Genomic DNA, 72089 nt, shown 5'->3' on the forward strand with positions numbered 1-72089 from the left:
AATTTCTTAGATTATTTTGAAGGTATTGAATTTTCATTATAAAATGAATAAATGACTGTACTTTTATGTAATATTTAATTTAAATAGAAGACCACAGTTCTGATTTAATCCATCAGTACATCCATCTGATTGGAACCATTCATTCCAGTTGGAAACTAAATTAAAACAGAAACTAAATTTTCAAAATTAATTTTTCTTGGTCATAAAAGGATGAGATCATAGGAAAGAATGAAAGTTATGATGAGGTAAAAGAGCATCAGTTCAGTTCAGTTCAGTTGCTCAGTCGTGTCTGACTCTTTGCGACCCCGTGAATCACAGCACGCCAGGTCTCCCTGTCCATAATCAACTCCCGGAGCTCACCCAGACGCACATCCATAGAGTCAGTGATGCCATCCAGCCATCTCATCCTCTGTCGTCCCCTTTTCCTCCTGCCCTCAATCCCACCCAGCATCAGAGTCTTTTCCAATGAATAAACTCTTCACATGAGGTGGCCAAAGTACTGGAGTTTCAACTTTTAGCATCATTCCTTCCAAAGAAATACCAGGGCTGATCTCCTTCAGAATGGACTGGTTGGATCTCCTTTCAGTCTAAGGGACTCTCAAGAGTCTTCTCCAACACCACACTTCAAAAGCATCAATTCTTCGGCACTCAGCCTTCTTCAAAGTCCAACTCTCACATCCATACATGACCACAGGAAAAACCATAGCCTTGACTGGATGGACCTTTGTTGTCAAAGTAATGTCTCTGCTTTTGAATATGCTATCTAGGTTGGTCATAACTTTCCTTCCAAGGAGTAAGCGTCTTTTAATTTCATGGCTGCAGTCACCATCTGCAGTGATTTTGGAGCCCCCAAAAATAAAGTCTGACACTGTTTCCACTATTTCCCCATCTACTTCCCATGAAGTGATGGGACCAGATGCCATGATCTTCGTTTTCTGAATGTGGAGCTTTAAGCCAACTTTTTCACTCTCCACTTTTACTTTCATCAAGAGGCTTTTTAGTTCCTCTTCACTTTCTGCCATAAGGGTGGGGTCATCTGCATATTTGAGGTTATTGATATTTCTCCCAGCAATCTTGATTCCAGCTTGTGCTTTTTCCAGTCCAGTGTGTCTCGTGGTGTACTCTGCATATAAGTTAAATAAGCACGGTGACAATATACAGCCTTGATGTATTTCTTTTCCCATTTGGAACCAGTCTGTTGTTCCATGTCCAGTTCTAACTGTCGCTTCCTGAACGGCATATAAATTTCTCAAGAGGCAGATCAGGTGGTCTGGTATTCCCATCTCTTTCAGAATTTTCCACAGTTGATTGTGATCCACAAAGTCAAAGGCTTTGGCATAGTCAATAAAGCAGAAGTAGATGTTTTTCTGGAACTCTCTTGCTTTTTCCATGATCCATTGGATGTTGGCAATTTGATCTCTGGTTCCTCTGCCTTTTCTAAAACCAGCTTGAACATCAGGAAGTTCACAGTTCACATATTGCTGAAGCATAGAATAAATAAAAAGGAAAAATAAGGGGAGAAAGAAAGTAAGGGTCAAAGTTAATAAATTGTGTGCATATTCTCTGCCTTACATACTGTATTTAGTGCTCTTAAATAAGCAATTTCAATTAATCTTAACCATCTGAGGTAGAGAGATATTATTAATCCTGTTTTATAAATGACAGTACTCAGTCTAACTGTATTAAAGTGAAAGTGTTAGCCGTTCAGTCATGTCCGACTCTGCAACTCCATGGTCTGTAGCCTACTATGCTCTTCTGTCCATGGAATTCCCCAGGCAAGAATACTGGAGTGGGTTGCCATTCCCTTCTCCAGGGGATCTTCCCAATGCAGGGATCAAACTGGGGTCTTCTGCACTGCAAGCAGAGTCTTTACTGTCTGAGCCACCAGAGAAGCCCCTTTGCATCAACAATATCATAAAGGTATTACTTTTGATGAATGAGTCAAAGCAGACAATTATGAAAATAATAAAAGTAGCATAAGCATGCATCAGACTTTTTGTTTTAACTGAAAACATACTGGGATACATTCATTATTGGAGAAAGGCTTCTTTTTTGAGCATGAGTTTACTTATTTCAATTTCCTCAAGTTCTGTCTTACAAAGACAACTAAAATGCAATGTCATGATTTTATTTGCCATGCCAGAGTAAGAAGTTGTGAACCATTCAAAATTCATAATGCAGGATTTTCATCATTTGACTCAAATCTCTTCATTTTTCTTGATAATATCTAATTCAAAATCAGTTTTTAGAAATACATTTTTTAGATACCTTTCAAAACATGAATTACTTTCAGAAAAAATGTTTGTCTTAGAAATAATAAACAAGTTTAAATTCATTTATGTAGCAATGGCACCCCACTCCAGTACTCTTGCCTGGAAAATCCCATGGACGGAGGAGCCTGGTAGGCTCAAGTCTACCAGGGGTTGCTGAGTCGGACGCGACTGAGTGACTTCACTTTCACTTTTCACTTTCATGCCTTGGAGAAGGAAATGGCAACCCACTCAAGTGTTCTTGCCTGGCGAATCCCAGGGACGGGGAAGCCTGGTGGGCTGCTGTCTATGGGGTCGCACAGAGTTAGACATGACTGAATCGACTTAGTAGTAGTAGTAGCTTTTATTATAATAATAACGATAGTTATTTATTATTTACTTACCTAATGATTATTATTAAGTCCTTAATACATATTATCTCTTTGATTGACACAGTGCTAGAGGGTACATTTTTATCACACACACTTGAAAGATATAAAGATAGAAGCCATAATATCCTCTCCAGATTGTTACCAACTGGAATAGAATGGTTAGGAAATTGCTCAAAGACACAAAGTTAGAAAACTGGGAACTCATATCAGTTTGAGTCCAAAAGCTGTTTACTAAAAGCAAGCAAGGTAAACAGGGTGATTTCCAATAAAATGGAGCATCCTGCATGTGATGAACATGAAATCTACTTTTCAGATTCCCTAATGTGGGGATCCTAAGTGATTGCTGATACCATGTTGTGCCCTCTAAAATCTATTTCCTTATTTAAACTTTATTTTAAAGTAAGGCCTGCTCCCAGCCAATGACTGAACAGGATACTAAAATGACTAAGTTAGGCCTATTGCTAAGAGATAGAAAATTCTTCTAATGGAACACTTTGACTCTACAGATTTCTTTTCCAGCTTGGTCCAAACATTCTTAGAAGTTAGGTAGTCTACTACTTTCCTTCCTGCCTGTCTTCCCTATCTCTTTCATAGGGGTCAAACAGCATTGCAGAGTCATAATTTTCACAGGCTCCTCAAGTTCCCTCCTTACTTTTCTCAGTATAGCCACCAATAAATCTCTTGGACAAATAATTCCTTTCTCTAATACATTAGGTGAGTGTCACATCTGAGAAGTAGGAGAAGGCTGCTGTTAGGATATCCCAATGTACCTGCTCATGTACCTTTGGCATGACCTTCCTTAGGAAGGACATCTCTAAGACACTCATACAAGATAGTCCATGTAAAGACCAGAGAGCAATAAATGTTTGTTTCCACTGATTCTCAGTAAACCTTGAATTACATAGATCCAATTAGTCTACTCTACTTATTGTCTTGTTTTTCTGAATCCTGGGCTTAAAAGCTGAATAACATCTGCTGGGCCTATTTTATAGGATGGATATGAGAATTAGATAAAATTGTAGATGAGATGTTTTTTGAAAGTGTTTAGAAATAATCATATAAGTATTAGTTCTACCAAATCCCTGTATTACACAGAGATACATTCAGCACCTTAGTTCTTCATTAAAAAGTAAATAAACATTCTTACCAGTAGCAAAAAATGTCCCTGGATATGGATGCTTTCTTAAGTGCAAAATAAGTGCAGAGAAGAATGGTAATAAAGGCCCCATAAATATAGTTCTGAATTATGTAAATTGTTCTTCAAAGCATGACCTACACCTAGTCTTAGAAATATATATTGAGAGAATATGGGGAAAGGAGAGCATGGTGTGGAAGAGCAGGGATTTTGAAGTTATATATTTTAATTAAAAGGTCTGATTTACCTATATAACTATGTGAATTATTTACACCTCATAAAAATTTGAAATAACAAAATTTACTTTTTAGATTTGTTATGATGCCTGAATAACATAACACCTAATTTGCTAAAAATGTCTACCTTTCTATAAGTATTTAATATTATTTCCAATCCCTTGCTCAGGTTAGGGAATAAAGGTGTGTGTATATGTGTTAGTTGCTCAGTCCTGTCCAACTCTTTGTGAGCTCATGACTATAACTTGCCAGGCTCCCGAAAGTGAAAAGTGAAAGTGAAGTCACTCGGTTGTGTCCAACTCTTTGGGACCCCATGGGCTGTAGCCCCTCAGGCTCCTCGGTCCATGAGATTTTCCAGGTTTGAATACTGGAGTGGGTTGCTATTTCCTTCGCCAGGGGATCTTCCCGATCCAGGGATCAAACCCGGGTCTCCCACATTGTAGGTAGACTCTTTACCATCTGAGCTACCAGGGAAGCTCTGTCCATGTAATTCCCCAGACAAGAATACTGGATTGGGATGCCATGCCCTACTCCAGGAGATCTTCCCAATCCAGGGATCGAACCCAGGTGTGCTGCATTGCAGGTGGATCCTTTACCATACGAGCCACCAAGGAAGCCCTGGATCTCAATTTTATACTGAATTATAAGGATGATGATGAGGGCTTCCCTGATAGCCCAGTTGGTAGAGAATCCACCTGCAATGCAGGAGACCAGTTCAATTCCTGGGTCAGGAAGATCAGCTGGGGAAGGGATAGACTACCCACTCCAGTATTTTGGGGCTTCCCTTGTGGCTCAGCTGGTAAAGAATTTGGCTGCAATGTGGGAGATGTGTGTTCTGTCCCTGGGTTGGGAAGATTCTCTGGTGAAGGGAAGGGCTACCTAATCCAGTACTCTAGCCTGGAGAATTCCATGGGCTATGTAGTCCATGGGGTCACAGAGAGTCAGACAGGACTGAGCAACTTTCACTTTCATAAGGATGATAATAACTAGGATTTAATATGCATCTTTCACACACTATATGAGATGCTTTATAAATGGCATTTCATTCAGTTGAAAAATATGATTCTGTGTGACTAGTATTATTCGGTTAATTTTACAATGAAAAATCTGAGTGTCATAAAAGTAAAGTCCAGGGTCAGTCAGCAAATAAATGGGAAACAGAAATAAACTGAAACCTAGTGTGTCTGACTTTAAAAGCTCACACTCATAACTTTAACAATGTATTTTCTACACAAGCTTGAGGTGGGATTCAGGAAAATCTTGGGTGATGTCTTATTGTGTCATTACAAGAATAACTAGAAAAAGAGTATAAGAATGGAACATGCTCTAACTACAAGATAGCTCATAAAGATAAGCTCATAAGATAGCTCCTGCCCTCCAGGATGGAGCAAGAGAACTTGTCCTCTCTTGGGAAGCAGAATCACCTAAATTCTTTCCTTTCTGTTCATCAATCACAGTCATCATCTAGTCAGCCTCGTGAGAAAATGAAGTATAATGTTAGTCCATGCCTATACCCAAGGCCTTCAATCTCATTTTTCTCTCCTGTTCATAGTGAAAATAATAAATGAATCAAACTTTCATTCCACCTTTAAAGTGAAAGGAAATACACTGGAGGCAACATGTTATACAATGTCATTCATGCTCAGGTATATTTAATTACCTAACAAGTGCAAATGGTTGGCTTAAGAATGGTGTCTAGTTGGAAAGAAGAGTTAAAAGGCTTGGAGAAAACCAGGAAGTTCATCCTAAAGTACAAGAGGAATTCTAACTCAGAAGGAAAAAGGTCAATGAAATCCAATTTGCAGAATTCAAAGTCAAGCTTGTCTTGGTATAGTTTTAGTCTTATTTACCTAAAACTGTGTCCACACTTGCAGATCAGAGAAATGATAAAGCAATTTTCACGGAAACATGATATTTTCACCAACAAAGCTAGAGTCATTAATAATTACTGAAAACAGTACAGGCATATTTCGAGGCTGTACTTCTGCTGGTATTGTTTTTGCTTAAACTGAATTGCTAAAAAAATTATTAACTTTGCTTTTATTATCATTTGTTTTTAGATGGAGTGATAAATGCAGAAACATATACATGTTTTCATACTAATTTTTGATATGGGGTGTTTTCTGGCTTTCTATTTCTTATCATGTTTTTAACAATCTTTATATAAGAATTACTCTTTTATAATACAGAAAAGAAAATTAAAACTCAGAAAGGTAAAGGAATTTTTCAAGAACTGGGAACTGGACTAAGGCCATTGCTCTTTTTTTTTTTTCTTTTGTCAATAAAACCCATAAATTCTCCAACAAACTATACTAGATTTAGGATTTCTTTTATTTTTTCCCATATAAAAATTTATGAAACTGTATATTGTTTAGTAGAAAGTCTAGAGTAGTGTTTTACATACTATAAGTTAAAATCCCTCAGCAGGTCAGGGAATCAAGACCAATTTTTTAGATTAACAATGTAAATTATGTAATAACAATAAGCTTTTTGATCATCTAGTACCATATAACAAACTACTTAAAAACTTAGTGATTAGGAAAGATGATCATTAATGTTTTACTGAAATTCAGACACAAAAGCTTTGGGTAAGAACTGTTCCTGCTTCAGGTAATCTGAGGTCTTAGCTGGGATGCTTCAAAAGGCTAGTGATTAGAATAACTAGGCACTAAGCAGGTCTCTCTCCTCATCTCTGTCTGCCTCCCCCTAATCCTCATCAACTTTCCACATGGGCTTTTCACACAGTTTGGTGACTTGGGATAGTTGGCCATGGGTTTCCTCATAGCTTGGTGACTTGGGATAGTTGCCCTTCTTATGTGTCAGGTTAAAGTTCTGAGGACAAATGTTCCAAGATCCATGAAGTAAAAAGTGTCAGTCTCTTCTTACTCAAAGCATGGGCCAGAAAAACACAATATCACTTCTGCCATATTCCATCCATTGAAACAATTACAGCGTCAACTAAAATTCAAGAACAGGAATATGGAACTCACCTCTACATAAATTCAAATCTAGGAGAAATGTCTAAAAATATGTGGACATTCTTAGTCTGGCAAAAAAAAATTTTTTTTCATAAAAATTTTGTGTCTGTTGCATATATGTGAATATATACTTGGTTAACTTGTATGTTTCTTTTGACAAGTAAAATTCAAAAATTTTTGAAAGCCACTGAACTTACCATTTTTATGCTAATTTTGTTCAGTATTCCTCCCAATTTTACTTTACTCCAAAAACATACAACTTAAGTTGCTGTATCTAATTTGTATTCATTTTCTAAAATAAGCAAAGTATTATATAGACTAAACTGTATACATAGCATCATATAGACATATTTAAATTTTCTAGATAAGTAATAATATAGTCATTGTCATAATGAGAGCATTTATTTCATATTTTTAAATTCCCTTCAAATATTATGTAATGTCATAAATTAATATTGCAGATTTTTCTCTTACAAATGTGGAAGGTAAAAGATAAATGGCTAGTGATAGATATGAAATAATAAAAAATTGATGCCATTTCTGATGCAATTATCCAAATAATTTACTTGCAGATTTCTTTTATATAGATATTGATTACACCCATTTTGCAGAGAAATCTGAGTTTCAAGAAGTGAAATATTTAACCCAAATCACACAACTGATTGGTAGAATTGAAATTCAGCACAGCTATTTATTATGCCAATGACATTTAAATAAATTTACAATTTACAATTTTCAAATGTAAATATTTGGATAAATACTATGTTATGCTATTTCCTAAAGGTTTTCTGAATTTCATACCAGAAAATTATTTCTCCACACTACCAATTATAAAATTATATAAAGCATATAAAACACTAGAGATGTTGTTTAGTCGATAAGTCACATGGGGTCTTTTGTGATCCCTTGTTCTGTAGCTCACCCGTCTCCTCTGTCCATGGGATTTCCCAGGCAAGAATACTGGAGTGGGTTGACATTTCTTTTTCCAAGGGATCTTCCTGACCAAGTGATCTAACCTGTGTCTCCTGCATTTGCAGGCAGAGTTTTAACCACTGAGCCAGCAGGGAAACTACAATAGAGACATTACTTAAAATTTAATTATTTTAAAGATGTGATTTTATCACCTTTCATCAGATTAAAAAAATTGCAATTTTATTTTAAATACTTGCAGAAAGAGAAATGTTGTAAATCTTGGTTTAGTTCAGTTCAGTTCAGTAGCTCAGTTGTGTCTGACTATTTGCAACCTCATGGACCATAGCACACCAGGCCTCCCTGTCCATCACTAGCTCCCAGAGTTTACCCAAACTCATGTCCATTGAGTTAATGATGCTATTGAACCATCGCATCCCATGTCATCCCCTTCTCCTCCTGTCCTCTATCTTTCCCAGAATCAGGGTCTTTTCAAATGAGTCAGCTCTTCATATCAGGTGGCCGAAGTATTGGAGTTTCAGCTTCAACATCAGTCCTTACAATGAACATTCAGGACTGATCTTTAGGATGGACTTGTTGGATCTCCTTGCAGTCCAAAGGACTCTCAAGAGTCTTCTCCAACACCACAGTTCAAAAGCATCAATTCTTCAGTGATCAGCTTTCTTTATAGTCCAACTCTCACATCCATATATGACCACAGGAAAAACCATAGCCTTGACTAGACGGACCTTTGTTGGCAAACTAATGTCTTTGCTTTTTAATATGCTATCTAGGTTGGTCATAACTTTCCTTCCAAGGAGTAAGTGTCTTTTAATTTCATGGCTTCAGTCACCATCTGCAATGATTTTGGAGCCCCCAAAAATAAAGTCAGCCACTGTTTCCCCATCTATTTGTCATGAAGTGATGGGACCAGATGCCATGATCTTCATCTTCTGAACATTGAGCTTTAAGCCAACTTTTTCATTCTCCTCTTTCACTTTCATCAAGAGGCTCTTTAGTTCTTCTTCACTTTCTGCCATAAGGGTGGTACATCTACATATCTAAGATAGTTGATATTTCTCCCAGCAATCTTGATTTCAGCTTGTCCTTCTTCCAGCCCAGTGTTTGTTATGATGTACTTTGCATATAAGTTAAATAAGCAGGGTGACAATATACAGCCTTGACGTACTCCTTTTCCTGTTTGGAACCAGTCTGTTGTTCCATGTCCAGTTCTAACTGTTGCTTTCTGAACTACATCCAGGTTTCTCAAGAGGCAGGTCAGGTGGTCTGGTATTCCCATCTCCTTCAGAATTTTCTACAGTTTATTGTGATCCACACAGTCAAAGACTTTGGCATAGTCAATAAAGCAGAAATAGATGTTTTTCTGGAACTCTCTTGCTTTTTCAATGAGCCAATGGATGTTGGCAATTTGATCTCTGGTTCCTCTGCTTTTTCTAAAACCAACTTGAGCATCTCGAAGTTCACGGTTCACATATCGCTGAGGCTTGGCTTGGAGAATTCCATTTTAATATCAGATGATTATATTCGAAATGTGTTTTTTTTATCTAAGTTCATTTGTTTTATTTCCATAGTTTATATTTGAACTTTAAATTTAGAAGAGAGAAAATATTCATCAATCAATTCTCTGTAGTACTCTTTCATACATAATTTTAAATTATTATCAGTGGGAAATAACTGAAAAAACATGTTATAGACTACTTACAAGGTTTTTGTATTTAGAATGAAAGTCAAAAATGAATAAAAATATGTACACAACAAACAAATGCAAAATGACTTATGTCCTTTTAAAGCATACACTTTGGTGATGAAGAACAGATATGGCTTAAGTATAGTAAACGTGCATCAGGATTACGAAGTGGATTTACATGATTAGGACAGCTGTGTGAGGAAGTCATTGTAAATTGATACTTAGACTAAGTTTTAAAGAATATTTAGAAATTTTCTGAATAATTAAGTAGAATTCCTAGAAGATGAAACATTATATAAGTAGAAAGGTAAGAATGACTACATGAATTGTTTAAGATGTACAAATAATTTGAGATAAGAACACCTATAACATGAATGTAGGTAGCCTTAGCTATAATCCCAATACAAATAGACTCTATACTGATTTAAGTAGAGCTAGGATGAACTATCGGAGAAGGCAATGGCAACCCACTCCAGTACTCTTGCCTGGAAAATCCCATGGACGGAGGGGCCTGGTAGGCTGCAGTCCATGGGGTCACTAGGAGTCGGACACGACTGAGCGACCTCACTTTCACTTTTCATTTTCATGCATTGGAGAAGGAAATGGCAACCCACTCCAGTGTTCTTGCCCGGAGAATCCCAGGGACGGAGAGCCTGGTGGGCTGCCGTCTATGGGGTCACACAGAGTCGGATACGACTGAAGCGACTTAGCAGCAGCAGCAGGATGAACTATATTAAGTTAACTAGAGATGTGGAGAAGGAAATGGCAACCCACTCCAGTACTCTTGCCTGGAAAATCCCATGGATGGAGGAGGCTGCCTGGTAGGCTGCAGTCCATGGGGTCGCTAAGAGTCAGACACAACTGAGCGACTTCACTCTCACTTTCCACTTTCTCCAGTATTCTTGCCTGGAGAATCCCATGGACAGAGAAGCCTGGTAGGCTGCAGTCCATGGGGTCGCACAGAGTCGGACACGACTGAAGCGACTTAGCAACACTTAGCAGCAGAGATAAATGACTAATGTCAGTGTACTGTTGAACAAATGTCAGTGTCTGAAATCAGTATCTTATGACAGGAAGTAAACAACTTAATGTTTCCTAATTAGTTAATTAAATAAAATAAGTTTGAGTACCTTTTCCTGTGTTTACGTCAGGAAACTGTAGTATCTCCAAATGTAAGTAAGTGTGAAAGTCTCACATTGTCACAATGAAGGCCCTCTGTTACTTTTGTTTTCCCACCTAATCTTCATCTGACTTATCAGTGTTTTTTGGACCTCCAGCATGACATTAAATTAGACAATGTGATATTCAAAAGCAGAAAATTCTGAGATAAGTGTCCATAATATCAGAAACAGATAAGGAGTATCTCTTCTTTATTCTACAGCTAAGGCAATAATGAACCTCATTGGAGTTAAATGCAGGAATAATGGAGGCAGGCTGCTTGGGTTCAGATTCTTTCTTTGTTTCTTATTAGCTATGTTACCTTGGGATAATTACTTAATCTCTGTTAAATGGAAATGATAACTCACATAGTGGTTGTAAGTATAGATTAGTTAATGTTTGTAGAGCACTTAGAAATGTGCTTGGTCAACAAAGTTCAGCTATTTGTTATCAATAGAACATGGTTTGTATTGAGATATGCAGATGAGAAACAAAAGAGTCTGGTGGACTACAGTCCATGGGGTTGCAAAGAGTAGGATGTGACTGCTACTGAGAGTGCACAGGTACACACACACACATGATAATAGCACCCAAATCTTTTGTTTCCCATCTGCATATCTCTTGTGAGGGTTTTGCTCCATGGGAAATAGCCAACTTCTGAACTAAGCCTGATGCTGAAGAAAACTTTAACAGTTTGACAGAGGAGTTACCACCTAATGGGCATCCCAGGTGGCACAGTGGTAAAGAATCTGCCTGCCAGAGCAGGAGACACAAGAGACATGGGTTCGATCCCTGGGGTAGAAAGATGCCCTGGAGAAGGAAATGGCAACCCATCCCAGTATTCTTTCCTAGAAAACTCCATGGACAGAGGAGATTGGTGGGCTACAGTACAAGGGATCACAAAAGACCCCATGGATTTCCCATAGAGTAGAAACTTCATAAGCAGTTTGTGGTAAATAGGCAAATATTCTTTGGTATACTAGGTATAATTTACCAGGGCTCCAGGTGGCATGGTCACTGAGAGGAGGGAACAGGTCTTAGAACTTGCAAGCTTATGAATATAGGGAAAAGTGGGGATTTTAAAACACAACACTTATTAAGATAGCTTCAGTATAGTGTCATTTACCTCTAATAAGTACCTCGGGTGGAGAGTTGGTAGTAAATTCTATGTGGTCTTATATGAAACAAGTTAACTGAGTTAGATTTAGTAGTGAGGAAAACTCATGAAGGATAAAATAAAAAGAGATGGAAATCATGACATCTCTTTCACATCAGGTAAATTCATAATCCATTGTTCATCATCCCTTTTGTACAGTAACAATGACAGGCTTTTTCATCAGAGTTTTTCACCTACTTTTGGCCAGTGCACTAAGCCTGCTAAGGTTGCACTGTTTCTTTCCACACATAGAGTTGCCCTGCATGGCATTTGTTGCTGCTGCTGCTGCTAAGTCGCTTCAGTCGTGTCTGACTCTGTGCGACCCCATAGACGGCAGCCCACCAGGCTCCCCCGTCCCTGGAATTCTCCAAGCAAGAGTACTGGAGTGGGTTGCTGTTGCCTTCTCTGTGGCACTTGTTAGCTCATCCCTATAACTGAAATACAGTTTAAAAAAAGAGACGAGTATATAAGAAGTACTCTTTACAGCAGTGAAATGTGGTCTTGACCATCACATGTTACCCTGTCTCCAAAAAGCTGCCCTTTGCTTTCTAAGCTTACGGTAAGGGACTATCCAATGCTTTCTGAATCACAGAGAGAATTTCTAGTTTCTGCATAAGTCTGCAAGGCAATAAACATTTTTGAAATAGTAGCTCATTTTTAAAAAAGCAAATAAATAGTTTAAAAGCCCAATGAAGAGTAGAGTGAGCCATATCCTTTTTTATCATATTTACACTCAGAATTTTAATGGCACTTGACTCTGAAATCATTCCAGTAAAGCGGAAAATTAATATTTTAATATATCTACCACTCCAACAAATAGAAATAAGTAGAAAAAGTAGTAGGGAAGAAAATGTTCTAGTATTAACTATACTTATGAATATTTATCATCCCTACTCATCAGATTACTGCTTTTTGTGTGTTTATATATATACACACATATATATATATGCACACTCACATAAATCACTGCAGAACAAATACTAGCAATTGTTTCACATTTATGGAAAAGAGAATGACAACTTGTTTCTAATATTATTCTGATTAGATTTTGTCATAATTTTTACTGAATGAATCCAAAATAGTGAAGCATAGCTAATAAAAAATATTATCCAATAGGTTTTTCACAGAATCACAACATTCTTATCAGCTCTTCTTCATCTAGATGGGGAATGGCAGAAAAATAAGAGGAAATAAAAGCATAATGTGGCTTTGCTGGCTGTGATAATATGTGGAAATCCATTTTGCTTCAGAGTTGTGCGCTGTAAAAATTTGACCCATGTGGCTCTGTTTTGTTCAATATACATATTCATTTATTTCCGGAAGGAGCATACTGACCAAGTGATTCATTAAAACAAACAAAAAAATGAAAAAACAAAAATAAATTATTATGTTAGTGAATCTTTATTTATATAAAAGGAATTAGAATTTTTATATTTGTGGGCACAATTAATAATGTGTGCCCAGTCACTTCAGTCGTGTTGGACTTTCTGGGACCCTATGGACTGTAGCCTATCAGGATCCTCTGGCCATGGGATTCTCCAAGGCAAGAATACTGGAGTGGGTTGCCATGCCTTCCTTCAGGGGATCTTCCCAACCCAGGGATTGAACCTGCAGTGTCTCCTGTGGCCTCTGCATAGCACGCAGATTCTTGGAGCCACCTGTAAACTCCTAATTAATAATGACATCAGTAAAAGAGCTACCCAACATGGGATAAACATTCATCCACAGTATCAGTCTCCAGTCTTATTGAAGTTGACCTTAATGCTTCTGGAATATTATAAATGAAGACCACAATGGCCCAAGTTTTAACAGGTACCACTTAGTTACCTCTTCTTCCTTGGCAACACCTTTTCCTAAAGAGTGTTGCCTTAATTAAAATACAAAAGAGATCAAGCTTTACGTCCAGGAGGACAACAGAAAAATTAAGGAATTAAACGTAATAGATTGGATTGAGTTAAAGAAATGTGATTTTATTCTCTACTAGCTAAGCTCTCCTGTAGTAATACAGGTAACATGTCAAATAATTTGTATATTGTAAATAGTGCTATTTCTAAAACAAAGTAAAATTTAAATAAACATTAGCCTACTATGTTAGTTATATTATCAGAAGTGTTTTTGTCTAATTTCATAGACTATTTCACTTCAGAGCTAAATATCTTTCAAAAATCTATTTAAAATGACTTTTACTGCTCCTACAAATAAACACTTACACATATACATATACATATATATTCATATTTATGGGCATACATGCATATATGTAGTAAAAGCAAAAATAGCTGTAAAACCTTCTTTGAAAATAAAAATTATTAAAAAAATCTACATTTGAGGATAATGCCAGCACTTTTTGTTAAAAAGGAGAAATGCCTTATCCATATTAATGTAGAAAAATTGGGCCAAGCAGCTACTTTAGATACCAAACTAATTTGTCAACATACTCAAATATGAGGATAACTTTTTACCAAAATTTTTCTTTATAAAGAGCTACCTTTTTATATTCTTAAAATAGTCTCTTCTTAAAGGCCACTCTTTTTATTTTTTTAGTGTATTCTGAACTGTATTAGTGTATTCTGAACAGCACTGCTTTGTTTGGGAAAGGCATAACAGCTAGAAATGACCTCAATTAATGTTAAATTTGAATCTCATAGAAATAATACAATAAAAAAGAGAAATAAACACAGAGATTTAATAGCTATTTATAGAGATATTGATTCTCAGTTGTAAGTGTGAGATGTCTTTAAAAAGAAGGCCTTTTAGAGGTCAGTAGAAATGGATGTGAGAGTTGGACTGAAAAAAGCTGAGCATCAAAGAACTGATGCTTTTGAACTGTGGTGTTGGAGAAGACTCTTGAGAGTCCCTTGGACTGCAAGGAGATCCAACCAGTCCATTCTGAAGAAGATCAGCCCTGGGATTTCTTTGGAAGGAATGATGCTAAAGCTGAAACTCCAGTACTTTGGGCACCTCATGCGAAGAGTTGACTCATTGGAAAAGACTCTGATGCTAGGAGGGATTGGGGGCAAGAGGAGAAGGGGATGACAGAGGATGAGATGGATGGATGGCATCACTGACTCGATGGACATGAGTCTGAGTGAACTCCGGGAGTTGGTGATGGACAGGGAGGCCTGGAGTGCTGTGATTCATGGGGTCGCAAAGAGTCAGACACGACTTAGCGACTGAACTGAACTGAACTGAGAAATGGATAGAGGAAGCAGTAAGTAATGTTGAAAGATTACAATTATTAAAAAAAAAAAAAAAGGAAAATTATCTTCATGTTATGTAAATGAAATCCTGTGACATGAGATGAAATTCCCATTAGATCAAAAGTATTATATCTCAAATAACCTAGAAATAAAGGGGAAGTTGAAAGTTTGATGAGTCAGTATATGCTTTTAGAGGTAATGAAGGCCGTGATGCTACAATTGTATGTGATGGTTTGAAAAAAGTATTAGTATATTGTGAGACTGACAAAAGTAACTTTTTCAAATTAATATTTTATAGACATATTTTTAAATGCTTATAATAGATTTTTTCCTTTGGCTGTACTGCATGCCTTGCAGGGTCTTAGTTCTCTAACCAGGGATTGAACCCACACCCTAGGCATAAGTGAAAGCATAAGTCCTAACCACTAGACCACCAGGGATAGATTGGGAGATTGGCATTGACATATACACATTAGTATATATAAAATAGATAACTAATAAGAACTTACTGCATAGGGAGCTCTACTCAATACTCTGCAATGACCTAAATAGGAATAGAATCTAAAAAAGGGTCATGTATGGTCATGTGTGTGTGTGTGTGTGTGTAAGTGAAAGTAAAAATGACTCCATCATGTTCGACTCTGCGACCCCATGGACTCTACAGTCCATGGAATTCTCCAGGCCAGAAGACTGGAGTAGGTAGCCTTTCCCTTCTCCAGGGGATCTTTCCAACCCAGGGATCAAACCCAGGTCTCCATTGCAGGTGGATTCTTTACTAGCTGAGTCACAAGGGAAGCCCAAGAATATGGGAGTGGGTAGCCTATCCATTCTCCAGGGGATCTTCCCAACCCAGGAATCCAACTGGGGTCTACACACACACACATGCACACACACACACACACACACAGAGATAGATAGATAGATAGATTGGAGAAAGAAATGGCAACCCACTCCAGTATTCTTGCCTAGAGAATCCTGTGGACAGAGGAGCCTGGTGGGCTGCTGTCCAAAGGGTTGCATAGAGTTGGACATGACTGAAGCAGCTTAGCATGCATGCATATATTGAAGAAAGAAATGGCAACCCACTCCAGTATTCTTGCCTAGAGAATCCTGTGGACAGAGGAGCCTGGTGGGCTGCTGTCCAAAGGGTTGCATAGAGTTGGACATGACTGAAGCAGCTTAGCATGCATGCATATATTGAAGAAGGAAATGGCAACCCACTCCAGTATTCTTGCCTAGAGAATCCTGTGGACAGAGGAGCCTGGTGGGCTGCTGTCCAAAGGGTTGCATAGAGTTGGACATGACTGAAGCAGCTTAGCATGCATGCATATATTGAAGAAGGAAATGGCAACCCACTCCAGTATCCTTGCCTGGAGAATCCCAGGGACTGAGGAGCCTGGTGGGCTGCTGTCTTACGGGGTTGCACAGAGTCAGACATGACTCAAGTGACTTAGCAACATATATATATATATATATATCATGGAAGTGTCAATCGTGTTCAACTCTTTGCAACCCCATGGACTGTAGTCTGCCAGGCTCCTCTGTCTCTGGAATTCTCCAGACAAGAATACCTTGGAATGGGTTGCCATTCCCTCTTCCAGGGCATCTTCCTGGCCCAGGGATTGAACCCAGGTCTCCTGCATTGCAGCATATTCTTTACCATATGAGCCACCAGAGAAGCAAGAAAGGCCAGTGAAAATTATGCATTAATGAGTTACTTCCATAAATAACTGCAGCTCCAGTCCACTAAAGACCCTCTGAGAAACCATTTCAAATCTGAATTAGAATCACTACACAGGAGTTAGACAATAGAAAAGCTAAAGAATTTTGCCCATTGACTACCACTCTCCATTGGGTGACAGTTATTTCTGGGGGTACACATTTTCCTTGACTTCATAGTTATACTTGGTTTGTGGCTGGTCAACTTCCTTCATATCCTTTGGTAGATGAGAGATGAAGTTGCCTAAAATGAGAATTTTTCACAATGCCAAAAACTGTCTATCAGAGCTGTGGGGAATTCAGGTGGGCAAAGGGCTATAGGGTAGAATTTCAATAGCATCTGCTTTAAGATACTGTTGAGATATTTTATCCATCAAAATTGAGTATTTCAGAAAATTCACTGGCTATCCAATGATTAGGACTCTGCATTTTCACTGATGAGAGCCCAGATTTGATCCCTGTTTGAGGAACTAAGATTCTACAAGCCAAGCAACATAGCCATTAAATAAACAATTAATTTGAATGCTACACACTTTTGCTTCAACAGCTCTAGTCATCAAAAAAATATATCAATATTTTATGGTTATCTTTGATTACCATACATCCAACTGAAACAAAATTCCTAAGTGCTTGAGGTGCAAATTCTAGTTCAATTGATCATAGTAGAGTTTAGGGAAACAATTAGCTGCTTAATTTACATTCAGGTAGCTCTTGCTCAGTCCTGAACTAGCCCCAGCAATTCTACAAGGACAAGATGTTAAACCAGATTCCTTTCTTTCAGATGTAATTGTGCACTTGGTTCCATAGAGTTCTGCCTTTGCCATTCCCACCATCTTGCAACCTGACTATATAGAGCAAAGGCTTTACTGTCTTTATTTATTATTTCCAATTGCAAGCAAGTAGATTCTTTGTATTTTTAAGACACTAATAGTCCCTCAGTGAAATGTAGAGAGTGTAGCAAAAATGCCCACCCAATAGTCAACATTTAGAGTCCTTCATTTTAACAATGTGAACAAAAGGGGGGAATTTAGAGTCAAATATTCCAGGTCTAAAGTTCTTGCTTCTCCTTTCCCTAAGAATCTCTTTTTAGGAGTTTGATGTGTCCTTTGAAGCTCCGGTAAAATCAGTACAACTCCAATAAAATATCACTAGTAAAATAGGTATATTATTAATTATCTCATAGCAATATAGTGAGGAATAATGAAATATTATATGTATTTGATACATACAATGTCATTGTACTAGGCTTCTACAAAGTCCATAATATGCATTCAGTAATGGAAACTATGATTGTTAATAGAAACACTTTCAAGCAAGCCAATATGTTTACATGCTTCAAACCATAAAGATGATATAGACAAATCTTATTGAAAATTATATATCAGGTAGATGATACAACTATTATAATGTCCCTCAAAGACAACTATAATGACTTTTCAAATTTCTTTGTTGCAGCAAACTACATTTCTTGAGTTTATTATGTGCTAACTCTGTGGTGTTAGGAGAAGGAAAATAATTTCATGTACTACATAATAGGAAATTTAGCTCAAAAAGAGTCCATATCTTTCAACAATTGTCATATGCTACAATTATGTCAACAGATGTGTATCTTAAATTCACCTACAGGAAGTAAAATTTACCACACAACTGCTACCATTACTCATTAAAGCTTTGTACTAATATGTTATCACCAACATTTTACATCATTACTTCACACTTTTAAATATGTATTTTACTTTGCCACTTTGAATTTTGAATCTTTAATGACTATTTCTGAAAGTGACTAACAGCAGAAAAGAAACAGCAAGAAACAGTAGTTAAGTTCCTTTACAAGTGAAATAAGTTGATTTAATTGTTTGAGCCCATGTCTCCACCCTCACCTTCAAAGTATTAGAGCTCCCTGATTCCTCTTCAAAGACACGTGCATTAGTCCTCCCTTCGAGATAAACCAGGAGCAACGTTTATTAATCATGAATCACAACGATGCTAGATATTAATATTTTCTGCTTAGGCAGAATTTCAAAAAAAAATTATACATTTATTTCTCATCTATATCTACACCCAAAGAAAAAACTTTGAAAATAGCAATGTGTTTCCTGAAAATCAGTCAAATTCTTTACATCAATTCATGAACAGTGAATATTGGAAATCACTGCCTCCTTTTGCTTTCAAGATATGAAATTTACTTATAGAAACTTAGTTAAGAAGGCTTATACTTCCAAATATATTTTGGAGGTTTTCTAATTGCCCACCATTTTATAAAGGTCATCATTCGCTAGTGTAATAGATCAAGAAGATTCGTATTTTACTTATAATGGGTATTTTTCTTGTACAGAATCTTGCAGGCTACACATCAGACCTGTACATCTAGGAAGCAGAAAATGATTGATGACTAATGAAAACATTACCTACAGGCTGATAGCACCAAAAAGTAGGGATTTATACTAAATTGTAGTGAAAAATGCCTTACCACTAAGAAAGAATGTCCAATATCTCAAATAACAAGAAAAGAGCTCTCAGTTATTTGGAAATAAAAGTATAGATTTATGATACTCTTTCATTTATACATTAAGAACTTACTATATAAAAATGCTTCATTTTATGTTGTGGAGATTTAAAGGCAAATAAGAAAAATGTCCTACCTCCATGAACTTGTTTCATAGTAGAAATCACAAACATATACATATTCCACCAGAAATTTTATGTAAAAAGTAGAAAGTCTCATTTTTCTAACATATAGTTTAACAAAATTTGTCACTTACTCATTTACATAACAGGGTAAAAAACATGAATGTTTTTAATTTCTCATAAAGTTTTAGTTTTTCCTGTCAGATAATCAACATATATAAATATCAGTGTATGAGGTGAGACCACTATAGAAATATAAGTGTAGAAATATATAGTTCTATATATTTTATCATATTTTCACCTCCCATAAGTTTTATTATAACTATTTTCTAGAGTAGTATCCATCTTCCAATGGATAGAACGCTCCTGCTATCTTTGTATGTCTATTTCCTCCTTCAGATCTGTTTATCTTGTACATGATGCCTGGTAGTAATGTTATTTAAGGCATAATTGTGCTTTTCATCATTAATTAAAATGTTCCATTATAAAATGACCTGATAATTGTTAATGCATAATATGTGGTATCTGGAGAAGGAAATGGCAACCCACCCCAGTATTGTTGCCTGGAGAATCCCAGGGACAGAGGAGCCTATGTCCACGGGGTCACAGTCGAATACGACTGAGCGAATAAACAATATGTGGTATGTTCCTCATTTTTACGTCTTAGTGTAAGTGACACAGTGGTGAAGAAAATGACAAAAGTTTCTACCTTCAGGTGATGCAAGTGGTACAGGAAGAGATTAACTATAAACAAAACATAATTAATATCTAATTATTGATGCATTCCTTACAACAGAAAGTGCTAAGCAAGAAATATAAAATTCATATATAATATATGAAATATTGTCAGGTATGTAATTTGATCACACTTTGAACAAGAAATAGGGCAGGATGAGGAGATTTGAAAGTGACTAGACAGCGTGTATGAGACTATTTTACATAGTGTTGCCTGTCAGAGGAGGTAAGAAGGTAACATTTGAATAAAATCCATAATGAAACGACATAAAGAGCCATGTGAATGTTTAGGGCAAAAGTGTTCCAGACCAAATAACCAGCAAGTTCAAGGGATTTAGGTTAGGCATATGCTTAACATATTTAAAAGATAGTTAAAGTGCAGCAAGTTATGGGTACACCGAAGGTTCAGATAATGTTGGGCCTTGTTTCTTATGGAAAATATTTAGGATTTTATTCATTAAATATAACGAGAAGCTTCTCAAGAGTTGTTTGAGGCAGAGAAATGATATAATATCACTTGTGTCTGGCATGGTTCATTGTCTCTTGTAGCAGAGTAAAGAGTGTATGCTGGGAAAATGTTGAGGAGGCTATTGCTATATTTCAGGTCATGCAATGATTAACTTAGTCTTTTCTCAGTTTTGTTTTATTTCTAAAAAAAGGAAGCTCTGAGAGAGTGAGACTTAGGACTTGGATTTATTTTTCTAATGCCTAGAAAAACACAGGCCATAAAGTAGATACTCAAACAAATACCTCACGTGTGAACAAAATAGTGGTAACTTGACCACAATTTTAGCCTGAGAAAGAAAGAAACCTAAAAAATAAATATTCTCCAAATATCTGTATTATGAATTTTGCAATATAATGATATTTCACCAATACAATGGAGAAGGCAATGGCACCCCACTCCAGTACTCTTGCCTGGAAAATCCCATGGACGGAGGAGCCCAGAAGGCTGCAGTCCATGGGGTCGCTGAGGGTCGAACAGGACTGAGCGACTTCACTTTCACTTTATACTTTCATGCATTGGAGAAGGAAATGGCAACCCACTCCAGTGTCCTTGCCTGGAGAATCCCAGGGACGGCGGAGCCTGGTGGGCTGCCGTCTATGGGGTCGCACAGAGTCGGACACGACTGAAGTGACTTAGCAGCAGCAGCAGCACCAATACAAATTATTAACTTTAAATGTAATGTATATAGGAGGGTAAATTTTTCTCAGTAAACCACACCACACAGATCATGAAAGTTCTAATATGTGAAGATTTTTCAACTTATATACTTTAATATGTTACTTAATATTAAGAATAATAATCAAAATTAGAATTATTATTGATGCAGAATAATTAAAATGTATCATATCAATATCTTTTATGGGAGTCTTATTGTAACATATGGGAGTTGCATTCCAAAGAAAACTTAGACCTTTTTTACCTCCAAACAGATAAAAATTCACTTAATTTTTGATTACAATATAACTAATTTGACAATATACCAAGTCTGAGGCCTTATCAAATGAATAGGGAAAATACAAAGAGGAGAGTAAGATATGGAAAATTTCATGTTTTCCAATAAAATGGAAATTCTGTTTCTAAAGAGGAAAGAATTAAGCTAAATATGATATGAAAAGAACCACCCCTATGTTTGTTTGTCTAATGTAGATGTTTAGCTGTTACCTTGAATCTGAGTCAGAAGATGTGGTAATATTTGACACAGTTTTGGGTAGATTCTCTTACTGCTCCCTTTTGTGACATTAACATACCTGGATACTAGGTTTGTTGAGTGCACATTAAATCATTGGATTTTCGCATCACTCACAATGTTCTTTTGGCTAACTTGCTAGAAACAATGCTAAGGGGAAACAAGTATCCTATGTTATGAATAACTTCTTAACATTATTCTCTTCTAGAAATTCTGCATAATAATGAAAACCAGTTTGCATATGCTGGTGTCTTACCCTCAGTGGTGATTCACTTCTGCAGAGTTACCATATTACTTTGGTCATCCTCTGAGAGTCCTTGCCTCAACTACCAGCATTACTGTTTCCATTCCCAATAACTCAATTCCATCAGTTCATTTTCAGTTTATGGGCAGCATAAACTGGCACCTGAGTGCTGAGATGTACAGCACTCAGGTGCCAGAAGATGGGGAAGGTTCTAGTGAAGCTTGAATAAATGCAATTCAGTAGAGACCAGGATAACAAATCTTAGTACTCCTATCAGAATTAGTTTTCCACAGGTGACAAATCAAATCTCAGCGACTTCAGAGCATTTGTACCTGCCTCCAAATGCCTTACAGGATTGTATTTTTAAGTGTATTTATAAAGGGGTGTTTACTTACAATGAAAACATATTTTACAGTTCAAAATGAAGATAATATTCACTAATAATCTCTTTATTTTCTATCCCCTATTGTTTAAATGAACAACCAATCAAGCATAGAACATTCACTAAAGAAGCCTCAATCTAAAGTGCTATGAATATGCAAAGATTTGAAAAGAAAATATGCCAATAATTCAGCTTTTCCTATCCAGAAATAAATAGGTTCAAATGCTTTATAAATTGCTATAGAAAGTATCAACGTAATGTATAATTTCAAATGCTTATCCTAGCATCTAAAAGTCTACACACATTTCCATTAAAAAGCAAGAATTTTGTTGAGCCAGGGCCCCCTAGGGGAATTCTGAGCTTGCAGACCAAGCCTCTCGGGCATGAGCCACAGTCTGTCCCTGTTTACCAGAGAACGGGTTTCATAAATCATTAGTAGTGTTGCTGCTTCACTGCAATCACAAGAGTGTTTTATTCTGAAAGATAATTTTTATAAGTTATAGCAATAGAGAACATGAGAGTACAGATTGCACTAGAAAACTCTCATATCTCTTTCTTTCTGTCTTGAAATATTATGCATACTCACTATTTCAAAATAATTCCGTTAGACTAAGTGAGTTGCTCATGACCCCAAATGACCTAATATTGTTGTGGTTTGATACCATTTCTATTTACAGTGACTCATTTTTTTAAAAAATTAATGTATTTATTTCTAAGTGGAGGATAATTGCTTTAAAATGTTGTATTGATTTTTGCCATATATCAACATGAATCAGCCACACATGTATATATGTCCCCTCCTTCTTGAACCTCCCTCCCATCCCATCCCACCCCTCTAGGTTGTCGCAGAGCACCAGGTTGAGCTCCCTGCATCATTCAGCAAAATCCCAATATGTATTTTGCATATGGTCATGTATATCTTTCAATGATACTCTCTCAATTTGTCCCACCCTCTCCTTTGGCCACTGTGTCCACAAGTCTGTTCTCCATGTCTGCATCTCTATTGCTGCCTTGCAAATAGGTTCTTCAGGACCATTTACCTAGACTCCATACATATGCATTAATATATGATATTTGCTTTTCTCTTTCTGATTTACTTCACTCTGTATAACAGGCTCTAGGTTCATCCACCTTACTAGAACTGACTCAAATGTGGTCATTTTTATGACTGAGAAATATTCCATTGTATATACGTACCACTACTTTTTATCCATATATCGGTCAATGGATGTTGATTTTGACTGGACAGACCACTGTTGGCAAAGTAATGTCTCTGCTTTTTAATACAGTGTCTAGGTTTGTCATAGCTTTTCTTCCAAGGTGCAAGTGTCTTTTAATTTCATAGCTGCAGCCACCATCTACAGTGATTTTGGAGCTCAAGAAAATAAAGTCTCTCACTGTTTCCATTGTTTCCTGATGTTTTTGCCATTTAGTGATGGAACCAGATGCCATGATCTTTCGTTTTTGAATGCTGAGTTTAAGCCAGCTCTTTCACTGTCATATTTCACTTTTGTCAAGATGCTCTTTAGTTCCTCTTCTATTTCTGCCATTAGGATAGTATCATCTGCATATCTGAGGTTGTTATTTCTCCCAGCAGCTTGTGATGTACTTTACAATCCTGCCCAGCATTGCTCATGATGTACTTTACAAATTGCCAACATCGGTTGGATCATCAAAAAAGCAAGAGAGCTCCAGAAAAATATCTATTTCTGTTTTACTGACAATGCCAAGGTCTTTGACTGTGTACATCACAACAAACTGTGGAAAATTCTTAAAGAGATGGGAATACCAGGCACCTTACCTGCCTCCTGAGAAATCTGTATGCAGGTCAAGAAGAAACAGTTAGAACTGGACGTGGAACAACAGACTGGTCCCAAATCAGGAAAGGAGCACATCAAGGTTGTATATTGTCACCCTGCTTGTTAAAATTTTATATGAAAGTATATCATTTGAAATGCTGGGCTGGATGAAACACAGGCTGGAATCAAAATTGCTGGGGGAAATATCAATAACTTCAGATATTTAGATGAAATCACCCTTATGACATAAAGCTAAGAAGAACTAAAGAGCCTCTGGATGAAAATGAAAGAGGACAGGGAAAAAGTTGGCTTAAAACTCATCAATCAGAAAACTAAGATCATGATATCCAGTGCCATCACTTCATGGCAAATAGATAGGGAAACAATGGAAACAATGACAGACTTTAATTTGGGGAGGCTCCAAAATCACTGCAGGTGGTGACTGCAACCATGAAATGAAAAGACACTTGCTCCTTGGAAGAAAAGCTATGACCGACCTAGACAGCGTATTAAAAAGCAGAGACATTACCTTGCTGACAAAGGTCAGTCTAGTCAAAATTATGGTTTTTACAGTTGTCATGTTTGGATGTGAGAGTTGGACTATAAAGAAAGCTGAGTGGCAAAGAATTAATGCTTTTGAACTGTGGTGTTGGAGAAGACTCTTGAGAGTCCCTTGGACTGCAAGGAGATCCAACCAGTCCATCCTAAAGGAGATCAGTCCTGGGTGTTCATTGGAAGGACTGATGCTGAAGCTGAAATTCCAATACTTTAGCCACCTTATATGAAGAACTGACTCATTGGAAAAGACCTGGAAAAGACCCCGATGCTGGGAAATATTGAAGGCACGAGGACAAGGGGATGGCAGAGGATTAGATGGTTGGATGGCCATCACCAACACGATGGATTTGAGTTTGAGCAAGCTCTGCGAGTACGTGATGGACAAGGAAGTCTGTTGTGTTGGAATCCATGGGGTCACAAAGAGTTGGACACGACTGAGTGACTGAACTGAACTGAACTCTGCATATAAGTTAAATAATCAGGATGATATCATACAGCCTTGATATATTCCTTTCCCAAATTTGAACCAGTCTGTTGTTACATGTCTGGTTCTAACTGTTGCTTCTTGGCCTGCCTACAGGTTTCTCAGTATTCAGGTAAGGTGGCCTGGTAGTCCCATCTCTAAGAACTCCAGTTTGTTGTGATCCACACAGTCAAAGGCTTTCACATAGTCAATCAAGCAGAAGTAGATTTTTTTTTTTTTAATTCTCTTGCTTTTACTATGGTCCAATGGATGTTGGCTATTTAATCTCTGGTTCCTCTGCATTTTCTAAATTCAGCTTGAACATCTGGAAGTTTTCAGTTCACATACTATTGTAGCCTAGCTTGGAGGGTTTTGAACATTTCTTTGCTAGCATGTGAAATGAGTGCAATTGTGCGATAGTTTGAACATTCTTTGTCATTGCCCTTCTTTGGGACTGGAATGAAAACTGACCTTTTCCAGTCCTGTGACCACTACTGAGTTTTCCAAATTTGCTGATATATTGAATGCAGCGCTTAAACAGCATCATCTTTTAGGATTTGAAATAGCTCAGCTGGAATTCTAGCACCTTTACAAATAGTAATGCAATATAGAATATCAGCATCTATATTTGAATACCCATCTCTGTTTCTTGTTACAATCCAGCATCAATTAACTCATGTACCACTGAAAAGTTTACAGAATTCAGACGACAACCAGTTATATCCTTCCTTCGTAATTGCTTGATGTTTAACTATTCTACTGTTTTATAGGACTCTATTTTTTAAATTTATTTTTTATTTTAATTGGAGGCTAATTACAATATTGTGGTAGTTTTATACACTTACTTAATCTGTTTATGTTAACAATTAAAATGTTCTAAAACAGGTCTTCCTCAATATAATATAGTAGTAACAGAAAGCTAGAGCATTAAGATAAGTATCCTTAAAATTTTTGATCCTAGATGTTTATATTACATTGTTTTTCTTTGTACTTATATTTTCTAAAGAAAATACTTATTTTGAGAGAAACAATTTTGAAAGCAGATCTTCATTTCACAACTCTCACAACACCAACAAGAAGGGTAATAATAGTCACTATAGGTTATTTTAACCTCTGTTAAATTCTTTGGCATTAGTACATCTTTTCTTTTTAAAAAATGTTTTTATTGAAATATAGTCGATTTACAATATTTTGTTAGTTTCAGGTGTACAGTATAGTGATTCATATATATATATATATATCTGGGAAATATTGAGGGCAGAAGGAGAAGGGGCATCAGAGGATGAGATGGCTGGATGGCATCAATGATGCAATGGACATGAATGTGGGCAAACTTTGGGAGATGGTGAGGGACACGGAAGCCTGGTATGCTGCAGTCCATGGGGTCTCAAAGAGTTGGACACAACTGGGTGAATAAACAACAAATATATAGGTATACATGTAGATTTCGATATAGCTATATAGAGATATTCCTATTAGACATATCTATATATATATTTGCTTCCCTGATAGCTCAATTGGTAAAGAATCCGCCTGCAATGTGGGAGACCCTGGGTTCGATTCCTGAGTGGGGAAGATCTGCTGGACAAGGGAAAGGCTACCCACTCCAGTATTCTGGCCTGGAGAATTCCATGGGCTGTATAGTCCTTGGGGGTCACAAAGAGTAGGAGATGACAGAGTGACTTTCACTTCACTTCACGTATATATATATAGTTGAAATATAGATATATGGGAATATAAAAAAGAATATTATATTGTGGTGCTCTAGTGTTTAGTGCATAACTATTTATAATTATCTCTTCTTCATGGATCAATCCCTTGATCATTATATAGTGCCCTTCTTTGTCTTTTATAACAGTGTTTTAAAGTGAATCTGCCTGATATGAATACTATTTCAGTTTTTTTTTTTTGTTTTTTTTTCTATTTTCATGGACTATCTTTTCTTATTCCCTCACTTTTGGTCCATATGTTTCTCTAGATCTGAAGAGGGTCTTTCATAGAAAGCATATACATGTGTCTTATTTTTTATTCTATTCAGCCATCCATGTCTTTTGCTTGGAGCGTTTAATCTGTTTACATTTAAGGTAATGATTGATACCTATGTTCTCATTGTCATTTTGTTAATTATTTTACATTTGTTTTGGTAAGTTTTTTCTTGAAACTTCTTGCTCTGTGCCTCCATCCTCTTGCCAAGTTCTTGGATCATCTTTCCAATCATCAGTAAGAATCATTTCTAGATTAGATTGGCTATCTCCAGTTCAATTAGTTTTGGTTCTGGAATTTTATCTTGTTCCTTCATCTCGAATGTATTCCTTTGCCATTTCATTTTAAGTTTCTATTTGTATTTTATGTACATAATAGCTTAGTTATGTTTCTTGACCTTGGACAGGTGGCCTTTTGTATGGGATGTCCTGTGAATCCCTGTGGTACACTACCCTCTCATCACCCAAGGACCAGGGTAGGTTGTAGAATTAAATGAATATGAATAATTTTAATTCATTTAATTTAATTCATTTTCCACAATTATACTTATTGTACTGAATTCATAATTCACAACTCTCATGCCTTTATATAACTTTTTATAGGATATAACTCTGAAGTTATCTTATGAACACTTTGCAAGCTTTCTGCCAAATACTGAAATATAAAATTAATATTCTCATTAGTTTATAAATACTTGTTACACTTTTTAAAAGTGTCATACAAAGTTACTTGACCTATTCTGGTATATGATTATCTGAAATGAAGGTATACATTGGTTAAAGATATTAAGAAATAACAACACTGAATAGATAACTCAATCTTTCTAAAAGTTGTTTATTAATGATTATATACATGTGTTGTCTAAATGCAGAAATCTGCTAAAAAATTCTATGGTGGAGTTTATATTTCTAAAGAGTCTACATGGTCTCCAGTTGCTCCTCCACCTACATCAGTCACTGTGTCAACTTCCTGTTTCTTTGTGGCTGCCCCATAAGAAAGGAAGAAACTACATAGGTTGAGTTACCCCAGAGACACACTGAAGCCAATAATCCTGCTAACATTTGCTCTTGTATCAAAGCCCAAGGCAGCTCTCTAGGCAGACAGGCAGCAACCCACATTTTCCTGCTCTGCTTTCACAATGAGGGAAATGCATTCATGTTTCCACTGGCAGGAATTCAGGTAGCCATTATGAGTGGTGTGGTATCCAAATGGAGAAGAATAGGCAATAAAAATTTCATCATAATGATAAGATATTACAGTAAAATGAAATTACTCTCTACAAGACTATAAGACAAGAAGAGGTGCGGGTAAAAGGAGGTGGAATGAAACTTTTCCTGTTGCCTAAATCATCAAAACCCAGATCAAAGAAATGAAAAATGCAAACAGTTGGGGGGCAAACAGTTCCTTTAGGGCTTACTAAAAAAGGGGCATAACCAGCCTTGCTATCACCAGGAACCTCCTCAACATTCTGATTTTTAGCCTGAAAATGATCAAGAGGAGTGTGTGTGAATTGGATATTCCCTGGATCACTGTGTTCATCTTCACCTAACTCTAGGTCAAGTTAGCAGGTATCTAAAATGTTAGCCCATAAAGATTAAGGGTGCCTAACAAACACAGTGATTTTCATTCCATTCTTCCACTGAACACACCTCAAATATGCTGATTTGAGCTGAGCAGAGGAACAGAAGTATAGCTTTGGAAGCAAATTTTAGGAAACAGGAGTATTTACACATTGGCTAATGTTAACACCACAAGGAGAATCAATCTACCCCACCTATTAACCAAGACCACTATTGCAGTCTTTCAGAAAGTAATCTGAGTTAATGTTTCTGTATTAGGGATCTTGGAGAAACAGGATTACTAGTGTGTATAAAGCACACACATATACATACAGAGAGACAAACAATTGAGAGAAAGAAGGAGGGAGAGAGAAAAAGAGGACGGGAGAAAGAGAAAGAGAGAAAAAGATTTGTAAAGAATGGGATTATGTGATTTTTGGAGGCTAGTATGTTCGATCTGCAGACTTTGTAGCCTGGCTGGTGACCCAGGGAAGAGCTCATGCTGTAGTTCAGGCCAGAAGGCTATCTGCTGCAGAATTCCTTTTTCCGGTGGGAGGCTGATCTTTCATTACTTTCAGGTCTTTAACTGACTAGATGAGCCCTACCCACATTACAGAGAGCAATCTGCTTAACTCAAAGTCTGTGGATTTCAATGAAAATATTATACAAGTACACTCTCACAGAAACATGAGGAGTAATGTTTGACTATATATCTGGGGAACCAAGCTGACACATAAAATTGACCATCAAACTTCCTATCACAATTGTGAATTTTTATGGTCAAGTCTTCTCCATTTGGATGCCAGGAGCAGGATGCTGTACAATTGACTATGTTCCACATGAATGTCTGAATTTCTTGTCAGTCAGGGGAGATTAGAAATAATTACATTTGAGCCACTTTATGGTACCTTCATGAAAAACTGTCCTACTATGTAAAATACTATAGCAACACGTGTACACAGTAGGTTATACTGCCAAGAATTACTGAGTCAGATCTCACTAATCAGGGAACTGTGCCATGAGTGGACCCATAGTCCCTCCAGAGAACTTATAAATGTGCTCCAGACCATTGGCACACACACCACACAGAATATCTCTGTTGGCCAGAAAAGCTATTGCAGCCAACTATGAATGAAATCTATTAATATAAAAACATGTGTAACTTTTGCTCTCCCACCAGTGCATCCTAACACACTGCAGGATGCAGAATTTAGAGAAGATAGGGAGATGAGATGTCTCAAAGACAAACTTGTCTCTCTCTTTCACCTCTAAATTTGGAGGGTATAGAAACAATATTTTCAGATGGCAGACAAAGGGAAAAGTGTTGGATTGAAAATGAAGTTCAAAATTAAAACACATAGATTAGTACTAGTTGAAAGTGACAAAAAGTTCTGAAATCTATCCAGTATTTTTTTTTTTTAGAAATAACAAAATGTTTTGCAAAATATAGTTGAAATGAATGGAGCAAAATAAATAAATAAACCTGGTTTATGATTTATTAATTTTGAACACAATAAATTAGTACACTTGTAAGTGGATGGGCAGCATTATGTTATCTATCTATGGTAGCTAAAGCTCCTCACTCCACTCCAGCAGATATTTCCTTTCTCATTTTAGTGGAAGCAATCTGTTTCCTCAGAGAATTTCTCTACTGCCACATGGTCCTGCTGATTCTATACATCATTGTGTCCCCTCATCTCAGAAACAAGTCTTAATACTTGAGCCAAAATAGTTCAGTCATAGTCCCACTGTATCATACTCGGCAAAATGTATAGAAGGAAAAACATGACCTGAGACTGAATAATTAGAATTCTATCCTGAATTTTTATGAATTGATTTTAGAGATTGTAACAGAATCCAGTCAAAGGAAAAGACATGTCAGTTATTAGACAGGAACACATAAAAATGTTGTTAACTAAATAACTAAAAGGGTCTCTAAGTTATCATGGACACAGTGACCAGAGAAAGCAGTGATCACCATTAGGGCCAAAGATACAAAAGAAAGAGCCCGCAGTTATTAACACATATAAACTTATAGGAGGAGCCCAAGAGTTTAAACTAGGACTACTGAAAAAAAGGAGGCTTCACTCCACTGGTGCTGGTGTCTGTGAGTTTCAATAACTGTCCTTGGGTCTAAGCTGGGGCCTTGGATGAATGGGCACTGGCAGATGTTACCAATATTTATGAGAGGCAGATGATAAAGATGGGTTTGCAAGTGTTGGGGAAACTGCAAGCTGGATTAGCTGCTGTAATTGGAAAGCCCTGATAGTGCTGGAAGTGCTATTAGGATGATGCTTATAAGAACAGGAGAAAGTCCAGGAGCCCACAAGGAACAAACAGAAAAGGATAAGTCCTTCTTCTAGCTCTTCTGTCTCTCTCTGGTGCCCATGATTGGCAGAGTTTTACAGGGAGCTAGAGCGACTTCACTTTCACTTTTCACTTTGATGCATTAGAAAAGGAAATGGCAACCCACTCCAGTGTTCTTGCCTGGAGAATCCCAGGGATGGGGAAGCCTTGTGGGCTGCAGTCTGTGGGGTCGCACAGAGTTGGACATGACTGAAGCAACTTAGCAGCAGCAGCAGCAGCTGACACACACACAAAAAAACATGGTTTGTAGAGTCTCGGCCTCACAAAGCAGGACAGAGGGTAAGGTTGGAACTGCTGAGAGAAAAGAACTAAATAACTGGCATGGAGACATACATGTTTCTTTTGGATTGTGAGATAAGATGAATCTGAAAGTTCGCTAAAAAGAAGCTGTCTCTCAACAAGTCCCAGACATCTCAAGTGAGGAGAAGGCTCATTTCAGCCTTTCAGTTTCAAAGGCTCTCCTTGACCAGTAAGTTCCCAGTCAGCACACTCAATTAGATATGATCTGTCTTTCTTTCCTTTTAAATATAGAGTGATTCAGAAGATGGAATCCCTCTGTTAGAGATTGTCTTATTCTCAGATATGCATGGTATAGAGAGTTAAGGGAGTCGGGTATACTTTAGTTATAATTTTCCAATAAATCTTATTTAAGCTACATGACATTAGCAAAGTATGTGTCAGTGTCATTTCTACAGGACAGTTTGGAAATTATAGATACATAAACAAAGGTCATGCCCTGCCACATTAAGGAAGCTTGTCTTCAATAGGGCCCTGAGAGAAGAAAGCAAGAAGAGTTGGTGCAGATTGAAAGTTTATTTCCCTCAAATTCCTATGCTGAGGTCCTCATCTCAAATGTGATGGTGTTAGGAGGTGGGGCTTTAGGGAGGTAATTAGGTTTAGATGAGGTCATGAGGGTGGAGCACTCCTCCCATAATTAATCCCATGATAGGATTAATGTCCTTATAAGAATAGGAGAGACACCAGGATTTTCTTTCTTTTCCAAGTGAGACACAAGCAACAAGGCAGTCATATGCAAATAGGAAGAAGTTCTCAGGAGGAACCATTATCAACTGCCATCTTGATACTGGACTTCCCAGTCTTTTAAACTGAGAGAAATAAATGCCTGTTTTTTAAGGTACCCCATCTGTGGTATTTTCCTATTGGTAGCCAAAGATAAGTCAAGAGGCAAAAAATAATGATAAAAAGAAAAACTCTTCAAAACACCTTTTGATCACATGTATATAAAACATGGCTCTTTATTGAATTCCACATATGAAGTAAGCCTATATATATCTTTATTGTCTAAACTAGTTTGACTGGGTTTCTGAAAACAGTCTTGACCAAAACAGGGGATTTAAAACTGAAGACATTAAAATTACTTAAAAAAAAAAAAAAAGGTAGTCCCAAGAAAAATAATAATGACATTTGTGAAATGTTTCACTGAACAAATTATGACAAGCTTCAACAACTCTTTCTTCTAAACATATGGGTTACTGGAAAATAAATTAAGATCAAGGACACAATAGTCATTCATCTTAATTAACTATGTTCTATGTGTCTGCAGTGTTCCAAAATGGTAGTATATTTAATTATTAGATTTAAAGCCATACAGTGAGTGATGAACTGCTTCAACTTGATTCTACATTGAGAACAACCCCCTTTAGAGATAAATTGCCATGGGATATGACAAATTTGAATATAGTAAATCAAGGTGAAACTGCAAATCTTGAACTCCATCTAATTCCTGAATTTTCACTATGTCAATCCTACTCCGGGAGCTAGAACACCGTAGTCTGGAAAGAGGACTAGTTTTGGCCAAACAGAAGTAGGTTGCAAGCTCATCAAAATTCCACATTCAACTTTTCAGAAAGTGGTCTAGCATTCATGCCTTACCTAGTTGGAAATTAACTTTCTCCTAGAAGTTACACAACTCAGGCACTGTCTAGTGCCCACACAAATCTTGCAAACAAACAGGCCCATGATATTGTTTAACTAACTGCAAATGGAGCAATAAAATGGCTAAGATAGCAGCTGGGGTTTCCTTTTCTCCTTCCAGATAATAGCCTCTTTTACCTTTTGTCATACTACTGGAAATATCACATATCTGCTACTGCTAAGTCGCTTCAGTCGTGTCCGACTCTGTGCGACCCCATAGACGGCAGCCCACCAGGCTCCGCCGTCCCTGGGATTCTCCAGGCAAGAACACTGGAGTGAGTTGCCATTTCCTTCTCCAGTGCAGGAAAGTGAAAAGTGAAAGTGAAGTCGCTCAGTCGTGTCCGACTCTTAGCGACCCCATGGACTGCAGCCTACCAGGCTCCTCTGCCCATGAGATTTTCCAGGCAAGAGTACTGGAGTGGTGTGCCATTGCCTTCTCCATCACATATCTAGATCACCCCAGCTGTCTATGCCTTGTATCTGTAGACATGCATCTAAGAAAAAATATATAAATTGTGAAAATTGTTATCAATATCCTCTATTTCAACTAAGCTTGAAAAAAAATCATAAGAAACTTTAAAATATTTCTATAAGAATTTTGCTTCCCCCTTATCTGTAATGTTACTATTTCACATCTCCACGTTCCTCAAATTTCCAAAGTCTTCATTGCTGTAACTCTTTGCTTTTAGCTCTGTTTCTTTTTAGATAAATTAAAAGTTGAAAGATAGAAACTCTTTAATCTTGCCAAAACCAAATATATCAATTTAATTGCATCTATCTCTAGTTTCTCTTTTATCTTCCATTTTAATGATGGAATTATCTGATTCCTAAGAAGAGCTGTCTCTCCATCAGCACTGAAACACATCAGCTTTTACCACTCTTCATATAAAAGTGAACAAACAACAAACTCATAACAAGTAGCAAAAAGAAAAAAAAAAAGAAAGCTTCTAAAGTTGCATTCATGGCCCCATCTCTCTGTTCGATTTATTCTGAACAGAAACTTCTAAACAGAACTCTATAAACACACTATGTCATTCTATCTAATCTCTCACCCGTCATTTGATCAATCTTTCTATGTTTCAAATTGTATTTCTTAGAAATAAAACTTTAGTGCCAAATTGAAAGCTAAGTATATTCTTTTCCCATTCTCATTTTCCCCCACTCTTCTTAGAGGCATCCATTTTCCTATTATTTTGTGCATCACTTCCTATCCATATAATTTATATTTTCCCTTATGCAAATATGCCTATCATATACCCATGCACTACCAAATATGTGGCTTTTTACATATTGTTAAATTTTTCATTTATTATGCATTATTATTGGACAAAGTATGTACAACTTTATTAACTTGGTTGAATTTTCACATTTTTGTTTTAAAATTTATCCATCTTGGGTAATCCTAGGACTCAGTTTATATTTAGTTAACACTGACTCCCTGCATATTCTTCAGCCAGTAATTGGTTTTTTAAAGGCTACCTAAGTCTAATAATTTGCAAATTTACATTTATATCTCTGACATTTTCCTGAACTCCACATTGAGACACACATTTATTTTTTTAGAGAACACATCCCTTTGAATTGTGCAATAAGCTTCACAAACTTAAATTCAATTCAGAAATTTTAATTATATTTCAAGTTTACTTTTCTCCCAGCATTTCCTAATACTGTAATGGTAACACCATTTTCTCATTTATTCTGGTCAAGTGCCATAAAATCATGGTGGTCAGATCAGATCAGATCAGTCACGCAGTCGTGTCCGACTCTTTGTGACCCCATGAATCGCAGCACGCCAGGCCTCCCTGTCCATCACCAACTCCCAGAGTTCGCTCAGACTCACGTTCATCGAGTCAGTGATGCCATCCAGCCATCTCATCCTCTGTCGTCCCCTTCTCCTCCTGCCCGCAGTCCCTCCCATCATCAGAGTCTTTTCCAATGAGTCAACTCTTCGCATGAGGTGGCCAAAGTACTGGAGTTTCAGCTTTAGCATCAGTCCTTCAAAAGAAATCCCAGGGCTGATCTCCTTCAGAATGGACTGCTTGGATCTCCTTGCAGTCCAAGGGACTCTCAAGAGTCTTCTCCAACACCACAGTTCAAAAGCATCAATTCTTCAGCGCTCAGCCTTCTTCACAGTCCAACTGTCATATCCATACATGACCACAGGAAAAACCATAGCCTTAATTGGATGAACCTTTGTTGGCAAAGTAATGTCTCTGCTTTTGAATATGCTATCTAGGTTGGTCATAACTTTCCATCCAAGGAGTAAGTGTCTTTTAATTTCATGGCTGTAGTCACCATCTGCAGTGATTTTGGAGCCCCAAAAAATAAAGTCTGACATTGTTTCCACTGTTTCCCCATCTATTTCCCATGATGTGGTGGGACCGCATGCCATGATCTTCATTTTCTGAATGTTGAGCTTTAAGCCAACTTTTTCACTCTCCACTTTCACTTTCATCAAGAGGCTCTTTAGTTCCTCTTCACTTTCTGCCATAAGGATGGTGTGATCTGCATATCTGAGGTTATTGATATTTCTCCCGGCAATCTTGATTCCAGCTTGTGTTTCTTCTAGTCCAGCGTTTCTCATGATGTACTCTGCATAGAAGTTAAATAAGCAGGGTGACAATATACAGCCTTGATGTGCTCCTTTTCCTATTTGGAACCAGTCTGTTCTTCCATGTCCAGTTCTAACTGTTGCTTCCTGACCTGCATACAGATTTCTCAAGAGGCAGATCAGGTGGTCTGGTATTCCCATCTCTTTCAGAATTTACCACAGTTTATTGTGATCCACATAGTCAAAGGCTTTGGTATAGTTAATAAAGCAGAAATAGATGTTTTTTCTGGAACTCTCTTGCTTTTTCCATGATCCAGCGGATATTGGCAATTTGATCTCCGGTTCCTCTGCCTTTTCTGAAACCAGCTTGAACATCAGGAAGTTCACGGTTCACATATTGCTAAAGCCTGGCTTGGAGAATTTTGAGCATTACTTTACTAGCGTGTAAGATGAGTGCAATTGTGTGGTAGTTTGAGCATTCTTTGGCATTGCCTTTCTTTGGGATTGGAATGAAAACTGACCTTTTCCAGTCCTGTGGCCACTGCTGAGTTTTCCAAATTTGCTGGCATATTGAGTGCAGCGCTCTCACAGCATCATCTTTCAGGATTTGGAATAGCTCAACTGGAATCCCATCACCTCCACTAGCTTTGTTCGTAATGGTTCTTTCTAAGGCCCACTTGACTTCACATTCCAGGATGTCTGGCTCTAGGTCAGTGATCTCACCGTCGTGATTATCTGGGTCGTGAAGATCCTTTTTGTACAGTTCTTCTGTGTATTCTTGCCATCTCTTCTTAATATCTTCTGCTTCTGTTAGGTCCATACCATTTCTGTCCTTTATTGAGCTCATCTTTGCATGAAATATCCCTTTGGTATCTCTGATTTTCTTGAAGAGATCCCTAGTTTTTTACATTCTGTTGTTTTCCTCTATTTCTTTGCATTGATCGCTGAAGAAGGCTTTCTTATCTCTTCTTGCTATTCTTTGGAACTCTGCATTCAGATGTTTATATCTTTCCTTTTCTCCTTTGCTTTTCACTTCTCTTCTTTGCACAGCTATTTGTAAGGCCTCTCCAGACAGCCATTTTGCTTTTTTGCATTTCTTTTCTGTGGGAATGGTCTTGATCCCTGTCTCCTGTACAATGTCACGAACCTCATTCCATAGTTCATCAGGCACTCTATCTATAAGATCTAGGCCCTTAAATCTATTTCTCACTTCCACTGTATAATCATAAGGGATTTGATTTAGGTCATACCTGAATGGTCTAGTGGTTTTCCCTACTTTCTTCAACTTAAGTCTGAATTTGGCAATAAGGAGTTCATGGTCTGAGCCACAGTCAGCTCCTGGTCTTGTTTTTGCTGACTGTATAGAGATTCTCCATCTTTGGCTGCAAAGAATATAATCAATCTGATTTTGGTGTTGACCATCTGGTGATATCCATGTGTAGAGTCTTCTCTTGTGTTGTTGGAAGAGGGTGTTTGCTACGACCAGTGCATTCTCTTGGCAAAACTCTATTAGCCTTTGCCCTGCTTCATTCCGTATTCCAAGGCCAAATTTGCCTGTTACTCCAGGTGTTTCTTGACTTCCTACTTTTGCATTCCAGTCCCCTATAATGAAAAGGACATCTTTTTTGGGTGTTAGTTCTAAAAGGTCTTGTAGGTCTTCAAAGAACTGTTCAACTTCAGCTTCTTCAGTGTTACTGGTTGGGGCATAGACTTGGATTACTGTGATATTGAATGGTTTGCCTTGGAAATGAACAGAGGTCATTCTGTCGTTTTTGAGATTGCATCCAAGTACTGCATTTCAGACTCTTTTGTTGACCATGATGGTCACTCCATTTCTTCTGAGGTATTCCTGCCCGCAGTAGTAGATATAATGGTCATCTGAGTTAAATTCACCCATTCCAGTCCATTTCAGTTCGCTGATTCCTAGAATGTCGACATTCACTCTTGCCATCTCTTGTTTGACCACTTCCAATTTGCCTTGATTCATGGACCTGACATTCCAGGTTCCTATGCAATATTGCTCTTTACAGCATCGGACCTTGCTTCTATCACCAGTCACATCCACAGCTGGGTATTGTTTTTGCTTTGGCTCCATCCCTTCATTCTTTCTGGAGTTATTTCTCCACTGATCTCCAGTAGCATATTGGGCACCTATTGACCTGGGGAGTTTCTCTTTCAGTATCCTATCATTTTGCCTTTTCATACTTTTCATGGTGATAGTTTTCCTTAAATGTTTTATTTTTATTAATGGTATTCTATATAGTGATAAATATGTGCCATTATACATTTGCCCAAATTCACAGAATTTACATTTACATGTTTCAATACCATTATCCCATACCATCCCACCCTCACCGTCTCCCACAGAGTCCAAAAGACTGTTCTATACATCTGTGTCTCTTTTGCTGTCTCACATACAGGGTTATCGTTACCATCTTTCTAAATTCCACATATATGCGTTAGTATACTGTATTGGTGTTTTTCTTTCTGGCTTACTTCACTCTGTATAATAGGCTCCAGTTTCATCCACTTCATTAGAACTGATTCAAATGTATTCTTTTTAATGGCTGAGTAATATTCCATTGTGTATATGTACCACAGCTTTCTTGTCCATTCGTCTGCTGATGGACATCTAAGTTGCTTCCTTGTCCTGGCTATTATAAACAGTGCTGCGATGAACACTGGGGTACATGTGTCTCTTTCGATTCTGGTTTCCTTGGTGTGTATGCCCAGCAGTGGCATTGCTGGGTCATATGGCAGTTCTATTTCCAGTTTTTTAAGGAGTCTCCACACTGTTCTCCATAGTGGCTGTACTAGTTTGCATTCCCACCAACAGTGTAAGAGGGTTCCCTTTTCTCCACACCCTCTCCAGCATTTATTGCTTGTAGACTTTTGGATCGCAGCCATTCTGACTGGCGTGAAATGTTACTTCATAGTGGTTTTGATTTGCATTTCTCTGATAATGAGTGATGTTGAGCATCTTTTCTTGTGTTTGTTAGCCATCTGTATGTCTTCTTTGGAGAAATGTCTGTTTAGTTCTTTGGCCCATTTTTTGATTGGGTCATTTATTTTTCTGGAATTGAGCTGCAGGTGTTGCTTGTATATTTTTGAGATTAATTCTTTGTCCGTTGCTTCATTTGCTATTATTTTCTCCCATTCTGAAGGCTGTCTTTTCACCTTGCTTATAGTTTCCTTTGTTGTGGAGAAGCTTTTAATTTTAATTAGATCCAATTTGTTTATTTTTGCTTTTATTTCCAATATTCTGGGAGGTGGGTCATAGAGGATCCTGTTGTGGTTTATGTCGGAGAGTGTTTTGCCTATGTTTTCCTCTAGGAGTTTTATAGTTTCTGGTCTTACGTTTAGATCTTTAATCCATTTTGAGTTTATTTTTGTGTATGGTGTTAGAAAGTGTTCTAGTTTCATTCTGTTATAGGTGGTTGACCAGTTTTCCCAGCATCATTTGTTAAAGAGATTGTCTTTTCTCCATTGTATATTTTTCCCTCTTTGTCAAAGATAAGGTGTCCATAGGTGCATGGATTTATCTCTGGGCTTTCATTTTGTTCCATTGATCTATATTTCTGTCTTTGCACCAGTACCAGGCTGTCTTGATGACTGTGGCTTTGTAGCAGAGCCTAAAGTCAGGCAGGTTGATCCCTCCAGTTCCACTTTTCTTTCTCAAGATTGCTTTGGCTATTCAAATTTTTTTTTGTATTTCCATATAAATTGTGAAATTATTTGTTCTAGTTCTCTGAAAAATACTGTTGGTAGCTTGATAGGGATTGCATTGAATCTATAGATTGCTTTGGGCAGTATACTCATTTTCACTATATTGATTCTTCCCATCCATGAACTTGGTATATTTCTCCATCTATTTATGTCCTCTTTGATTTCTTTCACCAGTTTTTTATAGTTTTCTACATATAGGTCTTTTGTCTCTTTAGGTAGATATATTCCTAAGTATTTTATTCTTTTCATTGCAATGGTGAATGGAATTGTTTCCTTAATTTCTCTTTCTGTTTTCTCATTGTTAGTGTAGAGGAATGCAAGGGATTTCTGTGTGTTGATTTTATATCCTGCAACTTTACTATATTCATTGATTAGCTCTATCAATTTTCTGGTGGAGTCTTTAGTGTTTTCTATGTAGAGGATCATGTCATCTGCAAACAGTGAGAGTTTTATTTCTTCTTTTCCAACCTGGATTCCTTTTATTTCTTTTTCTGCTCTGATTGCTATGGCCAAAACTTCCAAAACTATGTTGAATAGTAGTAGAGCGGGCACCCTTGTCTTGTTCCTGACTTAGGGGAAATGCTTTCAATTTTTCACCATTGACTTCCCAGTGGCTCAGATGGTAAACTGTCTGCCTACAATGCAGGAGACCCGGGTTCAATTCCTGGGTGAGGAATATCTCCTGGAGAAGGAAATGGCAAGCCCCTCCAGTATTCTTGCCTGGAAAATCCAGAGGAGACTGGTAGGCTACACTCTCCATGGGGTCACAAAGAGTCAGACACGACTGAGCGACTTCACTCACTTTTCACCATTGAGGATAATGTTTGCTGTGGGTTTGTCAAATATAGCTTTTATCTTTTTAAAATGTCTGATTATGTCATTTCTCTCACCCAGTAGCAATGTCTGGACCCTGCCACTCCGGCCTGTCTTGTGCCATTCCCTATGTTCCAGGCACATAACAGACTCTTTTCCTACCTTTCTTCTAGACTCAAGGACTTCAAAGGGACATGACTGAGTGACTTCACTAATCACTAAATTACTCAATGATATTAATATTTAAGTCTAATGCTAGGTTTTAAGTTTCTGAGGGCAAGGAAACATGTTGCCTATATTATATAATATATATTTTCAATATTATATATATATATATATACACACCACTGTATGAATAAAACCTAATAGTCTGCACTTTATACATATTTGTTGAATTAATATATGAGTGAATGTATTAATGAATTCAACACAAAACAGTCATATAAGGCCAGTGTACACTAAACAATAAAAATAAAATATATGAATTACTGCAATAATAAATAAATCTGCAATAAACAGATTTTCATAATCATTAGAATGAGGGGTACACAAGCAAGAATCAGTTTTGGAGGCCAGAACTATATCTCTTCTTCTGGAGAACAGTTTGATAGGCCATCTCTATCTAAGCACATGTTCAATACCTTTAAAGCTATTAGAACTTAAAGGGTTCAAAACAACACTATTAATCATTAGTATATTTGTTTGGCTTTTTTTTTCCTGCAAGGGTAAAAGTTATTTTGAAAGAGAGTAGATTAAACCAAGGACAGATGATATTGACTATCTCAGCAATTTTCACTATTTAAAATAATAAGTTCCTGTCATAGATAAATGTTTGAATTGTTAGAATTCAAAAGGTTTTGCAATAGCATCTTCAAAAGAAGAGTAGCAGAAAAATGCTCTTAGATATTACATGAATTCAATAAACCTTTAAGAATGCTATTTATTTAAAAAAAAAAAAAAGTGAAGCTTAAACCTTACTGGAAACAACACACTGGAAAATCAATTAGAAGTGGATTCTAGAATTAAGGTAAAAATAATAAAATAAAAATTTTAGAAATTATTGTAGGTCAAAATCCTCTAGACTTTGAGATGGGCATAAATTTCTTAAATAGAACACACACAGAAAAATCACTGATCACAAAATAAATGATTGGCAGATCAGTTTTTATGAGATAAAAAAAATATATATTAAAAGATACTTTTAAGAGACCACAAAGGGAGAAAATATGTGTCATATATGTATCCTTAGAAGAACTCCTATTCAATAAATCATACAAATTAAGGAGAAAAACAACAATATTTTTTAAAGATATGAATGAAAACTTGAGCAGGCTTTTAACAAAAGAAGATATCCAAATGGCCAATAAGCTTATGAAAAATTGTTCAATGTTATAAATCATCAGAAAAACAGTAATTAAAACCACATTGTGGTGGGTAAAGAAGAAGGGATAAATTGGGAGATTGGGACTGACATATATATACTACTATATATATATAATAGATAACTAATAAGAGCCTACTGTATAGCACAGGGAACTCTACTCAGTACTCTGTAATGGCTTATATGGGAAAAGAAGTCTAAGGAAGATTGGATATATGTATTTGTATAATTGATTTACCTTGCTGTATAGCTGAAAGTAAGACAACATTGTAAATCAACAATAATCCAATACAATTTTTTTTATATAAAACCCACAATGAGATAATGTTACATAGCTGATGGTTACAACTTAAACTCACAATACTGATTTGAGGCACTTAAATGGATCAACAGTGCTCTCATACATGTCTGGTGGTATCGTAAATTTGTACAACAATTTTATGAAACTATTGTCAGTATCTTCTATAGCTAAATATTTGCATATCATATAACCAAGCAATTCATGTGCAGCAGAGTCATATATAAGAATTTTCATTAAGCACAATTTACAATATTTAAGAACTAAAGACAATGACCATCAACTGTGTAACAGGAAAGTGAAAGTTGCTTAGTCGTGTCCAACTCTTTGTGATCCCATGGACTGTACAGTCAATGAAATTCTCCAGGCCAGAATACTGGAGTGGGTAGCCTTTTCCTTCTCCAGGTGATTTTCCCAACTCAGGGATCAAACCCAGGTCTCCCGCATTGCAGGCAGATTCTTTACCAGCTGAGTGACAAGGGAAGAACTTGTGTAACAGGATTATTAGTGATTAGTGAAGTCGCTCATTCATGTCTGACTCTTTGTGACCCCATGGACTGTAGCCTACCAGGCTCCTCGGTCCATGGGATTTTCCACGCAAGAGTACTGGAGTCGGAAATGTATGTTATATTCATGTAATGAACTACTCTAAGCAATGAAGTAGAAAATACTACTCTTTTAAGCAATAAAATACAGAAATCTCAGACTCATGCTGAGCAAAAGAGCCCCAAACAGAAAATGCTGCATACTACATTGTTTCATGTGTAAAATGCTTAAAATAAGTTGAAACATCTACAGTGAGAGAACTCAGAATAGTGGCTACATTTGGGGGTGTGTAAAGACTGAGGGACAGGCACGGGAGAGACTTCTAGGGATTCAGGTAACATTCTATACCAAGATTTTGGTGCTGGTTACCCTGGTATGTTCACTTTATAGAAAATTACTAGCCTGCAAACTTAAGATTTATCACTTTATTATATATATATATATATATATATATATATATATATTTGCACTCCAATGAAAAGTTTACCAAAATTATTAATAAATGACAAAATAAAAAATATCATGTGCAAAGATCTATAATCAGTTCTTAGAGTTAGATCAAACCAGTAGATGGCTACAATATTCAGTTCAATAATTAATGTCCAAATAGCTGATCATATTAACCAGGATTGATGCTGTCCATTGAAGTAATCAGCTGTAGTTCATAAATCAGACAATTTGCAAAACTTTGCCTTCTTAATTTTCCCTTCTTGGTTATAATATTGCAAGACTTATAATCCAACTTTGTCAGTTCCCTTTCAATTTTGCAGAAATAAAGCAATATTAGTGGCAAGCCAAAGAGTCTTGATTCAATATTTATTTTGTGAGATAATTTTTTTAACATAACGAAAAATTCTATTAACATAAATCCACTCTTTAGCGTTTAACTTACACCAGTATACATTTTAAGTTTATATAACTCTTCATGCTTAGTGGAAATAAAACTTGTAAATTATATAGACTATTTATCATGAGGCATACACTAGGGCAAATACTTTCTACAGTTATTGCCTTTAAAATTCACACCACTCTGTAATGCAGTTACACTATTTTGTCTTATTTAAAGATAAGGAAACTGAGGTTTAAAGATGATACCTCTTCCAGGTGCTAGTGCTTGGATTCAAACCCAAGCTGTCACTGCAGAAGCTCAGGCACATAACAATTTAGCTCAGTGCTGAGGAATTAAACCTTAGGGGTGTCAGCCTTAATTCCAGAGATGGTAGCAGTTAGAGATCAATTGCAGCATCTTGATTCTGTCTTTACATAGTTTCTCTTTATTTACTTAAGTGGTCTCAATTTGTTTTTTATGCATTTAAGTGCTCAATTATGGTAATACTATTCTCAGGGGATTTGCTCTTCCTTCTCTCTGCTTTTTATGTGATCCCAGAGGCTTCCCTTATTGAAATATGGGCTTGATTTTCTCCCTGATAAGTTTATCATACTAAGCTTTTGGGGGGTTGAATTCTCTGATACTGCCTTCCATTATAGAAGACATTGCATTATGGGCACCTCCCTATTTTTGAAAATGTAATGGTTCTTTAACAAAATACTTGATCGATGCACTTGCTTGTGGAAAGGCATTTCTAGTGTCCTTGACGTACACCGATGCTTTTCTCTTTGCTTCTGCAGATGTTGCTTTAAAGCTCAATGTAGTTATGTCTTTTGAACATATATCATCCATAGTTAGAAGATTGTATCATCCACCATTTAAGAATTATTTCATCTTTAATGTCTTAGAATGAGAAGATTTATGCATTGTTTGCTTCCTGTAGTTTAGGCTGATAATGCTTGGCAAATATTTAAAATGCTGAAGGTATTACATGCTGAAGAGTTAGTGTTAGCACTGGGTGTTTTGATTGCTTGTCTGTTTACATATCACTGAAGACACCACTCTGTCTTTATCTCTCATAAGAGTGTAATGCTGAGACTGGAAATAGACATGCCAAATATAGGAAGTACAAATAATCTTTTTACCTTTTATTTTGCAACTAGAATAGTGGACATGGCATATGAGCAGTTGTAAAAATTAAAATGATTAAAGGTTTGGGTATATCTCAAACATTTTATCCCACGTTCCACTCCCACTGCCATTCTACATCAATTTGCAAAAACATGGGTGCATATTTTTTTTTAAATTGGAGACAATTCTATTTTTTATTGTTAGAAATTTCCTTAAACATACTTATGTATATATTTCCATATTTGCTCTGCCTTTGTAACTAGAATACAATATCCTAAAAAATGGAAACTACTTTTTTATCTCTCCATAATTTCTCATTTAATTTAGTCATGTGGTTAATGATATTAACAATAATTTGCCTTAATTAATATGGCAAGTGGATAATATGACCTCGTGTGAGAGCGTATGTAGTGATCACAGCTGTTCCTCATGTGTATCTGTGGCTTCTTCTTCAACCTTTAAGCACCCTCAATTCACATTTGGTGGAATTGTTACTGTTGCATACTTCAAGCAATGACCCAGCCAAGCAATCTCTTAGGAAGTAAGATATGCCAGCAAGTCAGTGACTCACAGTTTTAGAGCATCTAAGATGACTTAGCACCAGAAATCTGGACAGCAAAGGAAGCAGTTTGAATTGAGGTTGTCTCATAAGAGGTGGCAGGGACTTAGCTTCTGGTTTAGGTGTTGAATAGGACAGGTGAGTGAGAGTTGAGGAGAAAGGGAGCATAAAGAGGAAAAGAATCTTATTTCAATCATAAAAAAGCACATAAAATTAAAAGACATTTGCTTATTGGAAAACAAGCTATGACAAGCCTGCTGCGGCTGCTGCTGCTAAGTTGCTTCAGTCATGTCTGACTCTGTGCGACCCCATAGACGGCAGCCCACTAGGCTCCTCTGTCCCTGGGATTCTCCAGGCAAGAACATTGGAGTGGGTTGCCATTTCCTTCTCCAAGTCTAGACAGTGTATTAAAAAGCAGAGACATCACTTTGCCAACAAAGGTCCGTATAGTCAAAGCTATGGTTTTCTGGTAGTCATGTACGGATGTGAGAATTGGACCACAAAGAAGGCTGAGTGCCAAAAAATTGATGTTTTTGAACTGTGGTATTGGAGAAGATTCTTGGGAGTCCCTTGGAAAGTAAAGATTTCAAACAAGTCAATCCTAAGGGAAATCAACCCAAAGTATTTATGGGAAGGACTGACACTGAAACTGAAAACTCCAATTCTTTGGATGCTACTGCTAAATCACTCTAGTCATGTCCGACTCTGTGCTACCCCACAGATGGCAGCCCACCAGGCACTCCCATCTCTGGGATTCTCCGGGCAAGAACACTGGAGTGGGCTGCCATTTCCTTCTCCAATGCAGGAAAGTGAAAAGTGAAAGTGAAGTCGCGCAGTCATGTCCGACTCTTAGCGACCTCATGGACTGCAGCCTACCAGGCTCCTCTGTCCATGGGATTTTCCAGGCAAGAGTACTGGAATGGGGTGCCATTTCCATCTCCAATTCTTTGGATACCTGATGTGAAAGTCGACTCACTGGAAAAGACCCTGATGCTGGGAAAGATTGAGAGCAGGAGGAGAAGGGGAGGACAGAGAATGAGATGCTTGATGGCATCAGTGACTTAATGGACATGAATTTAAGGAGACTCCAGGAAATAATGAAGGACAGGGAAGCCTGACATGCTGCAGTCTATAGGGTTGCAAAGAGTCGGACATGACAGTGAGTGAACAACATTAGAAAGGCACATGAGGCAAATCATACAGATAATGACATAAGCATAGGGATCATGCCTGGAAATCAGTCAGTCAGTTCAGTTGCTCAGTCATGTCTGACTCTTGGCAATCCCATGAACTGCAGCAGAGTAAGATCATAAGAGGGGCAGAGGAATAGTGACAGGGAAAACGCAGAGATTGTTACGAGAATGCGGTGCCAGCTGAGAATCAAATCATGATGAAGTTACCCTGACATTATTCCATGAGTGCTGGCATAGATCCTCAAAATCTTTCAAATAAGAATTAGGACAGACAGTACAATGAAGAAGGGCTGAGTCTAAATGCTAAAGCCAAGTGTTTCCAGCTCTACAGAAACTGATTCAGAGACCAGGAAAATGACCGTGTTGAATGAAAGGAACAATAATTATTTTTAATTTTTCTTAAGAGTATTTTATTTTCCAAAGCTAAATAAGTTCTAAGAAGAAAAATCTTAGAGAAAGATTAAGTTTAGAAATTGTCCATATATTCAATTTTACTTTGATGACAGTCTTATTACTTGGCTAGATGAAAAGTTGCCATATTGTTTCTTATCTATTGACATATTATCTGGTGTTAAAGTCAGGGTGCATTCAAGACAGTGCTTTATGACCATTATCTTTAATATGTCCTCACCATTTCACCTACCATCCTGAAAACCTGATGGTGCATCTGAGTCAGATATCTATCATCAAACCACACTGGCTAGATTAAAGAGTGATGACAATCCCAAACTTATTGTAGTATTTTAAGGTTTTTCATAACTCAAGGGATTAGATACTCTAAGGATTTTGCTCTGAAGCCTACTTAAGACACATGTCCTACAATTTTTTCTTTTAATATTTTCAACATTTTGACTGCAAGTTTAAACACACTTTTTAAATCTAACAAGTACTAGAATTTTTGAAATGCAAATTTCATAAAATGCTTCATGTCTGGAAGACTGGTGCAATTTATTAATTACTTTGATTAATTTGTAATATTTAATTATATCATTAGCTATAATCAAATGCCTGCCTTATTATTTCTATTCATAAAGCAATCATTGACAATAATGTAACAGGTATAATATTTCATATTTCTGTTACAAGTTTAATTAAGTGACAGGTCTGTACTTCCCAATTTCACTAAATAAAACAAAGATGTGGCCTTACATAGCAGTGTCAAAACTGTAGGAGTTGATGAGCAAAATACTTAAGATCATTGTTATGTTCAATTAATTTCTAAATTACACAGAATTGTTTGAAAAATAACTAATTTAATAAATGATTTTATCCTAATTAACAAAAGTGTATTATGAAGTCCCCCTACTGAAAACATTTCTCTTGTTTGTATCAGCAGTTCATTAGCAAAAAAGTAATACCTACCATAAATGTGATTATTGTAAATCTTATGTGTTTTACATCAAATTAGTAAATACTATAATTCTAAATCAGGGCATGTACCAAATTTAAATAATTGTGTGATTTTGAATAAATATTAAATATGTATCTATCAAAACAGTATCATATTTTGGAAGGATCGGAAGCAACTAAACTTCCCCCAGAGAATTTTAATCATCCCTGATACACAGGGGAGTCTGGTCAGAAAGATGTGTTTAATGTAACTAGGAGCAAAGTTTAATAACCTTGGCCTGGTTTCCTAGTAGTAGTATAGTCAAATAAGAGAAAAAAAAGAAAAAGAAAGTTCATGTATTCCTAGACTGAACCCTACTAAAATTTTTTTCTAATATAAGGGTCTCTAACTATAAGACTTAACAGGAATCTGGTTGCATTTTTTTGAAGTCATTTACTTTGCCTTTTTGCAAAACTTTATTCAACTGATCCTTTCTTGTTTATGTATACAACCATAGATAACTCTGGCAACTGCAGTCTAGTTACCAACTATGGGTGATTTACTTTTGCAATGGATATGAACTACTTATTATGAGTCATGCTGACTGATGGGCTTCCCAGGTGGTGTTATTGGTAAAGAACTCGCCTGCCAACGCAGGAGATGCAAAAGACAGGTTCAATCCCTATCGGGAAGATCCCCTGGCGAAGGAAATGGCAATTTACTCCAGTATTCTTGCCCAGAGAATTTCATGGATAGAGGAGCCTGGTGGGCCACAGTCCATGGGATCACAAAGAACTGGACATGTCTGGAGTGACTGAGCATGCATGCATGCATGCTAATAGCCCAGTTTTGTGAGCTAATTTTCCTGATGGCAATTGGAAATATAATAAATTACTCCATCCCTTAACTATAGGCAATTAAGACATTGCAAAATTCTGACTGATGGAATTCACTAGTCTGATTTTTCTGAATGAGTTAAAGGATATAGACTTACAATAGCACAGGTTACAATAACAAGAGATTCAATAAGGTAATAATGCACTTGATTTACATTTTTATATAATGCATACAGACATTTCTGAATTGCTATTTGTAAAAGTCTACAAACAAAATGGGAGAAGGAACTGGCAACCCACTCCAGTATTCTTGCCTGGAGAATCCTATGTACAGAGAAGCCTGGCAGGCTGCAGTCCATGGGGTTGCAAGAGTTGGACACAACTTAGTGACTAAACCACCACCACCACCACCACCACCACCACAAACAAAATGACCCAAACTCTCAATCAGTTTCACTTTTTTAGAAAGCTACAAATGTGCATAAAAAAATTTTGGTTTCCCATGCCATATTTGTGAGCATGAAGGAGGGACTGTATATTTAGGAATGCTACTAGAAGTTGCAGTGTTCAGAATTACTTCACAATTATAAATAGGTTGCCTAAGGTAGCCATCTGGCTTATTTTAATGTTATGAGTCACTATATCTCTAGGGAATTCTCAAGGTTAGAAGTTTTCAGAAACATGCTGAAAGAAGAGAATCTTAAAAAAGGAAGCAATCACAGCTTGAGACTATGGTTCTCAAACTTTAGTGAGAATGAGAATGCCCTAGAGGGTTTTAAATAGACATTTCTTGATCCTATCTCCAAGAGTTGCTTTCTCAGTATCTCTGAAATGGAAGCCAATAGTTTGCATCTCTAATAATTTCCCAAGTAACATTATGCTGTTGTGCCTGACCACTCTCTGAGAACTGCCTGGCTTAAGCAAATCAAGCTTCATTCTGTTCTGGAACATGGAACAACAACAACAAGAGCTGTAAAGAAATCAATCATTTATAATCTATAAAGAAATAAAAGCCATATTTGGGATAACTTAGTGAGTCTGAGTGAACTCCAGGAGTTGGTGATGGACAGGGAGGCCTGGCGTGCTGCGATTCATGGGGTCGCAAAAAGTCGGACACAACTGAGCGAATGAACTGAACTGAACTGAACCGAGGGGCTGCACAAGCTGAAATCAATATTTCTGGGATAAATATCAATAACCTCAGATACGCAGATGGCACCACCCTTATGGCAGAAAGTAAAGAGGAACTAAAGTGCCTCTTGATGAAAATGAAAGAGGAGAGTGAAAAAGTTGGCTTAAAACTCAGCATTCAAAAACTAAGATCATGGCATCCGGTCCCATTGCTTCATGGAAAATAGATGGGGAAATAATGTAAACAGTGAGACTTTATTTTCTTGGGCTCCTAAATCACTGCTGATGGTGACATGAAATTAAAAGACGCTTGCTCCTTGGAAGAAAAGCTGTAACAAACCTAGATAGCATATTAAAAAGCAGAGACATTACTTTGCTGACAAAGGTCCAAATATTCAAAGCTCTGGTTTTTCCAGTAGTCATGTATGGATGTGAGAGTTGGCTGAGCACTGAAGAATTGATGCTTTTGAACTGTGGTGTTGGAAAAGACTCTTGAGAATCCCTTGGACTGCAAGGAGATCCAACCAGTCAATCCCTAAAGGAAATCAGTCCTGAATATTCATTGGAAGGATTGATGCTAAAGTTAAAAGCTCCAATACTTTGGCCACCCGATGCAAAGAACTGACTCATTGGAAAAGACTCTGATGCTGGGAAAGATTGAAGGCAGGAGGAGAAGGGGATGACAGAAGATGAGATGGTTGGATGGCATCTCCGACTCCATGAACGTAAGTTTGAGCAAGCTCTGGGAGTTGGTGATGGACAGGTGAGCCTAGTGTGCTGCAGTCCATGGGGTAGCAAAAAGTGGGACACGACTGAGCAACTGAACTGAACTGAGGGGCCAGACAATACTTCCTAAGTGTGTGTGTGTGTGTGTGTGTGTATATGCGTGCCCATGCACGTGTGTGCATGTTAGCTTGCTCCTTATGCTACCTTAGGGGTTGACTCTTTGTGACCCCCATGGACTATAGCCTGCCAGGTCCTCTGTCCTTGAGATTTCCCAGGCAAGAATACTGGAGTGAGTTGCCATATCCTCCTCTAGGGGATCTTCCTGACCCAGGGATTGAAACTGCGTCTCTTAGGTCTCCTCCATTGGCCAGTGGGTTCTTTAACACTAGTGTCACCCTATTGACATAATTACTCTTTTTTTTTAGTACCAGTGATTTTTCTAATCTGGAATGATCTGCTTCTTTTCAAAGATGATGGGCATTAACATATACTACTGCAAATTCAGTAGGAATAGCCCTTACAAAATGCATCTCTATTTTAAACTGATATTTTTGAAAGGCAAATTTCTACCAGTGTTTACAAAAAATACTTCTTTTAATATAAAAAAGCATAACTTTATGAAGTGGGATAATTTTAAGACAAGAAAAAATTATGTAATTTAAGTATGGGCTAATCTTTCTCAAAATCTATTTGGAATCAGCAGGAATTTTAACTTGAATATAATTATTTCATTGATTTTACAGAGGTACCCACAGCTATGTATCTTGGTCCCCATATGGCCTTCTCAACAATCCCAGTAAGCTACTAAACACCTGTTTGGGAGAGGAAAGCACATACTACATTGTAGGAAGTAACATGCATTGTACAATCCTCTATAATCTAAAACCTCAGTGTTGTGAAGTGAGTTTTAAATTTCCTTCTTTCATTTTTCTCCCTCTCTATTCATCTCTCTTATTATCCTACTTCTCCTTTCTCAAACAGAAAGATGAACACCCTCTACCACATAGTTTCACTAGATATTTCTTTAAGTCTCTGCCCTTCCCACTTCACTGTTATCTTTCATTATCCTATCCTCATCTTTGCCCTTCCCAGTGATCAGCAGCTGTCTCTGACAAGTATAACAGTTTATCGTACTTTCATGAGTGGGGGAGTCAAATAATAAAAGCAATTAAAACTCTATCTTGATATTTTTCTCTATCAATTAAGTTCAGTTCAGTTGTCCAGTTGTGTCTGACTCTTTGAGACCCCATGAATCATACCACACCAGGCCTCCATGTCCATTACCAACTCCCGGAGTTTACCCAAACTCATGTTCATCAAGTTGGTGATGCCATCCAGCCATCTCATCCTCTGTCGTCCCCTTCTCCTACTGTCCCCAATTGCTCCCAGCATCAGGGTCTTTTCCAAAGAGTCAATTCTTCACATCAGGTGGCCACAGTATTGGAGATTCAGCTTCAGCATCAGTCCTTCCAATGAACACCCAGGACTGGTCTCCTTTAGGATGGACTGCTTAGATCTCTTTATAGTCCAAGGGACTCTCAAGAGTCTTCTCCAACACCACAGTTCAAAAGCATTAATTCTTCGGCACTCAGGCTTCTTCACAGTCCAACTCTCACATCCATACATGACCACTGGAAAAACCATAGCCTTGACTAGATGGACCTTTGTTGGCAAAGTAATGTCTCTGCTATTTAACATACTATCTAGGTTGGTCATAACTTTCCTTCCAAGGAGTAAGCATCTTTTAATTTCATGGCTGCAGTCACCATCTGCAGTGATTTTGGAGCCCCAAAAATAAAGTCTGACAATGTTTTCACTGTTTCCCCATCTATTTCCCATGAAGTGATGGGACCAGATGCCATGATCTTCGTTTTCTGAATGTTGAGCTTTAAGCCAACTTTTTCACTCTCCACTTTCACTTTCATCAAGAGGCTTTTGAGTTCCTCTTCACTTTCTGTCATAAGGGTGGGGTCATCGGCAAATCTGAGGTTATTGATATTTCTCCTGGCAATCTTGATTCCAGCTTGTGCTTCTTCCAGTCCAGCCTTTCTCATGATGTACTCTGCATATAAGTTAATAAGCAAGTTGACAATATACAGCCTTGACGTACTCCTTTTCCTATTTGGGACCAGTCTGTTGTTCCATGTCCAGTTCTAACTGTTGCTTCCTGACCTGCATATAGGTTTCTCAAGAGGCAGTTCAGATGGTCTGGTATTCCCATCTCTTTCAGAATTTTCCACAGTTGATTGTGATCCACACAGTCAAAGGCTTTGGCATAGTCAATAAAGCAGAAATAGATGTTTTTCTGGAACTCTCTTGCTTTTTCGATGATCCAGCGGATGTTGGCAATTTGATCTCTGGTTCCTCTGCCTTTTCTAAAACCAGCCAGAACATCTGGAAGTTCACGGAACATGTATTGCTGAAGCCTGGCTTGGAGAATTTTGAGCATTACTTTACTAGCGTGTAAGATGAGTGCAACTGTGCAGTAGTTTGAGCATTTTTGGCATGCCTTTCTTTGGGACTGGAATGAAAAATGAACTTTTCCAGTCCTGTGACCACTGTTGAGTTTTCCAAATTTGCTTGCATATTGAATGTAGCACTTTCACAGCATCATCTGTCAGGATTTGAAATAGCTCAACTGGAATTCCATCACCTCCACTAGCTTTATTCGTAGTGATGCTTTCTAAGGCCCACTTGACTTCACATTGCAGGATATCTGGCTCTAGGTGAGTGATCACACCATCGAGATTATCTGAGTCGTGAAGATCTTTTTTGTACACTTCTTCTGTGTATACTTGCCACCTATTCTTAATATTTTCTGCTTCTGTTAGGTCCATACCATTTCTGTCCTTTATTGAGCCCATCTTTTCATGAAATGTTGCCTTGGTATCTCTAATTTTATTGAAGATATCTCTAATCTTCCCACTCTGTTGTTTCCCTCTATTTCTTTGCATTGATCACTGAACAAAAGTCTGCAGCTGCACTACGCAAGCAGATGAAGAGTCTGGCAACTCTTTTATCACTTTTTTGTCAGTGTATAAAACACGTGTTTGAGATTCAATGTTTTCTCATCTGATTCACCTTAAACTTATGGGAAACTCAAGGGGAGGCTTGTGGTTACCACTATAATGTATTTAGTAGTACAACAGTTTCTCCTTTTTCTACTCTTATCCCAGAGGAAATGTATAGGTGTCTGTGCACAATGATAGGTCCTGAACTGAGTGGGTAAAAGGTAGGAATCTAATTTAACTATCAGAAGAAGTGGCAAAACACTTCAGTATTCTTTCCTTGAGAACTCCATGCACAGTATGAAAAGGCAAAAATATAGAACACTGAAAGATGAACTCCTCAGGTCGGTAAGTGACCAATATGCTACTGGAGATCACTGGAGAAATAACTCCAGAAAGAATGAAGGGATGGAGCCAAGCAACAACAAAACCCAGCTGTGGATATGACTGGTGAAGGAAGTAAAGTCTGATTCTGTAAAGAGCAATATTGCACAGGAACCTGGAATGTTAGGTCCATGAATCAAGGCAAATTGGAAGTGGTCAAACAGAAGATGGCAAGAGTGAACATCGACATTTAGGGAATCAGTGAACTAAAATGAACTGGAATGGTTAACTTAACTCCGATGACTATTATATCTATTATTGTGGGCAAGAATCCCTTAGAAGAAATGGAGTAGCCACCATAGTCAACAAAAGCCAAAAATGCAGTACTTGGATGCAATCTCAAAAATGATGGAATGATCTCTGTTCATTTCCAAAGCAAACCACTCAATATCACAGTAATCCAAGTCTATGCCCCAACCAGTAATGCTGAAGAAGCTGAAATCGAATGGTTCTATGAAGACTTACAAAATCTTATCGAACTAACACCCAAAAGAGACGTCTTTTCCTTATAGGGGACTGGAAGGCAAAAGTAGAAAGTCAAAAAATACCTGGAATAACAGGCACATTTGGCTTTGGAGTACACAATGCAGCAGGGCAAAGGCTAATAGAGTTTTGCCAAAACAACACACTGGTCATAGCAAACACCCTCTTTCAACAACACGAGAGAAGACTCTACACATGGACATCACCAAATGGTCAGTAAGAAAATCAGACTGATTATATTCTTTGCAGCCAAAGATGGAGTAGCTCTATACAGTCAGCAAAAGCAAGACTGGGAGCTGACTGTGGCTCAGATCATGAACTCCTTACTGCCAAATTCAGACTTAAATTGAAGAAAGTAGGGAAAACCACTAGACCACTTAGGTATGACCATTATACAGTGGGAGTGACAAATAGATTCAAGGGATTAGATCTGATAGAGTAACTGAAGAACTAGGGATGGAGGTTTGTGACAGCGTATATCTACAATATGGGAGACCTGGTTTTGATCCCTGGGTCGGGAAGTTCCCTGGACAAGGAAATGGCAACCCACTCCAGTACTCTTGCCTAGAAAATCCCATGGATGGAGGAGCCTGGTGTCCATGGAGTCGCAAAGAATCAGACACGACTGAGCGACTTCACTTCTTCACTCTCACAGGAGGCAGGGATCAAGACCATCCCCAAGAAAAAGAAATGCAGAAAGGCAAATTGGTTGTCTGAGGAGGCCTTACAAATAGCTGTGAAAAGAAGAGAGGTGACAGGCAAAGGAGAAAAGGAAAGATATACCCATTTGAATGCAGAGTTTTAAAGAATAGAAGGAGAGATGAGAAAGCCTTCCTCAGTGATCAGTGCAAAGAAATAGAGGGAAATAATAGAATGGGAGAGACTAGAGGTCTCTTCAAGAAAATTAGAGATACCAGGGAACATTTCATGCAAAGATTGGCACAATAAAGTTCAGAAATGGTATGGACCTAACAGAAGCAGAAGATATTGAAAAGAGGTGGCAAGAATACACAGAAGAACTGTACAAAAAAGATCTTCACCACTCAGATGACCACATGGTGTGGTCACTCACCTAGAGCCAGACATCCTGCAATGTGAAGTCAAGTGGTCCTTAGGAAGCATCACTACGAACAAAGCTAGTGGAGGTGATGGAATTCCAGTTGGGCTATTTCAAATCCTAAAAGATGATGCTGTGAAAGTGCTGCACTCAATATGCCAGCAAATTTAGAAAACTCAGCAGTGGTCACAGGACTGGAAATTTTCAGTTTTCATTCCAACCCCAAAGAAAGGCATGTCAAAGAATGTTCAAACTACTGTACAGTTGCACTCATCTCACATGCTAGTAAAGTAATGCTCAAAATTCTCCAAGTCAGGCTTCAACATGAACTGTGAACTTTCAGATGTTCAAATTAGATTTAGAAATGGCAGAGGAACCAGAGATCAAATTGCCAACCCCTGTTCGATCTTCGAAAATGAAGAGAGTTCCAGAAAAACATCTACTTCTGCTTGATTGACTATGTTAAAGCCTTTGACTGTGTTAATGACAACAAACTGGAAAATTCTGAAAGAGATCGGAATACCAGACCACCTGACCTGCCTCCTGAGAAATCTAATCTGTATGCTGGTCAAGAAGCAGCAGTTACAACTGGACATGGAACTACAGACCGGTTCCAAATTGGGAAAGGAGTATGTAGAAGCTGTATATTGTCACCATGCTTATTTAACTTACATGCAGAGTACATCATGAGAAATGTTTGGCTGGATGAAACACAAGCTAGAATCAAGATTGGTGGGAGAAATATCAATCACCTCTGATATGCAGATGACACCACCCTTATGGCAGAAAGGAAGAATAATTAAAAAACCTCTTGATGAAAGCGAAAGAGGAGAGTGAAAAAGTTTGGCTTAAAACTCAACATTCAGGAAACTAAGTTCATGACATCTGGTCCCATCACTTCATGGGAAACAGATGGGGAAGCAATGGAAACAGTAATAGACTTTATTTTGGGGGGCTCCAAAATCACTGCAGTTGGTGACTGCAGCCATGAAATTAAAAGACACTTGCTCCTTGGAAGAAAAGTTATGACCAACCTAGACAGCATATTAAAAAGCAGAGACATTACTTTGCCAACAAGGGTCTGTATAGTCAAAGCAATTTTTTTTCCAGTAGTCATGTATGGATGTCAGAGTTGGACTGTAAGGATAGATGAACACAGAAGAATTGATGCTTTTGAACTGTGGTGTTGGAGAAGACTTGTGAGTGTCCCTTGGACTGCAAGGAGATCCAACCAGTTCATCCTAAAGAAAATCAGTCCTGAATATCTATTGGAAGGTCTGGTGCTGAATTTGAAACTCCAATACTTTGGCCACCTGATGCATAGAACGGACTCATTTGAAAAGACCCTGATGCTGGGAAAGCTTGAAGGCAGGAGGAGAAGGGGACAACAGAGGATGAGATGGTTGTATGGCATTACAGACTCAATGGACATGAGTTTGCGTAAACTCTGGAAGCTGTTGATGGACAGGGAGGCCTGTCATGCTACAGTCCATGGGATCGCTCAGAGTTGGAAACAACTGAGCAACTGAACTGAACTGAGAACTTCATTCCTGGTCTCCCTGGTGACTTTTATTTTATTATAGTGATTTTACCAAGAAATATATGTTTTTTTTTTTCTTTCATACAGAAGTATTCTCAAACTAAAAAAAAATAGAAACCTATTTGAGTTGGCCCTGAATTCAGATCACATTATATTACAAGCATTCCAATATTTTGTATTAAGGAAATACAAAGACAAATACTACTGCTACAGAGTCTTCATTCCGTGTGAATTTTTAAATAATGGGTTTCTTGACAGCTCTGAATATTTTATTTCAAATTTCCTTCATTTTTTCTCTCAAATTATTTTGGAAATGCCATTCACTTTTTCACATTTTGTTTTTCTTAACAATAACATTATATGCTTGCTGTTCTTTAGTCACCAAGTTGTCCTTGACTCTTTGTGACTCCATGGACTGTAGCCTGCCAGGATCCTATGTCCATGGGATTTCCCGGGTAAGAATATTGGAGTGGGTTGCCATTTCCTTATCCAGGGGATCTTTCTGACATAGGCATTGAACCCACAGCTCCTACATTGGCAGGTGAATTCCCTATCACTGAGCCACCAGGGAAATTGCTTTAATGTGCATTATGTATTTTAAAGTTCAAAACCCACAAATGTAAAAAAAATATTAAAATCCCACTTTACAACTGAGTTAACTAAGCTGTGAAGTAATTTTTTCTAAGACTTGTGTACTAACAATTTACCACCTTAACCCCAAACCTTAGTACATTGCCTCATGATAATAAATACTCAAGTAGTACCTGTTAAATTAATCATGCTACAGCAGTGCCTTAAATCAAAGGTTTTCTAATTAAAATGTGTGTTCCTTTTCATTCACTCATTAATTTTATGTAACACTTATTAAATAGAACTCAAAGAGGTCTCATGACATAGGTCAAAGTTGCAGATGCAAGATTCAACCAGACAGAGGTAGTAGTTAAACCCATATGAGTATATGCCATCATTTAAAATGATTCTGTTAAAAGAGATGAGCAGAGGAACAAAAGTATGATTTCACAAAGTGAGGGCAAATGAAGCCACTGAAGGATACTGAGTAGAAAATAAACTAAGAGCAAATCATAAAGGTAGAGATATAACTAAGAGAAAAAAAAAATCTATAAAATACCATTTTATGTGGCAGTCTTTGAGTGTGATAGAAACAGATAGAAAATATAGAAACATTTCACCAAGTAGGTCACTGGTAGCCAGTGATAGGAACAGACACTGGAATCTAGGAAATGTAGACCACATGTTAGAAAAACTTGATAATTAATTGATACAATAAATAGATCAGATAGTAGGATTCAGAATATTAAAAAGCAGAGACATCACTTTGCCAACAAAGGTCCATCTAGTCAAGGCTATGGTTTTTCCAGTGGTCATGTATGGATATGAGAGTTGGACCATAAAGAAAGCTGAGCACCAAACAATTGATGCTTTTGAACTGTGGTGTTGGAGAAGACTTGTGAGAGTCCCTTGGACTGCAAGGAGATCCAAAAAGTCCATCCTAAAGGAGATCAGTCCTGAGTATTCATTGGAAGGACTGATGTTGAGGCTGAAACTCCAACACTTTGGCCACCTGATGTGAAGAGCTGACTCATTGAAAAAGATGCTGATGCTAGGAAAGATTGAGAGCAGGAGGAGAAGGGGACGATGGCATCATCGACTCGATGGACAAGGGTTTGGTTGGACTTTGGGAGTTGGTGATGGACAGGGAGGCCTGGAGTGCTGCGGTTCATGGGGTCGCAAAGAGTAGGACACGACTGAGTGACTGAAGTGAACTGAACTGAGGATTCAGAAAATTGGGAACTATTAATTAGTTTTGTTTCTTTTATTTTTTGATTGTACATATTTGTAAGCCAAGAAAATACATTGTTTATAGTATCCATTTGACTAAATCATTCCTCTGTAATACTCAATAGCTTATAAGGACAACTGAATTTTTTAGTTATTTGATGAGATTCTTTCATAGTAAAATATGGCAAACAATATATGATCTCAACAGCAGTAGGTATAATGAACAAATTGTTGTAGATTTGTGTATTTCAGACATAAAAAATATGGCCTAACCAAAACATTACTGTAAACATAGTCAAGTAGTGAATATTATAAAAGAAACCATAAAATTACATATTATATACATAGATTGATATTGATGACATATAAAGAGTACTAATAAGTAAATAAAACAATCTTTCAAAAATGTGTAAAGGACACAGGCAGATAATTTTTAAAAGATTTTGTTTAAAAATGTGAAGATACATAGCTTTTTCACAACCAAAAGTATGTAAGATTAAATAGAAATATCTTATTTCTATAATAAAAATATTAATGATTTAATTTTAAGAAATATTTAATTTCATTTCCAATTATTTTGAAAAAAGAAAAAAACATTTATCTGCCATTCCTTCTTCTATGATAAAGAAATTAATATTTTCCTGCATAAAGAATCTCAGAATAATCACTATCATACACTTAGTAAAAGGAAAATTCACTTTTTCTTTTTTTTTCATTTGCAGGAAAATTTAACTATAAGTGAATTTTTCTCAAAATTTTCTTCATCCACATCATACCTTCAAAAATATCTATAAAAAGTACTGTGCATGGCTGTTCATCACAATTTTATGTGTTCTAATATGGTTAAGTAAAATATGAAATGTTCACACTTTGAAATGTCTCCAGTATATTCACTATATTTAACATATATGAGTATGCAATAGGAAAATACACTATAGGAATAAATCAGTTTATAAAGATGACATGGATATATTTATTGACATGGAAATAGGACTACAGTATTTTGTATGTAGGTGAAAAATCTTCAAAGCAATATATATGTACATTATTATTCCTTTTCTCTAAAAAACCATATATTCTAGAAAATATATTTGAAAACAGCACATACAAAATCACTAACAATGATTATTTTTAAATGTGGTACTATTATAAGCATTTTTATATTCATCTATTTGGTGTGAATTTTCATCAATAAGAGATTCGTTTTGTTTTGCTTTTTTTCAAAGACTATGAGCAAATGAGCATACTATTATTTGTGGGTGGGGGAAATAATTAACTTCCTAGGTCATTTTTATGATATATTCGTTAGTATCTTCTTTTTCTATGATGAAATAAAACAATAACAAAAATGTAGTATTACCTCTGCAATTCATTGAGAACAATTCCCATCCATTAAAGATTTGAGTTGGAGTTTGTATGAAGATGAGTAGTTGTATTACTATGTCCTCTCTTACTGTTGTTAAAAGACTAGTTCATCTATGGGGTTGAATTCTTGTTAGAAATATGGAGGTTAATATCATTGTAATTAATCATTTTCAATAGAGTTAAAAATAGGTATAAAAAAACTAACCCAGTAGTGATTTTCTTTGAAGCTGTGATCCTACATCTGCCTGAGATTATTTTCATAAAATTTATAAAAAATTAATTTAAAAATACTTATTACAGTAACAGTCAATAAACTGTCACATTTTTGTATGAAGTCATGTAGAATGTTATACTAACATTTCAAAATTAATGGATTTTCAGCAGTCTTATTATGGACAGTTCTAAAGCAAAGCTGTCATATTAAGTATCATTGGCAAATCATTTAAAAAGTGTATTTAGAATGTTTAGAGCAAGGCGTCTCCCTGTATCAAATGACTTTCAAAGTGATGAGCTGAATTGCTTTTGAAGTGTGGTGTTGGAGAAGACTCTTGAGAGTCCTTTGGACTGCAAGGAGAGCCAAATAGTCCATTCTGAAGGAGATCAGCCCTGGGTGTTCTTTGGAAGGAATGATGCTGAAGCTGAAACTCCAGTACTTTGGCCACCTCATGCGAAGAGTTGACTCATTGGAAAAGACTCTGATGCTGGGAGGGACTGGCGGCAGGAGAACGGGACGACAGAGGATGAGATGGCTGGATGCTATCACCTACTCGATGGACGTGAGTCTGGGTGAACTCCGGGAGTTGGTGATGGACAGGGAGGCCTGGCGTGCTGCGATTCATGGGGTCTCAAAGAGTTGGACACGACTGAGTGACTGAACTGAACTGAATGATAAATGTTAGCAAGAAATAGTTTTTCTTCATAAACTCACTTTTTATTGAGATTTCCACACAGTTTTCTACTTATGGGATGACTAAGGATTGAAGTGTACATATCTGTTTTCTCCAGTTACTACTCTTCCCCAAGAAGTAACAGGGGCTTATCCAAGCTTACAAACTATTAGGCCACATTTCTAATGGGCAGACCAGGCTTCTCTAGTGCCCTGTAGGCAAGGTTACCTCCTCTCTCACTGTCTTCCCATTACCCATTAAGATAAGCTAAGCTTCTAACAACCATTCTTAAGCTGTTTAGGCTCAAGGGAACATATGATTGTACAGATGTCAAGGTTTAAATCAGAGAAGCCAAAGTTCTGAGTGGAATCCAGCCTTTACCTAATAGCTTTTTTTTTCCTTTTCAGGTGTACTAGACAGGTCCCCCATTCTCTCTGAAGACATTATCACTCTCCCCACGTCTCCTTCATTCCTAGCTCACCAACATGCAGAAGATGTTTCCACTGTCTGCATAGTCCTAACCCAGGTATTCACATTCTTGACTTCTCTATACAGGAGATAACACAGAGGCTCTCTTTGCCTGCTTTCCATGAGAGTTGCTTCTCTGTCCAATCACACTCTATTCTTTTTAATCTGCTTTGTTACTTTTTCATAAAATTTATCATATCTGATTTTTAAAACAATGTTTTATCCATAATTAAAACAATATTATTTTAATATTTTGATTATTTTGATTTACTAAATGAAATGAAAACTAATTTCATTTAATAAAATTAATATTTATAATAAACAAATATTAATTTATTCATCAAGCATTATTAAATATTCACTTAATAAACTTAATTAAAATTAACTAATTTAATTTATTAAAATTTAATTTTATAAAACAATATTACATGAATAGCTTGTTAAATGAAAAGTGAATGAAATGAGGGGCAATGGGTTGACTAACCATTAATAAAGCAGGTCCATGTTTTTACTCTGGCTTATCTACATCCCCTATTCATAACCCCTAAGAAATTTTTGAAATCTCAATTCAAAAAGCCATAAAGGGAATATAAATCACACATCAGATAGGATAATAAACACACTGCAAGCCTGGATTAAGTAATGGTTTCCTAACAAAAATTCCTTCTGTAAAGAACTATATTCCCTGAGAGAGGTAAGATTGAAATTATTAGCATAAACAATAGATGTTCTTGTATCAATATTTAGAAGTCAAAGACTTCATATCTCTTATCTTCCTATCTCTTTATAACTTGAAGATGCTAAAATACATATATCTGTTTCAAGAATCAGAGTATGAGAGAAAAGAATGTGTCACCTTTAGCAAGCAAATAGTGTTTCTTAGTGGGGAAGACAAGAAGCCCACATTTAAAAAAAAAGACAAAGAAACAGTAAAATAAAAGCATAGCTGGGTCATAGAGGATCCTCTATCCTTACAGCAGGATCCTCTATGACCCACCTCCCAGAATATTGGAAATAAAAGCAAAAATAAACAAATGGGACCTAATTAAACTTAAAAGCTTCTGCACAACAAAGGAAACTACAACAAAGGTGAAAAGGCAGCCTTCAGAATGGGAGAAAATAATAGCAAATGAAGCAACTGACAAACAACTAACCTCAAAAATACACAAGCAACTCCTGCAGCTCAATTCCAGAAAAATAAACGACCCAATTAAAAAATGGGTCAAAGAACTAAATAGACATTTCTCCAAAGAAGACATACAGATGGCTAAAAAACACATGAAAAGATGCTCAATATCACTCATTATCAGAGAAATGCAAATCAAAACCACTATGAGGTACCATTTCATGCCAGTCAGAACGGCTACAATCCAAAAGTCTACAAGCAATGAATGCTGGAGAGGGTGTGGAGAAAAGGGAACATCTTACACTGTTGGTGCGAATGCAAACTAGTACAGCCACTATGAAGAACAGTGTGGAGATTCCTTAAAAAACTGGAATTAGAACTGCCTTATGATCCAGCAATTCCACTGCTGGGCATACACACTGAAGAAACCAGAATTGAAAGAGACACGTGTACCCCGATGTTCATCGCAGCACTGTTTATAATAGCCAGGACATGGAAGCAATCTAGATGTCCATCAGCAGATGAATGGATAAGAAAGTAGTGGTACATATACACAATGGAGTATTACTCAGCCATTAAAAAGAATACATTTGAATCAGTTCTAATGAGGTAGATGAAACTGGAGCCTATTACACAGAGTGAAGTAAGCCAGAAAGAAAAACACCAATACAGTACACTAACACATATATGTGGAATTTAGAAAGATGGTAACGATAACCATGTATGTGAGACAGCAAAAGAGACACAGATATATAGAACAGTCTTTTGGACTCTGTGGGAGAGGGAGAGGGTTGGATGATTTGGGAGAATGGCATTGAAACATGTAGAATATCATATAAGAAATGAATCGCCAGTCCAGGTTCGATGCAGGATACAAGATGCTTGGGGCTGGTGCACAGGGATGACCCAGAGAAATGGTATGGGGAGGGAGGTGGGAGGGGGGTTCAGGATGGGGAACACATGTACACCCGTGGCAGATTCATGTTGATGTATGGCAAAACCAATACAATATCGTCAAGTAAAAAATAATAATAATAAATAAATAAAAATAAATGAAAAAAAAAAAAAAGCATAGCTGGGTTGGTTTGAAAAAAGAATAGAAACAGAAATAGGTAATGGGACACAAAGGCCCATCTCTGAATTTCCAGTGAAGCAGTAGTATCTCAAATACCATGGCTTTCTACAAAAATACAAGCATTTTGTGAAAATGAAAATTTTAACTGCAGATTTTTCCCAAATGGGCAGAAGTTAAAGAGGTTTTCCACAGACATTGCCCAAAATGAAGCACCTACTGGTAGGGCTAAAACTTTCCCTTTTATGTGTTCTTTTCTCTTCCCCTCCCCATATAACTCTATCGGTTCCTGAAATATAAAAACAATACTGATTTAGCTTGGCAATATAATTTTTTAGAGAAAGCAACTGTATTGGGGATGATAGATATAAAAATCAAAATTTTTATTGTTTCTTCTAAATGTTGTTTGGTTGAAGAACTTAATTGGATGTTCTTATTTGTGCTCTTCCTCTAAAATTTAGAAACATGAGTAATTTAGTGTTGAAGTAATTAAATTTGAAACCTGCTAAGGAGACTCCTTCATTCTATTGGATAAAACAAGGCTTAACCTTTTGTCCTGGGAACAAAATTCATACTTGTACCTGCAGGAGGATTAACATTAGGCTACTTTTATACATATTCATTCAGTAATTCATCCTTTCAGAAAAGTATGTTCAAAACTAACAAAGAAAAATGAAACAGGCTATTACAGCATACAATCAAGATTTGAACATGTGACCTGTGGCTACAGGACAAGACCAGAACTTCACTGTGGGAAAATGTCTCTTTACTAGTCTTCCATTATCAATGGACAAAGCTAACCAAAATGTACATTAAAGGTAATCTGAATTTGACACATTCTTATACTCTGACATCTACCAAAATTTCTATTGACCTAGAAGGAATAACAGCTAAGGGAGGTTTCCTATAGTTGCTGAAACAAGTGCCACAAATGTCTTGGCTTAACACAACACGGATTTACTGTTTTCCATCTCTGTATTTCAGAAATCCAAAATGAGTCTCGCTACCCTAAAATCAAAGTGTCAGAAAGGCCACATTCTTATTCGGAGGCCCTAGAGAAAAATAAAATTTTGTTCCTTTCCAACTTCTAGAGTATATCTGCACTCCATGGTCCATGTGCCCCTTCTTCCATCTTCAAAGCCAAGAATGGCTCATCCAGTCTTCATCACATTCACTCTGACATTCTCCAGAGTTTCATCTCTCTGAATTCCTCTTATATTGGACCCACCTGGATAATACAGGATTATCTCCCAAAAGTCAGCTGATTAGCATCTTAATTCCACCTGTAATCTTAATTTTGTTTTGCCACATAATCACAGGTCCCAGAAATCAGACTGTAGACAACACGGGAAGGAGGGGACTGTATTCTGCTAACAGTCTCCAGCAAAGCCCATTAACAATTTCTAGGAAATAAAAATAGAATCTGGGCAATAAAGTCTGACTTTTTTTTTTTTTCCACTTTGTGCTTCATCTAGTTTTACTTGCTTGTAGGATACAGAGGCCTTGCACCCCACACTTTAGTCTAGAATTCCTTGTGAAAAACCACTGCACCTGACACCTAGGTCTGCCTGCCACATGATGCGTGTGCCAACACAGTGATGTGGAGTGCTGTAAGCATCACAGCTGAGCAGACCCATGAAAACTCCATAAAGCACCTCTGCCCATGGCCTTTGGAGTACCTTATGGAATTCCTCGTGCTTTTAGCTGTTGCAAGTTCCAAACCTCCTCCCTTTCAGCCGAAAAGGGAGAAAGAGAAGATATCGACCTCAGACAGCTTTGCCAGCCCCTAATAAACCAAGCTGATCCGGAAAAAATGTGGCCAAGCTGCTCTGGCCCAGACACAGTATCTTCTAGACTCCTATGTGATATTCTGACTGAGGAGAGATTAACTATCTCAAGCACAGATGGTACCAATTCAAGGGGACACCCAGTTATATCCAGCTATATCTTTTAGTCTTTCAAGGAATCCATTAACTGTTTGCTGCTAGTTCCAAATTTCCTGAACTAGAAATATTATTAGGATATTCCCCAATCTATACAAAGAAAGAATTAGACAAGGTCAGAAATGGGGCTTCAACAGAGATCTAGGATGCCATGTGTGGTGCTAGTTAATAATCACAGGCAATAATATTCCCTCCACCAAACTGCAGCTTTTCAAGCCATCAGGGAGGCTCATCAAGGAACTCACTACAGGTGGGAAGCCTTATTTATACAATTGGTTACTTGAGGGCATGATAACTTCTGATATAAAAAGTATAATCAGTTGGATAGTTGAGACCTGCCCCATCTGAACAACCCCAACACCAGCCTCTTCAGAGGCCACCCAGATAAGGCCCATTCAGATAAGAGGGCCATATCCTGTCCAGGATTGGTAGATTGATGTCCCTTTCCTGTCAAAAGTACCAGGCAATTTCAGGTATCACTTGGTGCTAGTAGACACACTTTCTAGGTGGATAGGATCATTCTCTGCTAGAACTGAAACAGCACCTGAAGTGGCTAAGGTGTTATTAAAAGAAATAATCCCCAGGTTTGGGCTCCCAGGATCCCTGCAAAGTAATAAGGATCCAGCATTTGTGTCTCAAGTAACCAAGGGGATAATGAGTGCCCTAGACAGGAAATGCGGAGAAGGCCATGGCATCCCACTCCAGTACTCTTGCCTGGAAAATCCCATGGATGGAGGAGCCTGGTAGGCTGTAGTCCATGGGGTCGCTAAGAGTCGGACACGACTGAGCGACTTCCCTTTCACTTTTCACTTTCATGCATTGGAGAAGGAAATGGCAACCCACTCCAGTGTTCTTGCCTGGAGAATCCCAGGGATGTGGGAGCCTGGTGGCCTTCCATCTCTGGGGTTGCACAGAGTCGGACACGACTGAAGTGACTTAGCAGCAGCAGACAGAAAATGAACCTTTCATTCAGCCCGGAAACTCCAATCTTTGAGGGGAGGAAGAGAAATTCAATTAGACCTTAATCATGCTGTCTCAGGGAACTCAAGAAAGTTGGATTTAAATTTTTTCTATTGTCCTGTTCCACATGCATTCAGCCCCAAAGGGTAAGTTAAAATACATTTGGACTTGAGTATGGTAGACCCATTTCCCACACCCAAGAGAAGGAACACCTTAATCCCCTTGAAATGGAATAGCTCAAGTATGTTTTCCACATAGGGGAAACCATGAAAACAGTCATTGAATTTGGTAGCCACATGCTGCTTGAATTCACTGACACAGCCCTCCACCCCTTCCAGGCAGGAGACTGGATAAATCTGAAAACCTAGGAAATCCTCAACCCTCAAGAACAGCTCACTCCTAAAGTGGAACAGACCCCATTTGATAATCTTATGCTCTGAAGTTGCATGGCTGACTCCATGAGCAAATTACACTTGAGTGAATAGGCCTTTGAGACCAAATATCTGAACAGAAAAACTGGGGCAACGGACCCCCTTGACTACTCCTGTGAACCCCATTTTGACCTGAAGATTCTCTTGTGGAAAACAACAAAAGTGAGACCAAGGAGATTCAGGCCTCAGCATCAGGTCACACTTTTGCCTATAGCTGAAAGACCTGGATACCTTCATTTTCAGGAAAAAGCTGACATGTGACCATTATTCTCTACTAATATTTGAGCCATGCATCTTAAATTGTCTGCTATCCTTTGTCTCCAAAAGGTTAGACAAATGTTTTTTGCTCAGGGCAAACAGTCAGGGCTAAGGCCCGAGGACAATCAAATACATCTAAAGGCAGCTGGGGAGAATTAACTGCTCCTCTCCCTGGGTTATGCATGCATATGTGCTAAGTTGCTTCAGTAGTGTCTGACTCTTTGTGATCCCATGGATCCCAGCCCACCAGACTTTTCTGTCCATGGGACTCTCCAGGCAAGAATGCTGGAGTGGGTTGCCATACCTTCCGCCAGGGGATCTTCCCGATTCAGGGAACGAACCTGCATCTCTTATGTCTCCGGCAACGGCAGACAGGTTCTTTACACTAGCGCCACCTGGGAAGCCCCCTGGGTTATGATGATCCCCAAAATAAGCAGAAAGTAGTTACAAAATGTCAACCTTTGCCAAATAGTGCCTCTCAAGAATGAGGAGCAGGAAAAATGACAGAAGATAGATTTGTCACCAGCAAAGGCCCTTAACAATACTCTGGAAAATAAAAATAGAAACTGGGTAGTAAAAGAAAATCTAACTTTTTTCTTTTTTTTCTCCTTTCCTTTGTGCTTCAGCTAGCTTCATTTGCTCTTAGGGTGCCAAGTGCAGAGGCCGTGCTCCCAGCATTTCAGACCAGAGTTCCCAGTGTGAAGTGGCTGCACATGCACATCAGCTCCAAGGGCTGTGTTCTCAATCGTGGTGCCCATGCTGTGACTCAAGATGGATATGATGGGTCATGTGAAGAGGTGCCTAGCCAGCACTGCGATCTTGAGATCTGGAGTAGGCTCACTGAGTGACACAGCTGTGGCAGACTGGCGAGAACTCTATACTCCTCCTTATGAATAAAATCTTATAAAACGGACCCACTGAGGGCTTTTCAGGGAGGTCTTGTGCTCTGGAGGTCTAGCTCATACCTCTCCATTCTTTGATTGAAGAATAAACTTTACTTCCCTTCTGAATCGAACTCAGTCTCCTTCTGCAGGCTCAAATGACACTGGGCAGGAGGACCCTTGTAACACAACCTCAGGAAGGTATATTAGGGGGTATTTTCATACCTACAGATAAGACCAGTAGTCATATATGGAAGACATAGTCATGTAAGGATGTGAGAGTTGGACTGTGAAGAAGGCCGAGTGCCGAAGAATTGATGCTTTTGAACTGTGGTGTTGGAGAAGACTCTTGAGAGTCCTTTGGACTGCAAGGAGATCCAACCAGTCCCTTCTCATGGAGATCAGCCCTGGGTGTTCTTTGGAAGGAATGATGCTAAAGCTGAAACTCCAGTACTTTGGCCACCTCATGCGAAGAGTTGACTCATTGGAAAAGACCCTGATGCTGGGAGGGATTGGCGGCAAGAGAAGGGGACGACAGAGGATGAGATGGCTGGATGGCATCACTGTCTTGATGGACATGAGTCTGAATGAACCAGGGAGTTGGTGATGGACAGGGAGGCCTGGCATGCTGCAATTCATCAGGTCGCAAATAGTCAGACATGACTGAGCGACTGATCTGATCTGAGGGAAGCCTGGCGTACTGTAGTCCATGGGGTCATAAAGAGTTGGACACGATTGAGTGACTGGACTGATCTGAACAGATAAGACCAACTAGATCCATCCCTTTCTCTTTGAAGAGATACATATAATGTCCTTAGGAGAGGCTTGAGCAACCTTTGTGATCTAGGCAGGCTTAGAAAAAAGAAGGCTTTTGAGATTACATAATCAGTATTGAGGTCTTCCCAGTGGTAAAGAACCTGCCTGCCAACATAGGAGACACAAGAGACGGATTCATTCTCTGGGTCTCAAAGATACCCTGGAGAAGGAAATGGCAACCCACTCCAGTATTCTTGCATGGAGAATCTCAAAGACAGAGGAGTCTGGCAGGCTACAATCCATAGTGTCGCACAGAGTCGGTTTAGCATGTAGCAGTCAGTACTGAGTTTTGCTGTAATGAGGTAATATGTAAATATCCCTTTGATATACTGAGTTAGCCAAGGTATAAAGACTTACACAGACTTCTGTATATTTATCCTAATATATTCTTAAGCTTGATGTCAGTATTCTACATTATAATTTAGCAAAAGAGCCAAAAAGGTAAGTAAATAATAATGCTACAGCACAAGCTATTTGTAAAAATGAAAAGGTGCTAAAGTGTTCTGGAGCATTTAAATGATAAGATTCTATTTGATTGGTAGGCTCAGCATTCAGTTCAGTTCAGTTCAGTCACTCAGTCACATCCAACTCTTTGTGACCCCATGAACTGCAGCACACCAGGCTTCCCTGTCCATCACCAACTCCCAGAGCTTACTCAAACTCATGTCCATCTAGTAGGTGATGCCATCCAAACATCTCATCCTCTGTCATCCCCATCTCCTCCTGCCTTCAATCTTTCCCAGGGTCTTTTCCAGTGAGTCAGTTTTTCACATCTGGTGGCCAAAGTATTGGAGTTTCAGTTTCAGCATCAGTCCTTCCAATGAATATTAAGGACTGATTTCCTTTAGAATGGACAGGTTGGATCTCCTTGCAGTTCAAGGGCCTCTAAGAGTCTTTTCCAATACCACAGTTCAAAAGCATCAATTCTTCAGTGCTCAGCTTTCTTCACAGTTCAACTCTCACATCCATACATGACTACTGGACAAACCATAGCTTTGACTAGACAAACTTTTGTTGGTAAACTAATGTCTCTGGTTTTTAATACACTGTCTAGGTTGGTCATAGCTTTTCTTCCAAAGAGCAAATGTCTTTTAATTTCCTGGCAGCAGTCACCATCTGCAGTGATTTCAGAGTCCAAGAAAATACAGTCTGTCACTGTTTTCATTGTTTCCCCATCTATTTGCCATAAAGTGATGGGACTGGATGCCATGATCTTTGTTTTCTGAATGTTGAGTTTTAAGCCAGCTTTTTCACTCTCCTCTTTCACCATCATCAAGAGGCTCTTTAGTTCTTCTTTACTTTCTGCCATAAGGGTGGTATCATCTGCATATCTGAGGTTATTGATATTTCTCCCAGAAATCTTGATTCCAGCTAGGCTCAGCATTGTTAACCTGTATTTTAATACCATATGTAAAGTAGATGACCAGTGCAAGTGCAATACAGGAAGCAGGGCACCCAAAGCCAGTGCTCAGGGACAACCCAGAGGACAACCCAGGAGGAGAGAGGTGAGAGGGGGGGTTTAGGATGGTGGGACTCATGTATACTTGTGACCGACTCATGTTGATGTATGGCAAAAGCCATCACAATATTGTAAAGTAATTATCCAATTAAAATTAATAAATAAATAAAGGGAGTATTGTTCAGTCGTATCCAACTCTTTGTCACCACAAGATGCTTATAACTTGGAAAGAAAGTTATGACCAACCTAGATAGCATATTCAAAAGCAGAGACATTATTTTGCCAACAAAGGTCCATCTAGTCAAGGCTATGGTTTTTCCAGTGATCATGTATGGATGTGAGAGTTGGATTATAAAGAAACTGAGCGCTGAGGAATTAACGCTTTTGAACTGTGGTATTGGAAAAGACTCTTGAGAATCCCTTGGATTGCAAGGAGATCCAACCAGTCCATCCTAAAAGAGATCAGTCCTCGGTGTTCATTGGAAGGAATGATACTAAAGCTGAAACTCCAAAACTTTGGCCATCTCATGCGAAGAGCTGACTCATTGGAAAAGACTCTGATGCTGGGAGGGATTGGGGGCAGGAGGAGAAGGGGACGACAGAGGATGAGATGGCTGGATGGCATCACTGACTCGATGGATGTGAGTTTGAGTGAACTCCAGGAGTTGGTGATGGACAAGGAGGCCTGGTGTGCTCCAATTCATAGTCTAGCAAAGAGTCGGGCACGACTGAGCAACTGAACTGAACTGTATCCTCTGAGGTTCCTCTGTCTATGAGATTGTCAAGGGGTAGTTCTAAGTAATTTGTTGTGTCATTTTGGATTAGTTCATCATACTTCAGTGGAAAAAGCAGAGACTTTGAAGTTTCGAAAAAATCTTGAAAATTGAAACCCCAGCTGCTCTAGTTTTACTTGATTTCTAGCAATTCTTAACCCCCTCTCTAAGCCTAACTTCTTTATTTAAAATCAGAAAAATAATATCTAATCTCCAGTACTGTTTTTGAGATTAGATTAGGGACAGAGTATCTAAAACATCTAGAACACTCTTACCGTAAAATAGATTTCCACTGAGTATTAAGTATTATTTTAAGCTGCAACCTAAACCCTGTTATACTGGATGTTTAGTCCAATACCTTAAAAATATGTATGTCTTTCACAGGCCCTCTTATTATTTTGTCTTTAAAGTTTTGTTGTTAGATTACATATGTCTATCATTTCATTGGAGACAATTTTCAAATCAGAGTATGGTTCTAGGTATAAAATCTCACAAAACAGAGGATTCCTCTGAGAAGTATATTAATATAACATCAGTTTATATTTTTGTACTCAAGGTGTAAGTATTCATAGTTAAAGCAAAACCATTACAGTGCATGAGACTTTGATCTATTAAACCAGTATAGTAATATTAAATATAGTGATTACATGTCTGTGAAATAATTTTTAAAATGTAAATATAAAATAATGTAAATGAGGAGAAAATGAAAATAATTTTTAATATAACTAGAATTGACATGATATCCATGTAACAAGTTTCAGTAGGGTAGTTGTCTTTGAATCTTCAGGTTTTTCTTGTAGTGCCCGGAATATCTGATGTTTAAAAATAAGTTTAGGGAATTGAACCTAGTGTTTTCATCATATTCATTACCTCTTCATATTTTACATTGGTATTAATTGGTGCCTAATTAACATTTGTGAGAATTGTGACTTAAACCGAGTCAAATTTGATAGTTATATTTAACTTCTGGCCTATAAACTCCTTTCACAGTTTTCTGATTCTGATTCATTATTACCCTTTTACCATTGATTTTTTTTTTTTAATTTATTTTTTTTTTATTCTTCCAATTTTATTTTATTTTTAAACTTTACATAATTGTATTAGTTTTGCCAAATATCAAAATGAATCCGCCACAGGTATA

General features: G+C 37.6%; 1 pseudogene; it reads right to left on the reverse strand.

The window, feature by feature from the left end:
• Nucleotides 1-16983: 16983 nt before the first annotated feature.
• On the reverse strand, nt 16984-38069 carry LOC133245204 (craniofacial development protein 2-like; annotated as a pseudogene).
• Nucleotides 38070-72089: the final 34020 nt, after the last annotated feature.

Source organism: Bos javanicus, chromosome 3 (genome assembly GCF_032452875.1).
Source record: "Bos javanicus breed banteng chromosome 3, ARS-OSU_banteng_1.0, whole genome shotgun sequence".
In the NCBI taxonomy this organism is placed as follows: domain Eukaryota; kingdom Metazoa; phylum Chordata; class Mammalia; order Artiodactyla; family Bovidae; genus Bos; species Bos javanicus.